This window comes from Melozone crissalis, unplaced genomic scaffold (assembly GCF_028551555.1).
Source record: "Melozone crissalis strain CALT ecotype California unplaced genomic scaffold, PUWL_Pcris_2 ptg000111l_1, whole genome shotgun sequence".
NCBI classification, from domain to species: domain Eukaryota; kingdom Metazoa; phylum Chordata; class Aves; order Passeriformes; family Passerellidae; genus Melozone; species Melozone crissalis.
In genome coordinates, this window is record NW_026535888.1 from 6814565 (window position 1) to 6885084 (window position 70520).

Below are 70520 nucleotides of genomic sequence, written 5' to 3' on the forward strand. Positions count from 1 at the left end.
ACAGGCAGAGTCATAGAATCCCACATTTATATTTTTATACATTTCCCATTTTTCTCCTTTTCCCCTAATTTCTCATGTTTTCCTTCCTTTTTCCTCTTCTCTCCCTGTTTTTCCCTTCCCCCCCATTTTTTTCTCTTCTCTCCCCATTTTTCTGCTTCAGTTCAGTCTAGCAGGGAATTCCCAGGGGATGCAAGCAGGAAATTCTGAGTGATTTTGGAGACAGAAACACCTAAAGAAGGGAAGAGAGTTGTTCCCCCAGAACAGGAACATCTAGAAAAGGGATCAGAGTTGTTCCCCCAGCCCTGCTCCTCCCTCTGGGCAGTCCGTGTGGGGCCAGGCCTTGTGTCCTTGTGTCCTGCTACCAAAGGCTCCAGATTGACTCAAGCTCCTCAAGCTCTTATTGCTCCTCGAAGACATTTTTTTTTTTTTTTTAGCCTCAGAATTGAATTTTTTTTTTTTTTTTTTTTTTTGGTGGAGCTGCAGCAAATCCCAGGAAATGTGGAGCAGATGTGAATGTCTGGGAGCTCCCTCTGAAGGAATCCCAAACTGCTGCATCTGCATTGAAATGTCAGTCCCGTGGTGAGGAGAGGCCTGTCACCATTTATGTTTAACAATTTTGCAAATGTGTTAGGTTGGCAATCACCCTGTTCTGGGTATAAATTCTAATTTCACCTTTTTAATTTTTTTTCCCTCTTTCCCTGCTGCCTGCTGGATGCACTATTCATGTACTGTAAAATCAAACACTCCATTAACAGCAGCAGAGATAAATATTGAATTAATGGAATTATTCAGGTTGATGGGAGATTCATGGGATGGTGCTGGAGGGCGCTGGGTGTGAGCTCTGCCAGGAATCCCTGCCCTGGCTGGGCACTGCCTGCAGGAGCCACAAAACCATCCCCAAATGCTGAGATTGAACTGGGGAGATGTTCCAGGTTGCAAAGCAAGATGTGTTCTATTACCATCTGTATGGCAGTTGGCTTTGTCAAGTGGGCAGTTTGCCTTATCTCTCTCTTTGAGTGACCACATTCACACCTCCCTCAGGAGGGGACACCTGCTGATAACAGCCATTGAATGTCCCTGCATGGCTGATAAGAACTACAGCATCCCATTGGGAGATGGGAGCCCAGAGGGAGGAGCCAAGCATTCCTACCCGGATAGAATCTGGAGATTCTGGAACACCAGCACGGCTTCTGCACTGGATTGCCCAGAGGAACAGCAGCTGCCTCTGCCCCTGGATCTTCAGAGGAAGAGACTGCACCTTTCTCCAGGATCCCTGCTCCAGCAGAAGCAGCCCTGACACTGCAGGAGGGCTGAGCCACAATTCCAATGGGACTGCTGCCAACAGCCTGACCCACAGGGTGTCAGGTTGGGTTCTGACTCTGGCAGTGCTGGTTTAGTTCACTGCATTGTTTATTTTATCCTTTTATTTTCTTCCCTATTAAAGTACTGTTTTTTCCTGTTCCCATAATTTTTGTTGCCTGAGAGCCCCTTAATTTAAAATTTATAGCAATTTGAAGGGGGGGGGTTAATTTTCTCTGTTTCAGGGGAGGGTCCTGCCTTCCTTAGCAGGCACCTGGCTTTCCAAACCTAGACAGGGAGATTTCAGCATTCACTGGGAATATGCTGGAGGGCATAGATGTGAGCAGATGAAACCAGGACAAGCCCTGAGCACTGAATATTTGAGGCTGTCCCATCCTTCTGAGGAGGAGCAGAATCCACCAGTTCCTGCTGTGGAATAAATTCCTGTTTTCCAGCCCCAAAATCCATCAGCTCCTCCAGCCCTCGGCCCTGCCTGGGGCTGGGCAGGAACCCTGGGCAGGCAGAGCCTGCCCCAAAGGAGTGGGAAGGGAAACAATCCTGGAATGGTTGGGGTTGGGAGGGAATTCAAACTCCAGTTCCATGGCAAGGACACCTGCCACTGTGCCAGGTGCTGCCAGCCCCAATGTCCAGCCTGGCCTTGGGCACTGCCAGGGCTCCAGGGGCAGTCACAGCTGCTCTGGCAATTCCAGCCCAGCCCCTGCCCACCCTGCCAGGGAACAATTCCCAATTGCCAAGATCCCATCCAGCCCTGCCCTCTGGCACTGGCAGCCATTCCCTGGCTCCTGTCCCTCCATCCTTGTCCCCAGTCCCTCTGCAGCTCTCCTGGAGCCCCTTCAGGCCCTGCAAGGGCTCTGAGCTCTCCCTGGAGCCTTCTCCTCTCCAGGGCAACACCCCCAGCTCTCCCAGCCTTACTCAGGACATATTTATGAACCATCCCTACCCCTCTGTCCCTAATTTTATGTTTTGACAACACTCTCCAGTCACTTTCCATATTTTTATGCCTCACTTCATGAATATTCTGAGCTGGAAACTCATCCTGAAATTGTTTCCTTTTTGTCTTCTCTTTGAGGAAACGTTTGTGTGCAAAGTCTCCCTAATTTATGTAAATACAGAGGCGGCGGAGTTTTCATTTCACTGTTACAAATTAAAACTTCCCCAACATTTCCAATTAGGTGGAGAGAAAAGCACCTCTAAAAACATCCCAAAGCCAGGAGCAAAGGCTGGAGCAAAGGGAGTGTTCCCATCAATGGAGGAGGCTCCAGGGGAAGGGAATGGGGGATTGCTGCCAAGGGATGGCTGAAAACTTGGGAGAAGGGCAAGGAAATTTCTGTCAGGGTTAAACCCAGCTCAGCATTGCCCCTCATCAAACCTTGGAATATCCTGAGCTGGAAGGGACCCACAGGGATGATCAATCCCAAAGCCAAACCCTGCCCAGAGCCCCCAGCCAGCCCAGCCTGGGCATCCCTGGAGCTCTGGCAGCCTCGGGGCCGTGCCCATTGCCTGGGCAGCCTGGGCAGTGCCAGCACCCTCTGGGGGAAGAGCCTTGCCCTGATCTCCAGCCTGAGCTACCCTGGCTCCTTTTTGAGGCCCCCTGGCAGTCTCAGGTTCCAGGAATGTCCTTTTCCACTCCCTGGCTGCAGACAGCAGCAGTGCAATGTGTTCAGACACCCAGGGCAGCAGAACTCTTCTGACAGGGATGATTTTATTGCCTTCACACCCCGGAGCTCAGCCCTCTCCTCCCCAGGGCCAGATAAGAGCTCAGTGCTGCTGTTTAAGAAAAAAAAATCCCATTTTGGCACCGTGGCTGGCAGAAATATTGAGAGTTTCATTCCTTCCCTCCTCCCTCCCTCTCTCCCTCCTCTTGTAATCTTTGATAAAGAAAAAAGTGTTCTTCCAGAAAGGGATGCTAATTAACAATTAATTCTTTTATCTTCCAGTGCCGAGACTGGGAGACCTGAAGAAGATGTAGAATAAAATTAGTGGTAATTAGCTTTTTAGAGCATTAAATAAACAGCGACATGAACGATGGAGAATTAATGTTATGCATTTATTTTTAACAATATTTATCCAGGTGGTTTTTGAACAAGGCCCTGTGGCATTGGCTCCCTGTAACACAGGCAGCACCGAGGAATAATCACATTTTGGCTGCCTTCAGACAGCACCATGCAAATCAAAGAATAATGAAGAGAAGCCTCTTAATAGGGGCTTGGTGGCTGTGTGCTGGAATATCATATCAGGGTTTGCATTCCTCTGGAGAACTCGGGAATTGCCACTCTCCATCATTCCCAGCCACAGGCACTGCCCAGGAATCCACAGCCCTGGGATGGGGGAGCTGCCAGCACAGAAGGCTGCAGGGCTGGGGACACCCTGGGGACACTCTGGGGACATCCTGGGGATATCCTGGGGCATCCTGGGGACACGCTGGGGACACTCTGGGGACACCCTGGGGCATCCTGGGGACATCCTGGGGACACCCTGGGGACACCCTGGGGCATCCTGGGGCATCCTGGGGACAACTTGGGGACACCTTGAGGACATCTTGGGACACCCTGGAGACACCCTGGAACCATCCTGGGGGTATTCTAGGGACATCCTGGGGACACCATGGGGACACCCTGGGGATATCCTGGGGCATCCTGGGGACACCCTGAGGACATCCCAGGGACAACTTGGGGACATTCTGGGGACATCCTGGGGACCCAGCCAGGGAAGGACACAGAGTCCATCCCCAGTGGGACAGAGATCATGGGATAGCAAATATTCCAGGCTGGAAGGGACCCACAGGGATAATGGAATCCAGCTCCTGGCCCCACTCAGTGGGGTAGAGTATCCCAGAATATCCCAAACTGGGTTCACAGGGGTCATGGAATCTAATCCCTGGCCCTGCACACAGGACAGGGACAACTCTGGGGATTGTGGCTGGGGGTGACGCACGCAGGTCACAGGATATTGAAATATTCCAGGCTGGAAAAGGAACCACAGGGATCATCCTGTTGAGCTCCTGGCCCTGCACAGTGAGGTGGATTATCACAGAATATCAGACTATCCCAAGCTGGATTTACAGGGATCATGGACTCCAACTCCTGGCCCTGCACAGGCACCCCAAAATCCCACCCTATTCCTGAGAGCATTTTCCAAGCCTAATTCCACATTTCTGTCTCAAATCCCTGCTGGAACACTTGGATGTTGTGCCCTGATTCCCACCGGGGTCCTGGCTGTCCCCTGGAGGTGAAGGGTGCAGAGATCACAGATTTCAGCACATTCATCTCTGCCTGACTGCATTCCTTCTTTTCCCTGCTGCTCTGTGCTTTTGGGGCCCTTCTGGAAAGAATTTTCCTCAGGTTTCTGTGCCCAACATGTGTCTACCTCCACCCCAGCCATCCCAGGGGCTCTGGCACCCCTGGAATGTCCCCCATCCACACACTGGGGACATTCAGGCAGGAAGGGCTGTCCCAAAATCTCACCGCAGTTCAGCTGAACACGCCTGGGCTCATCCCTGTCCCACAGCCAGGCTGGAGGGGTGGGAGGTGTCACACCCTGTCTGGGGGACAGTTTTACTACTCAGGGCTGTGCTAATTAAAAAGGAGCCTTGGCTGATGAACGTTGGACACTATTCTTAATTAAGACTCTCGGCGCAGGCAGAATCAGAGGGGACATATTGTAAATGCACAGCAGGCCCTGTGGCAGGCAGGAATGAAGGATCTGACTCCATGTTCTCAGAAGGCTAATTTATTACTTTATTATACTATATTATATTAAAGAATGCTATACTAAATTATACTAAAGAATACAGAAAGGATACAGACAGAATGCTAAAAAGATAATAATGAAAACTCGTGACTCTCTCCAGAGTCCTGACATAGCCTGGCCCTGATTGGCCAAAGAGTGAAAACAACTCACAGCAGAATCCAATGGAACAGTCACCTGTGGGTAAACAATCTCCAAACACATTCCACATGAGCACTGCACAGGAGAAGCAAATGAGATAAGAATTGTTTTCCTTTTCTCTGAGGCTTCTCAGCTTCCCAGGAGGAAAACCCTGGGCAAAGGAATCATGTTCAGAGAATGTGAATGCCACAGGGACAGAGGGGACAGGACAGGGCCCTCAGCCCTGCGGGGATCCAGAACCTCCTGCTCCACATCCAGCTCCCACCATCCTGCCTTAATTAAAGGAAACCTCATCAATGACAGGCTTCAATTAGGTGCCTAATGAGGAGCTGAGGGGTGCTAAATGCCATCAGCCGATTGTCACCACACTGAGGTGACAGCAGGAGGGTGGGAATGCCGCAATTCCCTCCCAGGGTACCACAGGGAGTAGGAAACCTTCACTGGGATTTGGGAGAACAGCCCTGCTCTGGGTCAGGGTGAACACAAGGGCAGGCAGGGCTGTAGCCTGGGGGACACACAGGGACAGGGACAGCCCTGGGGACTGTGGGTGACACACACAGGGATAGGGACATTGTGGCCATGAGTGAGCCACTCTGGGACAGGGCCAACCTTGGGGACTGTGGCTGTGGGTGACACACACTGGGACAGGGACAGGGACACTCCTGTGGGACTGTGGGTGACACACAGAGAGCAGGGACAGCCCTGGGGACTGCAACTGGGACAGGGGAACACTGGGACAGGGACATTGTGGGTGGGGGTGACACACATAGGGATGGGGACAGCCCTGGGGACTGTGGCCATGAGTGAGCCACTCTGGGACAGGGCCAACCTTGGGGGCTGTGGGTGACATGGGGCAGGGACATTGTGCCTGTGGGAGGCCCACACGAGGCAAGGACATCCCTGTGGGGCTGTGGCTGTGATGGGAACAGCCCCTGCCAGCCTCAGCTCCTTCCTCCACTGCCCCAATCCTTCACTCCATGTCTGTCCCACAGCTCTGGCTGCTCCCAGCTGCCCATTTCCCCCCTAGTGACACCAATTGCTCTGACAGGAGCTGTTCCCTCTCCAGGCAAACCTTGTTCCCATGGAATTCTCAGAGCACTGCTCTGAGTTCCCCTGCAGTGCCTCCATCTCATCATCCTCCTCCAGGAGAACTCCAGCCTCTGCCAGGGCTCCCTGGGGCTGTGTCACACCAGGGATCATTCCCTGACACACTCCCATCCCAGCAGTTTCTAGAGGGGTCAGGGTCAGTGTAGGAGCTTTTTTACAACACCTCATGCAAGAATTTGAAGTCTCTCAGCTCTCACCTACAGCCTCCACCTTCCCTCTCTCCCCTCTCCTTCCCCCTGGTCTTCACAAGGCCCCAGGGGTGAGGAGCAGCACCAGATTCTCTGTCAAGGACCCAAGTGCAGCAAAATTTCTTTGGTCTTTTGTGTTTTCTTTCAGCTCCCACCAGCCAGGAATGAGCTTTGAGCCTGGAGATCCAAGCTCCAAGCACAGCCCCAGGAGCTGTACCAGCGAATCCAAACCCTCCTGCCCGGGCTCATTTGTTCCACTTCCCTCTGAAGGCAGCAATCAGAGCACTCCATCTTCCTCCAAATTGAAACTCGAGGGGAGATTGAAAAGGAGATGCTTGTACCACATAACCACTGACATTCCCGAGGAACTTTAATGCCTGAAACATCCTCGGATTTGTTTTGGCTCAATTCAATCTCACCTCAGCACAGGGCAATCTCTGCACCTGCAGAAGCTGCTCTGAGGCAGCCTGGCACAGGGGCAGGCTTGATTCCACTTCTCCCTAATGGGATTGATTAAAAGCTTTGCTGCATTATCCCTGACACGGGGGCACTTTTATCCAGGGATGTGCTGGGTTTTATCCCCCTGGGGCTGTGGGTTCATCACTGCTGCTGCTGCTGCTGGGAATCCCAGGCCCTGGCTGGCACCACAGAGCTCCACAAATCCTTTTACCCTCGAGTCCAGCTGCAAATGGCTCTGTCCTCAGCAGCAGAGTGGATGTGCCCCAGTCTGAGCAGTTTGAGGGGTGCTGGATGGAATCTGTCCCACAGAGCCCTGGGGGGGTTTGGGGTGAGTTTGGCCCTTTGCACTGCAGATTTTTAGCTGTAGAAGTGCTCAAACCCACTTTCCTGACCCTTTTTCCTTCTTACCCTTCAGAATCAGCTCCTCCAATGATCTGAGTGGCTCCTGGTGCTGGTGTGGGGCTCTCTAGCACCTCCACCCTCCGAGGAGCAGCAGGACATGAGCTCTTGCTCATTGTCCCCTCCCTGGATTCTGGATGCTCCTGTGTCTGCTCCTGCTGCCCCTCTGCAGTGCAGAAATTCTCATTTCTCATCCCTGGATCGTCTCCCAGCTGCCTCCCTTCTGAGGGGAGGAATTTTCTCCCTGGCAGGCCTGGGAGAAGCTGCTGCTCTGCAGCTGAGCCCAATGGCTTGTCAAAGGAATCACAAAAACATGGAAAAAAGAGGGAAAAAATAAAAAAGGGTGGGAATGATGAGGGATAGCAGTGAGCAGCAGCAGTGCTGAGCAGGTCTCACACCTGTGGAATGAGCTCAGGGCCTGGGGTCACCATGGGGTTGTAGGGGCACACTGTCCCCAATGTCACCTCCAGGGTCACTGGGCAGCCAGCACAGTGCAGGCTCAGGGATCCCCTGGCCCAAACCCAGCCCCAGCTCGGTGCTGATGGGTTTGGGTGGTGCCAAAGCAGCCTGGTCACCTCCTCCTGCCGTGCTGCAGCTGCTGCCCTTGCCTGTGACCAGGACCTTTCAGACTGATCCTTACTGGTCCTTACTGGTCACCTCCTCCTGCAGCTGCCACCTTTGCCTGTGACCAGGACCTTTCAGACTGATCCTTACTGGTCCCAGCTACAGCACACGAGGAGTTCCTGGTGCTCTGAGTTCCCGGGAACGGCTGATCAGGCTCTGAGATCAGGTTGATCCCTGCCCCAGCTCTGAGAGCAGCATCGCTGCCCTGGTTCCTGCACAGACATCCTCATTTTATCCATTCCCTGGCAGGGAGCTGCAGCTGCTTTCCCAGCGCTGCCAGGGAGCATTAGGGGATCTTTGATTGCTGACCTTGCCCCTGCCTGGCTGATTTGCTCTTCCCTTGTACTTCCTGACAGCTGCCTCTTTTCCAGCCTGCTCCGCCCGGGGCTGCGCGCTGCCCTCGGGCAGCTCCGCTTTGCTGCGAGCGCGGACGGCTCCAGAATCGCTGATGCTCCGCAGCTCAGCGCTCCTCTATCCCCGTCCTGCTCACGGATCATGGATCATCCCAGCCGGGCAGAGCTCTCCAGGAGCCGCCAGAGCCCCGGCATGGCCAAATTGAGTCCCTGGGGCTGCTCCTCCAAAGGATGCCCGGCGCTTCCCGGCCCCTGCGGGTGCGGGATGGCTGCGGAAGGGAGGGGGAATCTCATCAATAAAAGCGGCGATTTCGCCTCCCCCGCTCTCCTCCCTCCCGCCTGGCGTTTGAAAGGCAGGATTGAGAGCTCGCAGCTCGGGGGCTGCTGCAGATGTGGAGCGGGGCCGCTCCCCGGGAGTGCTTCCAGCAGCAGAATTCCGATGGGAGGAAATGGGCCGGCGACACCCCGCAGACAATGCTCCATTGGAAGGCTCCTCTGCAGATGTGCTTCCTCCTCATCAGCACTCGCGATCCGCATTGAGGCTCCTTCCCTCCTGCCCCGCGCTCTAAAGGGGCTGAGATTTCATCTTGGGTTCCTTCCCAGAAGGATGAAAGGAAGGAGTGAAAGGGAAGAAAGGGAAAGCAGCCGCTCTGGGTGGGACCGGCTCCCGCTGAATGGGAATTCTGGGTCACACCGGCTCCACTGAAGGTTTGCCAGGCAGCTTCTGGAGCTCAGATGGAGCTGGGGTGGGTCTGGGCTGGATTTTGTGCTCCCAATAAAAGGAGAGAACGTTTTTTCCTCTTCAGAACTTCCTGTGAGTTGGTTTTCATTGCTTCCCCAAGCTGAGAGTAGCCTTGAGAATCCCAGGATCACTGAGGTTGGAAAAAACCTCTGGGATCATTGAGTCTAAGCTGTGCCTGATTCCCACCTTGTCCCCAGCCCAGAGCTCTGAGTGCCACCTCCAGGAATTCCTGGGACACCTCCAGGGATGGGCACTGCAAACCTCCCTGGGCAGCCCCTGCCAAGGCCTGGCTAAAAGGAAATCTCCTCAAATCCTCCTTTATCCTGGAGCAAAGGAGGCTCAGGGGGCCCTTGTGGCTCTGCACAGCTCCTGCCAGGAGGGCACAGCCGGGGGGGTCGGGCTGTGCTCCAGGGAACAGGGACAGGAGCAGAGGGAACGGCCTCAGGCTGGGCCAGGGCAGGCTCAGGGTGGGCACAGCAGGAATTTCCCCATGCAAAGGGGGCTCAGGCCTTGCCAGGGGCTGCCCAGGGAGCTTTGCAGTGCCCATCCCTGCAGGTGCCCCAGCAATCCCTGGAGGTGGCACTCAGAGCTCTGGGCTGGGGACAAGGTGGGATCAGCTGGGACTCGATGTCCTTGCAGCTCTTTGCCCACCTCATCTCTGGCATCCTGAACACCAGAATCCCAAAGGCTTTTCCCACAAGGGAATATCCATCCAATGCAAGCCCAGCAGCAGAGGTGTCCCTGCCCCAGCCCCTTCTGGCAGGGAACATTTCCTGTTCTCCACAGCTCCAAACCCCTCACATCAACAATGCAGAAAAGGAGCCGTGAATGTCCTTAAAATCCCATTTTTGCATATTGGGGGGAAATTTCTGCATGGACAGGGTGGTCAGGGCTTGGCAGGGGCTGCCCAGGGAGGTTTGCAGTGCCCATCCCTGGAGGTGCCCCAGCAATTCCTGGAGGTGGCACTGAGAGCTCTGGGCTGGGGACAAGGTGGGGATCAGGCACAGCCTGGGCTCGATGGTCTCAGAGATCTTTTCCAGCCTCAGTGATCCTGGGAATCCACAATCCCAAGAAAGGGATGGTGCCCTGGGGTGGCACCTCCGGCATTTTAGGACCTGCAGCAGAGCAGGGCTGGAGGCAGAGCTGGTGCAGTGGGGATGGAGCTGCACTGGAGCAGTGCTGCAATGTGGGGAATGGTGATGGGTGGGATGAGGGGAACAGAAGGAAATCAGCAATTCCCAGCTCCTGCCACAGAGACCTTCAGAGAGGAGAAATTCTCATTCCTGGTGCTGGTCTCTGTAGGGGTGTGGAAGGTCTGGAGCTGCAGAAGGCAGAGCCCCAGAGCCCATCCCAGAGCTTCCCAAGGAAATGAGGCAGGAAAACCTCTGGCTGGGCGAGTCCCAGGTGAGGGGAGTATTTTGTTAACCTACAGCACGTTTTTAAAGGATGAGGAATGGGGAGCTTTGGAAAACCAAACACAAAGAACTCCCTTGGCTCTTCCAACACCCTGAATGGTGCTGGTTGTTTGTTTTCACCCAAATCTGTGCATTTTGATTTTTTGTTTTAAGCAAAAAGCATTTTTTAAATGTCTCTGTCTGTGCCCTTCTTCCCCATTGTCTGCAAGCCCAGCTTCTTTTCCCCAAATAACATTTTTTTCAGTCCCCAAATCCCAACCAAAACATGCTACATTAATTTGAATTCTGAGCTATTTTCTGATGGTTCTTTCTGGAAAGTGTTTTATTTTTTTTGTCTCTTTTGTACTGGAGTTCAAATATTTTCAGAGCAAAACAGTGGCTAAACATTTTTAATAGGGAGCTCTTTTATCCAAATCCTTCATTGAGGAAACAGCTCCGGTGTGGTTTTATTTCCCTGCATCTAATTTAATGTATTAAACCTTCTGAGCACCGGCTTTCATTTAAATGACCTTTTTTCTTTATTTGATTCAGGGAGGGTGAGTGGGGGGAAAAAAAATCCGATTCTTTTCTGATGAAACAACTGCAGGAAAAGGTTTCTGTCTTGAGCAGAATGAAAATGAGGTTCTGAATGCTCTCTTGCACACTGGGACTGGTGGAGGAGCTTTAAAAAACACAAAACCAAACCAAAACAAAACAAAAAGAAGAGACGACCTCAAACAGTTGTTTCTGTTAGAAATGGTTTGGTTTGTTCTTCCCTGAAACAATCCCCAGCCTCTGGATGCCCAGACTGCTGGGGAAATCATGGAATTAGAGAGCAGTTATGGCTGGAAAAGTCTCCAAGAGCATCAAGGCCAAACTTTGACTGAATCCCACTGAACTGAATCTCCAAGTGCCACAACCACCCATTTTTTGGGCACTTCCAGGGATATGGCTCCAGCTCTGCCCTGGGAAGTCCCTTCCTGTGATGAACTCCTCTTTCCATGAGGAAATTCCCACTGATGTACAGCCCAAACCTCCCTGGCACAACCTGAGCCTGTTCCCCTCGTCCCACCCTCGCCTTTGCAGCTCACCAGGGCTGGCTCTGACTTGTGGGAGCATTCAGGAAGGCCTTGGGATGCTCCATGAAGATATCCAATTGGTCCTGAAGGGATACAGCTATTCCAGCTCCAGGGGCTGGATGGGCTCATCCTTTGGGTGTCACCATCCCTGGACACCACATTCCCTTGGATATTGGGTTCCCTTGGATACCTTGATCTCTTGGACACCACAATCCCTTGGATAATGGGTTCCCCTGGGTGCCACCATTCCCTGGACACCACAATTGCTTGGGTTTTGTGTTCCTTTGGATGTCATGATCCCTTGGACACAACAATCCCTTGGATTTTGGGTTTCCTTGGATACCTTGATCTCTTGGACACTACAATCCCTTGGATATTGGGTTCCCCTGGGTGCCACCATTCCTTGGACACCACAATCCCTTGGATTTTGTGTTTCCTTGGATGTTATGATCCCTTGGACACCACATTTCCTTGGATATCGTGTTTCCTTGGATACCATGCTTCTCGCTGGGCTTTAAACAGCCCCCAGGCTCTGCCTGCACAGCCCCAGCCCTTCCCAAGGGATTTTTCCTGATTTTTCCAGAGCATTCCCTGCAGGAGCCTTGGGTCGCTCCTGTCCCAGCAACCACCAGGATGAACCACCTGGGATCCCTTGATGTGGGCAGGGAATGGAAGGCAGGAAAAGTGGATTTGCTTTCCCAGCCTTTTTTCTCCTCCTGGGTGGAGATTTCCAGCCAGGATCAAGCAAAGAATCCCTGGGATCTGAGCTCCAGCCTCACCCTGGTGATCCCAGAGTTCCAGCAGGCACAGGGGTGACCCGGAGCTGACTCTGCTCTCACCCCGCCCAGCCCAGGAGCTCTCCTTGGATTCCTGTTTTCCTCCTTTTCCTTCTGCTCTGGACACAACAAAAACCAAAACAAAACAAAAAAGAGCACACAGCTTCATTTTGCAATCTCCAGAGATGTCGGAGCAGAGGCAGCCACGGAATGAAGATCTCGCATTCCCAGGAAATAAATCAGATGTTGATTGGCAAGTGAAATCCTGCCCAGCCTGCCTGGAATCCCAGATGAGCCCACCTGCAGCACGGCTGGGGCCATTCCTGCTTTCCAAATGCATTTTTCAATCCACTCATCTCAGCCTGCAGGACCAATCCCACTTCCCAATTCTCCATTGGGACAGAAGCACTGGGCTCCCCTTGGCACCCTAGGCTCAAGTCTGGTATTTCTGGGCAGATCAGAGGGCCTGGGGTTTACCAGAACCATTGGCAGCAGATAAAGGGCTGCTGTTACAGCAGCTTGGATTTTAATTTTTATATTTTCCCCTCTGATGGCTGTGGGCCATTTTTATGTGATGTGGGAAACCATGTCATGCCGTTCCCAGACATTTTATGGGATCAGCCTTGTCACACAGCCCAAGCACCTCTGTGAGCGCTTTTTGGAGGGAGGAAGAAGATAAATGTGCCCTGAGGGAATTGAGTGTGACAAAATCAGGCACTGGAGAGGGAATAAACCCTGAGCCCAAGGATCAGCAACCCCAAAGATCAGCAACCACAAAGAGCAGCAACCCCAAGGAGGGCAGGAGCAGGAGGAGTATCTCCCATGGGATCATCCTCAGTTTCCCAGGAAAACTGAGCTCCCAGCCTGGAGAAATGAGAGCAGCAGCCCCAGCAGAGAAATGGGGAGTGCAAAGCCCAAGGATTGATCAGCTCCAGTCACAGTCTGCACTGTCCTCTCCTCAAGGAAATAAAACAGCTTTAATGAGCTGCGAATTAATATTAATATCCAATCCAATATCCAATTAATATCCAATATTACTATCCTACTGCTGGATCCTGAGCAGTGGAAATCTTCATCCAGCCAAAACTGATCCCCTGAGCCCTGGAATTCTCCCATCCAGCCCTCACCTGTTCCAAATCCATGCAGTTGGGTCCCTCTCCCTCCCTCCCAGCCTGTCCCTCTGCCCATCCTCATTCCCGCCCCCAGGGCAGTCCCCTAACCCTGGGAATTCACATCCCCTCCTTCCCTGGCCTGCCCCGATCACCTGGGTGTTCAGGAATGCTCCAGGCACTTGTAGGGCCGTGGGAGCCATGGTTAGCACAGGATCATGGAATCAACAGGGCTGGGAAAGATCTTTGGGATCATCGAGTCCCACTTGCGACCCAACACCCCCTTGTCACCAGCCCAGGGCACCAAGTGCCACATCCAGGCTTTCCTCAAACACCTCCAGGCACGGGGACTCCACACCTCCCATCCCAGTGCCCAGTGTTCCCATTCCAATGTTCCCAGTGTTCCCATCCCAATGCCCAGTGCTCCAATTCCAATGCCCAGTGTTCCCATTCCAGTGCCCAATGTTCCCATTTCAGTTCCCAATGTTCCTATTCCAATTCCCAATGTTCCCACTCCAATGCCTGATGTTCCCATTCTCAATGCCCAGTGCTCCCACTCCACTGCTCAATGTTCCCATCCCAATACCCAGTGTTCCCATTCCAGTTCCCAATATTCCCATTCCAGCGGCCAATATTCCCATTTCAATGTTCCCAGTGTTCCCATCCCAATACACAATGTTCCCATTCCAATGTTCCCAGTATTCCCATTCCAGTGTCCAGTGCTCCCATTCTAATGCCCAGTGTTGCCATTCCAGTCCCCAACGTTCCCATTCCTGTGCCGTGTTCCCAATGTTCCCATTCCTGTTTCCAGTGTTCCCATCCCAATGCCCAATGCTCCCTAATCCAATGCCCAACGTTCCCAATCCAATGCCCAGTATTCCCATCCCAATGCCCAACATTCCCATTCCGGTGTCCAGTGTTCCCAGTGTTCCCATTCCCATACCCAGTGTTCCCAGTGTTCCCAGTGTTGCCATTCCTGTGCCCAATGCTCCTAGCGCTCCCAATGTTCCCATTCCAATACCCAGTGTTCCCAGGGTTGCCATTCCTGTGCCAAATATTCCCAGCGCTCCCAATGTTCCCATCCGTACGCCCAGTGTTCCCATTCCCATACCCAGTGTTCCCAGTGTTCCCATTCCAATATCCAGTGTTCCCATTGTTCCCATGCCAATCCAGCCCATTTTGGCTCGTCCCGGGAGGATCCAGCACCGTTTTCCAGCTCCCCGGGCAGGGCTGAGGACGCAGCTCGGGGCAGGGCATTCCCGGGGCCCGGGATGGACAGGGAGCATCCCTGGATCCCGGGAGCAACCCCAGCCTCCCGCAGCCTCGTGGCGCCGCACACCCCGCGGAGCTGCCTATTTCCTTATTTATTTATTTATTTCGTTATTTATTTATTTATCTGTCCGTTCCACTTTGTTCGCGGCGGGTTAAACGAACCAGAGCTCTGCGCTGCGGCGCCGATGAGGAGCGGCTAATTGCTGCTGTCCTTAATTACCGTCGGTGTCACGGACGGGAGCCGGGCGCGGGCTTTGGGGGATGCCAGCCGGGATTTGTATTCGCGTGGGGACATCTAGTGACAGCGGCGACAAGTGCGAGCATCCCGCGGGTGGCAAGCCTGGATCGCAGCCGCTCCGGCCTCCTGCGTTCCAGCTCTGGAATTCCTGCTGCTCCCGCTCCCTGTCACCCCAGGGTACCCTCGGGCCGTGTCCCCAAATGGGTTTGGTCTCGGGTGTCTCACCATGGGGCAGGGCACCCCCAAAGCTGTGCCACCCCCGCGGGATCCCTGCCAGGCTCCATCCAGCGGGATGGGATGGGGCAGGGATGAGCCTGGCACAGCTTTGGGCTCCTCTGGTGCCCAGGGGCAGCCACAGGGACAGGGGACAGCCCTGAGCCTCCACTGACCACACCGGGGGTGACACCAGGCAACAGCAGGGTCCCAGCGCTCCCAGTTCAACTCCTGCAGGTCCCAGTGCCCCTCAGCTCTGGATAAATCCCATCCTCACGGCATAGTCAGCCTGGCTCCTGCTGCTGTGGCCTCCCTCAGGGCTGAGCCTCGTCCTGTGCATGGCCTGGGCTGTGGTGTCACCTGGAGCCAGGTGTCACCTGCAGCTGGATGTCACCTGGAGCTGTGTCCCTTGGAGCCGGGTGTCACCTGGACCTGGATGTCCCCTGGAGCTGGGTGTCCCTTGAAGCCAGGTGTCCCTTGGAGCCGGGTGTCCCCTGGAGCTGGGTGTCCCCTGTACCTGGGTGTCCCCTGGAGCTGGGTGTCCCTTGAAGCCAGGTGTCCCCTGGAGCTGGGTGTCCCCTGGAGCTGGGTGTCCTGTGGGCACCTCTGATCCTGCAGCTGCTACTGGGAGGGCTCCCCCCATCCCTGCTGTCACAAATGTCCACTGCTCACACAGCCTCACCTGCAGAGGACAAACCCAGTTCTTGTTGCATTTTATGCTGCTCCAGGCCTGGAGCTTTTCCCCCCTGGATCTGTCACTGTCCCTGTCACAGCCCAGCTTCCTGTGCTGGGCATCTGCTGTTGTCCCAGAATGGTTTGGGTGGGAAGGGACTTAAACCCCACCCAGCGCCACCCCTGCCATGGCAGGGACACCTCCCCCTGTGCCAGGTGCTTCCAGCCCCAATGCCCAGCCTGGCCTTGGGCACTGCCAGGGCTCCAGGGGCAGCCACAGCTGCTCTGGGAATCTGTGCCAGGGCCCAGAGAAATAGGACAAAGTGTGCCACGGTGAAAATCTTCTTATCCCTAATGAGAAATAAGTTTATGGCTCTTTCCAGAGCAGTTTGGTGGATGGACAGACAGGAGGGTTTGGTGAAATGATTGTGCCCCCCATGACCCCACAGAGTGAGAGGTGGGACCAGAGCTGTTCTCCAAGCCCCAGTGCCCACCTGGAGCAGCACCTGGGGCTGTGACAAACCCATGTCCCTGTCACTGTCCCTGCCCTCTGGGAGCCCTCACTTCAGTCCCCCATTTCCAGCAGGAAAGGCTCTGTGGGCTGAGCATTTCCCATCACTGCCCTAAGGGCTGCACTGAGCTCCAAAATCACTTCCACCTTTACCACTTTATCTCCCTCCCCCAATTTACATCCACCTTAAATTTTTCCCTTCCACCTGCTGCAATCAAGATCTCCCCCATTCAGGTCTGAAATTAATCCTTTATTTCCCAAAGCAGACCTTGCTATCAGTAATTAACTTTTTTCCAATTAGCTGCTGAGACAGTGGCTAATTTATGGGCATGTTGATAAAATCCCAAATCCAGGTGATTGCACTGGAGGTGCAGGAAAGGGCAGGGAGTGATTTTCCCATGGGAATGATTAATTTTGTGCTCTTCTGGAAGGTGCAACAACCAAATCCCCGAGATTCCAGGGAGCCCAGGGGGAACCTCTGGGATTCCCCAGAGCTCTGGGCCAGGAGCTCCCTGTGCCACCTGAGCCCTGCCAGGCTGTGCTAGATGCCAAATCCCCTGTTCCCAGTTTGTGAGGAGTGTGGAGTTCTCAGTTTCCAGCCCTGACACCAGCTGGGTCTGGAAGGCAGAGCAGCTTTTATTCTGCTTTTCCCTCTCTCCAGAATGGGAAGAGCTTCACCAGGATAAGGTCACACCAGGGGCACAGCGAGGGGAACATCCCTGCTGTCACCTCAGGGACATTCCTGCTGTGATCCCGGAGACACCCTGGTGACCTCAGGGATACCCTGCCACCAAAGGGACATCCCAGCTGTCACCTCAGGGATGTTCCAGCTGTGACCCCAGGGCCATTCCTGCCACCCCAGGGCCATTCCTGCCATCTCAGACCGTGCCAAGAGCTGCTGCTGGGGTCATGTTTGTTGCAGACATCTTTTATGGAAAATGCTTTCCTTAGGATTTTTCCTCCTGAGAAGCTCAGAGGCCTCAGGAACAAAATGTAAACAATGATTATCTGCTGCTGTGGAATGCAACAGGTGCATCTGTGATTGGCCCATGTTGAATGTTTCTAATTAATGGCCAATCACAGTGAGCTGGCACTCTCTAGCCGAGCCACAAGCCTTTGTTATCATTCTTTCTTATTCTATTCTTAGCCAGCCTTCTGATGAAATCCTTTCTTCTATTCTTTTAGTATAGTTTTAATGTAATATATATCATAAAATAACAAATCAGCCTTCTGAAACATGGAGTCAGATCCTCGTCTCTGCCCTCAACCTGAGACCCCTGTGAACACGGTCACACATGTTCAGCAGGCAGGGTGGAGAAGCAGAGGGGATGAAGGTGCTCAGGAGCTGCCTCAGGACAGCCCTTGGTCTCCAGGACAGGAATTCCTCCTTCCTGCCCATCCCTTTGAGGATGCTCCCAGCATTTCCCTAAACGTTCGGAATTCTTGGGGAATTCTTCCTCCAGCCAGGATGGGGGAAAGCAACCTGATCCTCCCCAGGAAGCCCTGAGGGCAGGGAACTGCTCCAGTTTATTGGGATCCAGACTGATCCGTGCAGGATGGTGGGAGCCGCCAAACACCATAAACACTGCAAACCCCACAGAACAGCTTCTGCCCTGAGCAGTGACTAAAACATCAATAAATGCCAGAGACTGCCTGCAGTACAGAGCCACTTCCAGTTTCAGGCCTGAGCTCTGATCCTTGGGAGGTTCCTCACTGCAGGAATTCCAGAGAGTGTTCTCAGCCCTGGTGAAGCTTCTCCCTGAGTCTAAGTGAGAAATAATAATTTGTGCACGGCTTGGACTGGAAATGCAAGATGTGTCTGGGTGTGTGTTCTGTCCCCACCCGTCAGAGCTGGGGCAGTTCTCTGCTGTTCTTGGGGCAGGTTTCTTCATCTCTCCCACAGCCAATCCTCCCTCCAGGAGATCTCTGCTCTCCATGGCCACTGAGTGTCCCTGCAGGGCTGATCCAATCCCAGCATCCCATGGGGAGATGCTGCGCCCAGGGGAGGAGCCAAGCATTCCTCCCTGGATCCAATCTGAGCCTGGCACAGCACAGCAGCCTTTGCCCCCTGCATTGCCAGAGGAGCAGCTTTCTGCTGCCCTGCATTGCCAGAGGGAGCCCAGGCCCATCTGCAGCAGCCCTGGAGCTGCAGAGGAAAACTCCCCCCTTGTGCAGGATCCCTGCTGCAGCAGAGCCACAGCTGGCACTGCAGGAGGGCTGAGCCCCCATGGCATGGGGCTGTGCCACCAGCCTGAGCCACAGCGTGCCAGGGCCTGCTCTCACTCTGGCAGGGCTTTGTTTTGTATTACTGCATTTTTATATTTTTATTTTTTCCCTGATAAAGAACTGTTATTCCTACTCCCATATCTTTGCCTGAGAGCCCCTTAATTTAAATTTATAAAAATTCAGAGGGAGGGTGTTTGCATTTTCCATTTCAAGGGAGGCTCCTGCCTTCCTCAGCAGACACCTGGCTGTTCAAACCAAGGCAGCACAACATAAATCCAGCGGCACCTTCAGCTGCCTGATCACTGAATTCCCTCACAGGAGTGAGGAGAGGAACTTCACTGCTGTTCCCAAAGTACAGGAAACTCCTCCACCCCGAGACAGATTCCAGGCCCTGGAGAAAAACCCGGATGCTCCAGCACTTCCTGATGCTCTGAATTCCTGAAGTTCACTTTCTCCAGCCAGGAAAGGGGGAAACCAACCTGATCCTCCCCAGGAATCCCAGAGGACAGGGAACTGCTCCATTTATTGGGATCCCAGCCTGATTCCAGGGCCTGGAGGAAAACCACAACAGTGCTGGTGCTCCCTGCCCATTCATTAGCAGCAATTACAGAGTGTGAGTGTTACAAATTGCTGCTGAAAGATGTCAGGGAGCTCCCAGCCCTGGGTTTAATTGAAAGCACTTTTTAATTTGATTACTAATGGCCCTGTGTTATGATATCAGTGCCCTGAAGGAGGAAACGGCTTCTCCAGAAGGAAAAGAGCTTCCCTGTGCCTTGGGGAGCTTCAGGCTTCCTGTGGCTTCAGCACCAATGGGAGGCAAGGGAAAAGCAGCCAAGAACATTTTTCCCATGCCCAAAACCCAATAATTTATAAATTATTTTTCCTGCACATTGAAAGGAACTTGGGACTTTTGGTGGAACAGCAGTTTATAAATAATTTGGCCATGAGATCTAAAGGAACTTGGGATTTTGGGGATAATATTTTATAAATAATTTGGCCTGAAAAATCTAAAGGAACTTGGGATTTTGAGAACAACATTTTATAAATCATTTGGCCATAAGATCTAAAGGAACTTGGGATTTTGGGGACAACATTTTATAACTCATTTTGCTTGAAAATCTAAAGGAACTTGCACATGGTGGAAAAGTGAAAAGGAGTGGGGCATGTGTAAGGTCATGAAATCATGGAATGATTTGCATTGGAAAGGGCCTTTAAAAGTCATCTGGTCAGTGAGCAGGGACATCCTCAAGGAGAGCAGTTTGCTTCCATCGCCAACCAAACTGGCCTGGAATATTTCCAGGAATGTGGCATCAGCCACATTTTTCTCTGGAAAATGTCCTTCAAGGATGAGGCAGCGAATGGAAGGGAAAGGAGCTCCCTGTGTGCAATGGGATCATATCACCCTGCTGCACTCAGACCTCCCCCAGCCCATCCCTGCAGGATTTGGGATCTTGTAGGTACATATTATAATATTGGCTTTTCACAAATATTAAAGTGGATTTTATATGTGTATTGTTAAATAACTTTGTTATAAAGATACAGATTTTGTTTCTGTTGTTCATGAAGCTCAGTGCAATAGCTGCTATCAGTGTGCTGTGTTAAAATGCCTGCTGGGATGGGATAACACCCAATGCACACAGGATGAGCACACCTGGACACCAGCAGCACGCACCGGCTGAAAACATTGAGAACCAAGGCCCAGAGCTGCAGGGGATGAGAATGGTCTCAAACCACAGCCAAGGAATTCACATGCTCTAAAAAGGCAGATCCGAGGAGGAGCCAGGCTAAACAGTTCTTGGAATATGGAAACTAGTTTGGGGAACAGTTTACTATGCATAATTGTTTATGAATTTGTAACAGGATGCACCCAGCCATAATCTTTGCTTTATTGTCTTTGTCTCCTATTCTACTTTATTAAACTTTTAAACTTTCTTTTACTTACTTTAGTTTTAACTTTAAAACTTTTAAAACTTTCAAACGTTAAACTTTGTAAATTTTCACAGGACAGTGAAGGTGTTTTCCACAGGACATCAGGCCGTGTTTGGCTGTGCAGGAGGGGTTACCCTGGATCTGGGATATTCAGGACTTGCCTTTGAGGGTGAGGTTTTGCCATCCTTTGTTTCCCAGACCAGCCACACCGAGCTGAGGATTCTCCTCTGCCAGCTCCATCCCGCTGCCCTGGGCAATCCATTAATGATGCTAATTAGGACATCAGAACCCAGTGACTAATTGACTTCTGGGCTGGCTTTTGTTGTTTTAAGGGGATGGGAGAAGGGAGGAAGAAGGATTGTTAATTAGTTTAGTTCTGCTTTATCTGAATCACAAAATTCCTCACAGAAACTGTTCTGGGCCTGACAATGATCTTGGCCCTGGAGCACTGGGAGGAAAATTCGTTTAGTTTTTGTTCTTTATGGCTAGTTCTGATGTTGGGCTCCTTGAGGGGGATTTTCCTGGGTGAGGGGTGATCCAGAGTTTAGCTGGGATTGGGGTTTTAATGAGCAATAACCAAGGAAATCTGGAGATTGCTCCTTGATTGATGGAGGGGATGGATGGGCAGAGAAAGTGGGAAAAATGCAGAGCAAAACATGGATAGAATGGTCTTCTCTCTGTAAAGGACCACAGGGAAGAAGATCTGCTGTGTCTGCACTCCTGAAACAAGGAACTGCAGGATTTAGGGAGGATCCAATCCCCCAGGTCCTGCCTGGAGGTGCCTTGAAGGAACAAAGCTCAGGATCAGCCCGAGAATTGGGATTGCAACCCCTGCCCCAGGAATGGCCCTGCCTGGCTCAGCCTCCCCAGAAAAGGCTGGAAATTGTTTTCTTTCCCCAAAAAATGAGTTTTATGGAAGTTGATGGGCTCAAAATGGGCTGAGTGCTGGAGGCAAAGATCCAGCCAGGAATTTTTCCCATTTCCTGCAAAATCAGGGAAAAGGCTTCAGCTGCAGGATGGCAACAGTGAAAACCTCAAATGTGGGCACTTCCATGGTGCCACGGCAACAACTAAAATGAAATCCATCTTCCAGATCCTGAGGATGTTAAATTTTTACTTTTAGGGCATTTAAAGAATAAATAAACAAGCACATAAGGAAATTACCCATGGGAGCTCATTTCCATGATGGGCAAAGGGTTTATAGCTGGAAATAAAAGAAAATTAATCAATGATTAACCTTATCAGTTGGGGATGAATGATTGAAGGGAGAGGAAAATGGAAGAGGAGAAAAACAATGTGAAGGATGGGAAAAAAGCTGAGAGCCAGAACATGCAGAGACAACTCCTACTGTCTGCAGGGGTTTTTCTGCTCCCATTTTAAATATATTTAAGATGGAAATTGATTCCATATGTGGAAAAGGATTCTTTGGGTGGCAGCAGGGGTGACTTGCTGCTCTGGGAGAGGGGTTCAGGAGGCACATGCATATCTGAACCTGTTCTAATTTATCAAGAGAAGTGGCTCAGGGTCTCCCTAAGGTGCACTTGGAATAATCCCACAAATGATCACAACAGGATCTGCTCCTGTTGAGACACAAATGTGAAACATCTGCAATTTATGTGGAAAGATAGACAGGAACTCATCCCAAGAAGTTCAGGGGCTGGAGGGGTTATCCTGGATCTGGGATATTCAGGATTTGCCTGCCAGGAGATTTGGCCATCAGGAGCTGCCTGCAGCCCTTGACTCAGGGCCCGACTCATCCCCGCATCTCCAGGAGTGAAAGAAATTATTTTTATTGTAAAAGAGGCTCTGTTTGGAGAGAAGGGTCTGCCTTTCTCTCTGAACCCATTTCTTCCCTTTCACAGAGATAAGAGGATGTGACATGAGATGATTCCCTCCTGCTAATGAGCCTTCGGGGAGGTGCTGTTGTCAGGCAACCTCCTCAGCACTCACACAAAGGACAACACTGGCTTCCCAAATTTCCAGCAAACTTTTAATATTCCCCCAAATCCAAAACACATCTGCTCTGGTGACGCTTCTGAATGGGCCAAGTTGCCCCGAAAAGCTTTTCTCACGTAGTCTCAAGTATAAATATTTTGATACAAAAAATAAAACCCCATAAAGAAACCCCTAAACCCCATAAACCTCCCCCAAGGCCTCCGTGGGGATCCATGGCCAGGTTCAGCTGCAGGGACAGGCAGCCTGAGGTGCTCCCAGCCCACATTGCCAGGGAATCCTGGAGCAGCAGAGTCTGCAGGGTCTGTGCTGAGCCTGGGAGGTGCTCCAAGGTGTTGGAGGTGCTCCGAAGTCTGGGAGGTGCTCTGAGGTCTGGGGTGAGCCTGGTTGGGCACAAGGACCAAGGCTTTGATCCCAGGGCAGCTCCAGCATCATTCCCGGGGTGGGGGATGGATTGGAGATCCAGCTGAGGGTGTGGGGACACAGCAGGGCACATCTGGCTGGTGGCAGAGCCAAAGAGGGTCCCTGAGCCTCATCAGGGTCACCCAAAACAGGGCACATCTCCAGTCAGATGTGCTCAGAGCCACAGACCTGGCACAATGTCAGGGTCACCCAGAGCAGGGCACATCTGGCTGGTGTCACTTAGGGCCACAGAAGGTCCCCTGCATGTCATCCAGAGCAGGGGACATCTCCTGCCTGGTGTCACTCAGGGTCACAGACCTGGCACAATGTCAGGGTCACCCAGAGCAGGGGATGTCTCCTGGCTGGTGGCAGAGCCACAGAACGTCCCTGAGCCTGGGCAGGGTCACCCAGAGCAGGGCACATCTGGCTGGTGTCACTTAGGGCCACAGAAAGTCCCCTGCATGTCACCCAGAGCAGGGGACATCTCCTGCCTGGTGTCACTCAGAGCCACAGAGGGTTCCTGAGCCTGGTCAGGGTCACCCAGGGGAGGGCACATCTCGTGCCTCATGGCACTCAGAGCCACAGATCTGGCACAATGTCAGGGTCACCCAGAGCAGGGGACGTCTCCTGGCTGGTGGCACTCAGGGCCACAGACCCAGCACAATGTCAGGGTCACCCAGAGCAGGGGACGTCTCCTGGCTGGTGGCACTCAGGGCCACAGAAGGTCTCTGCATGTCACCCAGAGCAGGCTCAGCCCAGGCACTGGGGCACTGCCACCATTCCCTGCTGGAAAAGCTTTTCCCATTCCAGTTCCAGAGCTCAGGAGGAGCCCAGGCAGGAGCAGCCTGGCCCAGCCTGCCAGCAGAGCACGCTCAGATCAGGACTAAACCTCACCTTAATCACTGACAGTCACCAGGAGCTCAGCCTTGGCCTTTACACCCAGCAGCTGAGGGTGACTCTGAGTCACTCTGACTTTTAAATTAAATTATTTCATGCATAGGAACAAAAGCTGCAGCAGAGGATTCACAGAACTCATCATCAAGTACTCAGTAACACACTGTATATATATTAAGCTTTAAATAAAAAATCTTTCAAGGTTTTTTTTCTTTGAATATATGCACTCTATAGGATGCAGCAAACTCGAGCCTGGTCTAACTCTCAGTCACACCCTGTGCTCTGCCCTTTATACAAAGTCTGCTCTACTGTAATAATTCTTCCTTTTCAACAAATGCAGGTAGCCTAGACCTTAATAAAAGCTGCCCAGAGCCCTGGGGCTGAGCTGCCCTCCCTGAAATATGGAGCAGTTCTGGTTCTGTTACTTTGGGAAGGAGGTGAAAAACTGCTGGAGTGGGGATTTAGATGATCTTGTTCTCCAGGGCTTCGATTCTTTTGGCCACAGCTTCCAGTGAGGAGGAATTAAGGAGGAAAAGCAGTAATTTTTCTGGGAATGTTGGGAGGGAGACTTTTTATGTGGGCAGAGAGTGATGGACCAAGCTTTTAACTAAAAGAGGAGAGATTTAGATGGGATTTTGGGAAAGAATTATTCCCTGGCAGGGTGGGCAGGGGCTGGGCTGGAATTGCCAGAGCAGCTGTGGCTGCCCCTGGAGCCCTGGCAGTGCCCAAGGCCAGGCTGGACATTGGGGCTGGCAGCACCTGGCACAGTGGCAGGTGGCCCTGCCCTGCAATCAGCTGCCATTGAAGATCCCTTCCCACCCAAACCACTCTGGCATTCACATTCCTCAATCGAGGATGGAAACCAGCACCAACACCCATTGCAGCAAATGGAGAAAGGAAAGGAAAGAATGATTTCCTGGCTGGTTGCAGGTGCCCCCAGTGGCATTTGCCACAGGGGGTTTGTAGGCTGGCAAGGCCTGGTTAGAGAGGTTTGGGCTGTGCCAGGGTGGCCAGAGCAGCTGTGGCTGCCCCTGGAGCCCTGGCAGTGCCCAAGGCCAGGCTGGAGCACCTGGCACAGTGGTGTCCCTGCCATGGCAGGGGTGGGATGGGAGGAATTTTAAGGCCCCTTGCATCCAAACCACTCAATGATTCCCCAGTCCCAGGCTGGGCAAGGATGGGAGCAGCAGCAGAGGGGATCTGTGCCCATCCCCTCTGGTTTCCCAGAGCTCTCAGGCTGGTGGGGCTCCCTGTGCTCACACATCCTCCCACTGCCCGGGCTCACTCCCAGAGGAGGAGGGAAAGGAGGGGCTGACAGAGCCCCTGACCCTGAGAAGAGCAGCAAGAGCTTTTCCTGGCATGCCAGAGCAATTTTCTGCTCTTCTCACCAATTCCTGTTCATGGTGTGCCTGGAGAGCCGCCCACCAGGTGGGAGCTGTGACTTCCCGTGGCCTCTGCACCACACAGGTCACAAATCTCACCCAGATCTCACTCCTGGGAGGAGGAACAGAGCTGTGCCACAGCAGGGCCCAGAAATGTGTGAAGAAATCAGAATGTTCCTTTTAAAATTAGATCCTCTGCTGATCCTCAGTGATGAGACATCTCCCCTGCCCTTGTGAGCCACCCCGAGGCTCCATGAATTCTGTTTCTCAAAAGTTTTAATCCTACTCACAATTTTTTGGTGGATTTTTCTCTCTTTCTGCCACTTAGTGAAAGGCCCAGCATGGCAGGACTCAGTCCCACCCGGTGGGTTCTGATGGGATCCAACTCCTCTGGCTGGAGATGCTTCCAGGGAACAATCCCATCAGGATTTATCTCCCAACACTGAGTTTGGCCAGCTGGGAGAACCTGGGGTGGGTGGATGTCACAGACATCTTTTCATTAAAAATCCTTCTTTGGGATTTTTTTCCTTCTGAGAAGGTGAGGGGCCTCAGGAACAAAATGTAAACAATGATTGTCTGCTGCTGTGGAATGCAACAGGTGCATCTGTGACTGGTCTCATGTGGATGTTTGGAATTAATGGCCAATCACAGCTGGTTCTCTCTCTGTCCAAGCTACAAACCTTTGTTATCATTCTTTTCTATTCTTAGCCAGCCTTCTGATGAGAACTTTTTCTTCTATTCTTTTAGTATTGTTTGAATGTAATATATATATCATAAAATAATAAATCAAGCCTTCTGTAACATAGAGTCAGATCTATGTCTCTTCCCTCATCCTAAGACCCCTGTGACCACCGTCACAGGGGGATGTGTCCCTCTGGATTCTCCATACCACCCTCCTACAGTCTGAGGTGCTCTGATGTCCCTCTGTCCCTGCAGTCCATGAAGAATTTGTGTTGGATGTTTGCTCTGAAGGAACCCCCTGCCTCCCATCCCAGCTGCCTCAGGACCCATCTCCCCACAATCCCAGAATCCCAGAGCTTGGAAAACCTGGAAAAGCCCTCCAGGGCCATCAAATCCAACTTTCAACCATCCCCTACCTTGTCACCAGCCCAGAGCTCTGAGTGCCAGATTTCACCCCCAGGTGCCTCATTCCCACCTTCCTGAGCCCCAACCCAGCTCCCTCCCCCAGGACAGACCTTCCCCATGGTCCCTCTGCATTCCCAGCCCACCCAGTCCTGGCCACTCTTCCAAAGGATATGTTTCTGCTGCAAGGAATTGATGAGCTCTTCTACTTTGGTCTGGAACTTGACGATGGATTTGCACTCACACGGATCTTCCTCTGTGGGTCAGAACAGCAAGAGGATGAGTGGCACAAAAAAATGGATTTAATAAAAATCCCTGAGCTCAGTGAAACAGCACAATTCTTATTTTCTATGTCAGAAATGGGAAGAAAATCAAAGTATAATTAATTCTAATTATCTGATTGATCTCTTCTGGCTTTAACCTCAGATGAACAGAGAATGTCACATTTTTCTGTTATTCCAGCCATGGAAGTCTTTCCTGGGTTTCCATCTCTCTGGAAACCCTTTGAGCTCTGCTCCTGATGCTTCAAGTTTGCCCTAAAATTGACCAAATAAAACCAACGTCTGTCTCCCCAACAAGATCCAATAAAAACTGGAGGCACTGCTGCCATCAAGACTGGTTTGAGCTTTGCTTCAGTAACTCCACTCCTTGAGGGGGTGGAACCACAAGCGTTAATCACTTTGCTAATTTATGTCACTAATTTACATCTGTTCTTCAAGGAAAATTAACTCAGACTGGAACAGGAGAAAGGGAAAGAAAGGGAGGGGGTACAAGGCCATTCTGAGCTGAGCAAAGGAGGAGTAAATAAAAGACAGAATTTTTAAAGGAAATTAATCACTTACACCAAAACTCAACAGGTTTAAACCAGCCAGGTGTAACCTAAAGCTGGAGATTAACAGAAGATTTTAAGGCAGCTGCTGAGAAATACAAGCTGGCACTGGGAATGAAAATAAATGAAAATATTTCCTTGCCTTCCTTTTTTTTAATACTTAAATGTAAACATATCTATCCAAATTAATATTTTACAAACAAACAGTTTTTCTGAAATTTACTTTTTTTTTTTTTTTTGAAGGCTGAAGCTTAAATGTATTTGAATGATTTTAAAGTACAATTTGTTGGGGGTTTCATATAGATCCCATCCTTTGTTCTTGGATTGATCCTAATTTTTTAATGAGACTTGTCAAAGAGTCTCTGCCTTGCAATCCTGGCTCTGCAGACATGGGGATTATCCCTCTCCAGCTTCTCCAGGAGAAAAGGAAATCCCATCTTAAGGAACCTGGAGACAAATTCATCATTTCTGAAGAAAAAGAAGGGTAGAAAGGTGGAGGAGAAAGGAAGGAGTTGGAGATTTGGGAGAGGCTGAGGTGTGGGGGTTGCTTTGCCTCAGGTAACCACCCAAAATATCGATGTCTCCTGATGCTCCCGTGTGTTCTGCCAGCTCCACACACTGGGAACGGGAGATTTTTATCACAACCACCTAAAAGGGCATTCTCATCCCTCTACCCCAGGCTGCAAATACTGTGATTGAACCCCTCCATCCCTAATCCCCCTCCCACCAGCACAGACCTTCAACTGCAGCTTCTCCAGGGGCATTTCCACCCCTCCTGTCCAGCCTTGAACACTGACTGAACCCCTCCATCCCCCTGTGACAGATGAGCAATGCCATGGTTGACTCTCACAATTAAAAGGCAAATATCCTGTATATGTGTCAGGAGCAGTTTTATAGATTTATAGTTGTGTTTCACCCCCTTGTGTTGTTCTCAGGGTGCCCTGGGTTTGGGACATTTGGGAGGGTCACTCATTCCCATGGCAGCAGCTGCCCCCAATCCAGGTGTCAGGCAGTGATCTCCACCCCTGGGCAGGGCAGGAGGAGTCCATGGACAGAACTTTGCGGGGACCAAAGGGTTAAAAGGTGAAACATCCATGGTGTGGGTGAGCACATGGTGGGAACATCCTCTGTTCCTGGTAATTTTAATTAATGTAATGTTTTCTCTATTCAGTCTGCTGTTGTGTTTTTGATAAGGTTTTAATAAACCTTTTACATTTTAGGAAGTGAGCATCATTTTTCACACCACTCCTCTCTTACCAAGGGTCCTTATCAAGGATCTGCAGCTTCTCCAAGGCCATTTCCATCCCTGCACTCCCACCTTGACTGAACCCCTCCATCCCCAATGCCTCTCACCAGCACAGATCTCCATCTGCAGCTTCTCCAAGGCTATTTTCATCCCTCTGCTCCATCCCAATCCCCTCTCAGCAACACAGACTGAAGACCTGCAGCTTCTCCAAGGGCATTTTCACCTCTCCACTCTAGCCTTCAAACACTGGGACAAAGCTGCTCCATCCCAGTCCCCTCTCACCACACAGATCTTCACCTGGTGGGTTCTGGAGGGGCATTTCCCCCTCTGCTCCACCCTTCAGGTGCTGTGGCTGAACCCCAGCCCCCTCTCACCAACACAGATCTTCATCTGCAGCTTCTTCCCGATCTTGCTGATGGTCCTGAAGTCAGCAGTGTAGAAATAATGCTCAGCCACGGGTTCTGAGGCGATCTCCCTCAGCTCATCCTCCACAGCGTTGCCCACTCCCACAGCAAACATCCGAAATCCTGCCAGGAACGGGATCCTGTGAGCACCACGGGGCTGGCACGGGGCCACCCTGCCAGGCTGGGCACCCCTGAGCCCCCAGCCCCACACAGCTCCAGATCCTCACTGAGAATTGCCCCATGTGAGAGTCTGTCTGAATTTTCCCTCATCTACCTCACAAATCTCATTTGAGGACCACTGAAGAGAAGACCCCCCTGTCTTCTCTGTAGGAGAAAGTCACATGCCACAAGGCCCTGAGACCTGAAAGCACAGTGCTAAATTATTGTTTTCACAACTGTTGTTTGCTGTATGCTACACTGAGCCCAATGAGAAGAACAGGGCACCGTGCCCTTTTTGCAACAACAGCCTTGGGAGCTGTCCCACCTCTCAGCCTGGCTGGACTTCTCCTGAGTTTCAGGTGGTCTCCCACAGAAGATCCTCACCTGTTTTACAACCACCGTGACAGACAGACTGAGATGTAAGGAGCCTCTCCATCAAGGACTGAGACATGGAATCCCCATGTGAAAAGGACCCTCTGCTCCTTGCAAGGACTGGGACTGAAACCCCCCGCCCAGGGCAGGTGTGTGGGGGAGGCAAGCTGACTGAAGCGAGATGTTTGCCTGCAGGTTGTGACCACTGGACCACGAATACAATGGCTCTCGTTTACTGCCGAGACCATGGACTACCTGTTACATCTATTCCTTATTGTATCTGTTCCCCCCCCACACACACACAATTTCCAATAGAATTATCATAATAAAAACCTCTGAGTTAGCTAGAGATTTTGAGATCTCCCTGACAAAACAGGCGGATCCTTGACTGGACTGGACCAAAGGACTTCATCTCTATTGGTAGCTATATCCCCCTCTTTCTCTCTCTCTTTTCTCTCTCTTTCTCTATCTTTTCTCTCCCTTAATCCCTCTATCACATTTTGCTGTGGTCATTCAATAAAGGTGCATTTGTTTTGATTATTACTGCACCTTTATTATTATACCCTGTGCCATGTTGGTTTTTTGCACCCTGAGATCAAATCCATGAACCATCACAAAACCCGTCCATGAGGACAGATTGTGACACCCCCTCCACCCCCACTATTCCAGACTCCTTTCAGCCAGGTCAAACAGGGCAAAAATAATGTTACAGGCAGAAATTTTATTAAAATTTGACAGACTATGGGCATGGTGGCCTTAAGAACAAGGTTTTGGAGATGCTCCTTTCAGCCAGGTCAACCAGGGGCCAAAATATTTTTGCAGGCAGAGTTTAAGTAGAATTTCCCCGCCAATGACAACAAGAGCAAGGTTTTGGAGATGCAAGAAAGGGCAGGTGATGGTAACACCATCCCACTGATATGGAAGTGATAATGTAGCAAAAGGGACCTGTGGGAGTTTCCAGAACAGCTCAGCCGCTGTTAATCATCCCTGTTAACGAGCCCCTGAGTGGCAAAGTCCCCCTGCAGTGGAGCAGAACTGAGCTGAGTCTCTGTCCAAAATTGACCCCACTGGGAGTTCACAACTTGTCCTGCTCTGTCAGGAAACTGATCTGCATTAAACTTGTTTCTATTGAACTGAAATGCAATTTTCCCATTTTGGGTGGAATTAATTAGCCCTGATTTGGAATACTTGTTTCTGCTTGTCCATGCCCAGGCACAGGAAATGTTTCCCTGCTCCCCTTTGTGCCTTTCTTTGTCTGGATATATCCAATATGTGTTGTTTTTCCGAGGCTCAGCTCACTGAACAATTTTGCAGTCTCATTTTAAGCACTTGTTTATCCCACAGCAATAACTCATGGACAGATAAGAGATTTCCTTGCAGGGACAAGAGAGGAGAGAGAGACAAGGCACAAAGTTTTATCACCAGGGAGGAATAAATTCTATAAATACACTTTATAAGAACCTTTTGTTTTATAAGAGCTGAACAGCCCCATAAGATGTCAGAGTGCTTTGTAAACATTGGTTTTTCACGAGCTCCCTGACCTTTCTGGTTATGTGCTGGCCCCGAGTCCCATCTAGTGGTGGAGAGCGAAGTTAAAAGGAAGGGAAGGATTCAGCAATTCCTGGGTAAATTCCCAGGGGCTGGATGCATTTAACACGGGGTGTCAGAGCCTGGGAATGTGCTCAGAGGGTCAGCAGAGGGGCAGCTCTTGAGGCATTAATATTTCATGGGGCTCAGGCTCAGGAATCCATCAGTGTGTGGCCACTGAGTGTTTTTCCTACAACAGCAGCTGAGGAAAAATCCTTATTAATGTGCCTGAGGTTCCTCCTTAACCCGTGTCTGGGCTTTGTTTATTGTTTTATTGCTTTTTCTCTGCCTTTTCCAGGCCTTGAGGCTGATGCAACTGAGCCACACTTGGCCCTATAAATCCTGGGCTTGGTTGTCTTTGCTTTGGGGTTCATTGTGTGCCTCTGGTGCTGGGCTGGGCTTCCTGACCAGCCCCAGACAAATCCCAGAGTGGGTAAGGGCTGGGTTAAGAGGGGCCTTAAAGCTCCTCTTGCTCCACCATCTTCCACCATCTCAGATTGTTCCAAGCCCTGTCCAGCCCTAGTGGTGCTGAAACCTCCAAATTCCCCCTGCAGCTTCCTTCCACATATGTGTGGAGCAATTAGACCTGGGTGCATCCCATTGCAGGGGGTGCAACTCCACCCTGTCCATCCCATTCCACAGGGTAAAACTCCATCTTGTCCATCCCATTCCAAGGGGGTGCAACTCCACCCTGTTCATCCCATTCCACTGGGCAAAACTCCATCCTGTCCATCCCATCCCAAGGGGGTGGAACTCCATCCTGTCCATCCCATTCCAGGGCAGGGGAAATCCATCCTGTCCATTCCATTCCAGGGTTAAAACTCCACCCTGTCCATCCTATCCCAAGGGGATGGAATTCCATCCTGTCCATCTCATTCCACGGATTGGAATTTCACTCTGTCCATCCCATGCCATCCCATGCCATCCCATGCCATCCCATCCCATCCCATCCCATCCCATCCCATCCCATCCCAAGGGATGGAACTCCCCCCTGTCCATCCCATCCCAACTCCACCCTGTCCATCCCAAACTCCACCCTGACCAGCAGAAACTCCTCCAAAGACACAGAGGGGAACTAAAACCAGCTCTTAGCAAACCAAGGTGCACCTGACACCGAGACTGAGGTGTTCCAGGTTCTCTGTGAGCAAGGCTAGTTAGGGAACATCTCCCCAGAATTACTCAGTATAACCTGTGTGTATCCCAAGAGACAGATCCAGGGAAAAAGTCCTGCCTGGGCCAAGGGAGAAAGAAGCCCCAGAATGTTCAGGAGCCCTACCTGAGTCCTTGGCTTTCTTGGCAGCATCTGAGATATAATCCTGTGAGCGCCCATCAGTGAAGACAATCCCCACCTTGGGGACGCCGGGCCGGGCTCCGTTGATGACAGAGAAGGAGCTGTCAACGAGGTACTTGAGAGCCTGGCCTGTCATGGTGCCCTTCTCCATGTAGGACATTTTCTTCACGGCTGCTTTGATGTCCTTTTTGCTCTTGAACTGGCCCAGGGGGAACTCCTGCCGGACGGAGCTGGAGTACTGCACCAGCCCCACCTGCGCCTGCTTGTCCGACACCTCCAGAGAATCCACGATCTGGTTGATGAATTTCTTCACCAGCTCGAAGTTCTCAGGCCTCACACTCTTGGAGCCATCGATGAGGAACACAAGATCCAGCGCAGACCCCAAGCCACCATTGCAAGCTGAGGGAAAAGATGAGAAGAAGGCAGAACAAAACAGCAGCAAAGGCCTCAATAAATGATGTAGGAAAATAGAACCCTAATGCCATTTATTGCTGAGGTTAATCAATGAAAACCCAACAAGAGAGCACAGCAATGTTTTGAAAGTGATTCTGGCTTGTAAGAGAAGGGTTTCCCTTTCTGCCTTCCCTGAGCAGAAGATCCCAGTGCTGTCACCACCGTCCCCTCAGGGAGCCATCACGTACCAGTGCAGGTCTTGCCGTCGCTGTTGAGGCTGAAGCCGTCCCTGCAGGCACACCTGTAGGCCCCTGGGGTGCTGACACACACCTGCTCACAGTCGTGGTCCCCCGTGGCACACAGGTCAGACACCACTGCAAGGAGAGGAGAGGGTGGCTTCAAGCAGGGGCCTCCCCACCCACACCCTGCTCTGCACAGCCCCACATTGGCCCCATAACTAAATCTGCTTTGCAATGGGACACAGCTCATCGAGCCTGGACAGTGCTGAGGCAGAGTCTGAGGCTGGAAATGGGGCTGTGTGTTCTGTCCCCACCTGTCAGAGCTGGGGCAGTTCTCTGCTGTTCTTGGGGCAGTTCTCTTGATCTCTCCCACAGCCAATCCTCCCTCCAGGAGATCTCTGCTCTCCATGGCCACTGAGTGTCCCTGCAGGGCTGATCCAATTCCAGCATCCCATGGGGAGATGCTGCGCCCAGGGCAGGAGCCAAGCATTCCTGCCTGGATCCAATCTGAGCCTGGCACAGCACAGCAGCCTTTGCCCCCTGCATTGCCAGAGGAGCAGCTTTCTGCTGCCCTGCATGGCCAGAGGGAGCCCAGGCCCATCTGCAGCAGCCCTGGAGCTGCAGAGGAAAACTCCCCCCTTGTGCAGGATCCCTGCTGCAGCAGAGCCACAGCTGGCACTGCAGGAGGGCTGAGCCCCCATGGCATGGGGCTGTGCCACCAGCCTGAGCCACAGCGCGCCAGGGCCTGCTTGCGCTCTGGCACTGCTTTGTTTTGTATTACTGCATTTTTATTTTATTTCATTTTTATTTTTTTTTTTTTCCCTTATAAAGAACTGTTATTCCTATTCCTATATCTTTGCCTGAGAGCCCCTTAATTTCAAAATTACAGTAATTCAGAGGGAGGGGGTTTGCATTTTCCATTTCAGGGAAGGTTCCTGCCTTCCTCAGCAGACACCTGGCTGTTCAAACCAAGACAGGCACAAAGACAAGGAAGAAATTCCCACAAGTCTCCCTGCTCCAAGGCACAGCCAGGACTGGAAATCCTCCCTGAGGGCAAACCCAGCTGGGTGTGGGGCAAATTGCAGCACTCCTCACTCTGCAAAGCTCCTGGGTGAGGTTTGGGTCCCAGCTGCCCCCCAGGCTGGCCAGTGCCCAATTTTTGCAGCTCTGCAGTACAATCCTGAGCAGAGAGCTCAGCTGCCCTTCCTGGACAGCATTCATGTGTGAACACACCTGGGATTCACCTCAGAGCTCTCTCTGCATGTGCAGCTCTCAGATCCCTGCTCTCCAAACCCTCCTGCCCTGGCTGTGGCTCCTGGGATGCTGAGCAAGCAGCAGCTGAGTGGCAGCACCGGGAGCTGGGGGGTGACAGCGCTGTCACACTGAGGATGGCAAACAAACTCCAGAGCAAACAGGGCTGGAGTGGCAAATTCAGCTACAAATGCCAGGGAAAATGTGCAGAAATCCAGGCACTGGGTTGTAGTGAACGAATGGGAGGTGGAGCTGAGTCTTTCTGAGCTCAGGTTTGTTATTTTGAGCCATTTGTGTTCTGCTCTACTCATCTTTTGTACAGTTTTTGGCCTTTCCACTTCCCGTGGCTGTGCCAGCACTGGTAGATTGTTCCAGCCCAGATCATTGGGAATTTCTGTGCCGCCTGGAGCTGCCTGTGGTTCAGTGCTCTGGGTAATCTCACCACAGGCTGGAGCACCAAGGGTTTCCCGTGTCCCCATGAGTTTGCTGGGCACTGTGGGAAGCACTTTTCCCTGCTGTCAGTCCCACAGACCGTGTGCTGTGCCCAAGCAGGGGGTCTGGGTCCATCCCTGGCATGGTTTAGGGCAGCTGCACATGCAGAGCAGGGTAACAGAGACTTGGACATTCCCCCAGGGCTGCCCTCTGCTCCCTGCATCAGCCCTGAGTGCTTCCCTCACCTCCCAGGGCTGTCCCATGGGAAGAGCTTTGCCATCTGCACAGGGAGGCACAGGAAGGATTTTCCCCACAGCTTCAAACCACGAGGTGAGGTGGTTCAAACCAGGAGGCACTGCTGCTGCCTCTTGATCCCAGGGCAGGCAATACAAACTCCACAAATACCCATGGCCTGGATTCCACTCCTCAAATTCTGTCTCTCTCCCTCCCTTTGTCTGAGATGTTTGCTCCCTCTGCCATGAGCTGCTGCTGCAGTGACACCTGAAAATGCCTGACCCATTCTGTGCTATCACCTGAGGATAATCCAAGGCTCACTCTGTAGCTGAAATTTCCCTCCTTTCCACAGAGGAGCCAAATTTCCATGACAAAAAGCTGCTCCCCTTCATCACTTTCAGCCTTGGAGCTGGACCAGGAGATTTTACACGTGTCAGAAACTGGGAGATCTCCAGGCCCAGCCGTGTGTGTTTGGAGTTCCAGGTGGATCACACCTTTCAGGAAGTGTTGCCACACATTTTTCATTCCAGGGAAAGGCCCCTGGGCCTCTCCTGCTGACAGAAAATGGGGATTTATGGCCCATTCCTGCTGCCTTGGGGCACATTTGGAAGAAATAAAATATTCCCAGTCCTTCAGCAGCTCCTGTAGGAGCAAAGCTGCATTTGTAGGACGGTGTTTGTAGGGTGTTGTTAGGAGGATGCGGTTTTGTAGGACACTGTTTTTGTAGGATGGAGTTTGGAGGATTGGGTTTGGAGGATGATGGTTTTAGAGGATGGTGGTTTTATAGGATGCTATTTGTAGGATGCTGTTTGTGGTGTGGTGTTTGTAGGGTGCTGTTTGGAGGATACTGTTTTTATAGGATGCTCAGGCTCCTTTGATGTGCTGTGCAGACAGGAATTAGATCCTGCTCCAGCCAGGAGACATTCCTGCCCCACAAGGCTTCCAACCCCAAAAGCAGCTTTAGGCAAAGGCAGCTCAGCCTCTGCCAGGAGCTGGGACCATCCGAGCTGAACTGGGAATTCTGGAGGAAATGCTGGCAGGGGGAATGCAAAAGAAATTCTCTCCACTGCCCCAAAAGGGGTGTGATTTCAGTGTGCTAAAACCCTCTTTTCCAGGTTGTTTTCCAGTGCCTCCAGGAGTGTGCGGATTGTGTTTACAAACTCTCCAGTGCCAGTGAAATCTGGAGATTTCTTCAACCAAAACCTGAAATCCTCTGAACAAAGCCCTGCAGTTCTGGAAAGGCAACTTCAAAGAGCCCCTGATTCCCACAGGGCTCTGAACCTGCAGGGCTTGGAGCAAGGAAACAGAGGGATGAAGGGTGGTCACAGGTATAACTTCCATGGGAAAGGCTGGAGCAGGACTTTGGAAAAGGGTCTGGAGGGACAGGAGGCAGGGAATGGCTGCCAGTGCCAGAGGGCAGGGCTGGATGGGATCTTGGCAATTGGGAATTGTTCCCTGGCAGGGTGGGCAGGGGCTGGGCTGGAATTGCCAGAGCAGCTGTGGCTGCCCCTGGAGCCCTGGCAGTGCCCAAGGCCAGGCTGGGCATTGGGGCTGGCAGCACCTGGCACAGTGGCAGGTGGCCCTGCCCTGCAATCAGCTGCCATTGAAGATCCCTTCCCACCCAAACCACTCTGGCATTCACATTCCTCAATCAAGGATGGAAACCAGCACCAAAACCCATTGCAGCAAATGGAGAAAGGAAAGGAAAGAATGATTTCCTGGCTGGTTCCAGGTGCCCCCAGTGCCATTTGCCACAGGGGGTTTGTAGCCTGGCAAGGCCTGGTTAGAGAGGTTTGGGCTGTGCCAGGGTGCCCAGAGCAGCTGTGGCTGCCCCTGGAGCCCTGGCAGTACCCAAGGCCAGGCTGGAGCACCTGGCACAGTGGGAGGTGTCCCTGCCATGGCTGGGGTGGGATGAGCTTTCCAATCCTTTCCCACCCAAACCATTCCAGGATTCTCTGCAGAGCTTTAAGGCCCTTCCCACCCAAACCATTCCCAGTTCCTGGCTGGCAGACCCACAGCTCCGGGCTGGGCACAGCAGCACTCACCACAGAAAGCCTCCTGGAACTTGTGGGTCAGTTTCTCAATTACACTGTAGCTCTCCACGTAGTCCACGTGCTCATCCAGGGGCTCGCTGGCCATCTGCCTCAGTGTGCCCATGTCCACCCTGCCCACGCCGATGGCAAAGATCTCGATGCCCGCGGCCCTGGCCCGGGCGGACACGTCCTGCACCCCGTCCTGGGGCCGCCCGTCAGTCACCACGATGGCCACCTGCAGGGGAGGGATGGGATGGGATGTGATGGGATGGGATGGGATGGGATGGGATGGGATGGGATGGGATGGGATGGCCTGCCTGGGCACTGGGATCCTTGTTTGTGTTCCTGGAATGCTGATGGGACAGGCCGGGGTAGGAGGGAAGGGTTTGCATTTCTAAAATTAAGGGAAAAGGGAATCCCACCAGCTTTTACCATTCTTTGGAGATCACACAAAATGTTTTTTTGAGGTGGGATTAGTTTCTTTCCAAGTTGGAAAAGTTAAACTGCCAAAGTTTAATGGCTTCACCAAGGAACAACTGCCAAGGATTAATGACTTCACCAAGGGATAATGCCAGAGATTGATGGTTTCACCAAGGGATAATGCCAGGGATTGATGGTTTCACCAAGGGACAATTGCCACGGATCGAATGGCTTCACCAAGGGACAACTGCCAGGGATCAGTGGTTTCACCAAGGGATAATGCCAAGGATTGATGGTTTCACCAATGAACAATTGCCATGGATTGAATGGTTTCACCAAGGGACAACTGGTGCATCCTCCTCTAAGGAAACTAAATTAAAATTTTTGTTGTTCATGGCCAAACTTGAGCTCAAGCCAAACTAAAGATCTTCAGGACACATTGGGCAAACCCAGCTGAGTGTGGGGCTTCACAGCATCTCAGGAAATGCCATAGAAACATGAGATGAAGGGTTCATCCCATTTATAGGTGGAGGAGCTGATGGATTGAACTGGAACCATCTCCATGGCGAGAGAGGGAAGAGGCCTGAGGTCACACTGTGTGTCAGAGCCTGCCAGGATTTGTGATTCTCTGTTCCAAATAAACCGCAGGGATTAAATCTCACCCCTACTAGCCCCAGCATTAAAGTGGCAGCTGGTTTAAGTGGGAACTGGATTTCAGCTTGGATTTAATGGTGTCCTGAACCAGCTAAAAGCCTCTCAGAGTCCTGCTCCTGGTTTGTCCCTTTTCCTCTTTATTTTTCTTCTGAAAGAGACTTTGTCACAAGACCTGAATTCTTGCTCTTTGCCAATTCTTCTGCCCCTGCCACTTTTCCTTACAACCAATTTATTGTGACACCACTGCCGACTCCAAAGGAGTGGCTTGGGCTGGAATGCAGAATGGGGAAAGAGCTTTCCCTCTGTAAAAACCAGGAGAAACAGGAAAAATGTGGAGCTTTGCAATCTAATTTCAGCTGTTTATCTGCACTTCCTAAGGGCTGCACAATTAAAAATTCCCAGGAGCATCCTAATTCTGCAACTGGTGCTTCCACAGGGAAAAAATAAACAAATTCAAGCCTTGCTATCTTAGCATGGCAAAAAAAATAAGGCAAATCAGCCCCTGTGGCAGGTGTGGAGGAATGGATGTGCCCAAGGAGCTCCGGGGTTTTCCTGGGGTGGGATTGGATCCGTGCGTGCAGTGGAGCCTTTTGCCAGGAGAGAGAGCCCTCGGCTCAGCCTCAGCTCCAGCCGGGCTTCTCTGCCCGAGCAGCGCCAGCAGCACCGCCCAGGGCTCAGGGGAGAGGGGGAGAGAGCCCAGAGCACGGCTGGCAGGAGCAGGGAGCCAACAAATCAGGGATCAGAGGCGTTATCACATCAGGGAATGAGAGGAGTCATCAAATCAGGGATCAGAGGCGTTATCAAATCAGGGAATGAGGAGATAACAAATCAGGGATCAGAGTAGTCATCAAATCAGAGATCGGAGGAGATATCAAATTAAGGATCAGAGGCATTATCAAATCAGGGATTGGAGGGGTTATCAAATTGGGGAATGAGAGGAGTCATCAAATCAGAGGACTCATCAAATCAGGGAATGAGGAGTGATCAAATCAGGAATCAGAGGAGTCATCAAATCAAGGATCAGAGGCGTTATCAAATCAGGGAATGAGGACTTATCAAATAAGGATCAGAGGAGATATCACATCAGGGAATGAGAAGATATCAAATCAGGGATCAGAGGAGATATCACACCAGGGAATGAGAGGAGTCGTCAAATCAGGGATCAGAGGAGCCATCAAATCAGGGAATGAGAAGTCATCAAATCAGGGAATGAGGAGTTATCAAATCAGGGAATGAGAGGAGATATCAAATCAGGGATCAGAGTGGTTATCAAATCAGGGATCAGAGGAGTCATCAAATCAGGGAAGGAGAGGAGTCACCATATCAGGGAATGAGAGGAGTCATCAAATCAGGGATCAGAGGCATTATCACATCAGGGATCAGAGGAGATACATCAGGGAATGAGGAGATATCAAATCAGGGAATGAGAGGAGTCATCAAATCAGAGGACTCATCAAATCAGGGAATGAGGAGTGATCAAATCAGGAATCAGAGGAGTCATCAAATCAAGGATCAGAGGTGTTATCAAATCAGGGAATGGGGAGTTGTCAAATCAGGGAACAGAGGAGTTATCAAATCAGGGATCAGAGATGTTATCAAATCAGGGAGCAGAGGTATTATCAAATCAGTGACCAAACCCTGCCAGCAGGTCCTGTCAGCAGCCGTGTGTCCTCCTGCAATTCTCTTCCTAAATCAAGAAATTCTCCAGATTTTATCAGCTCCTCTCCATCTTCAGCTAAGCCTGAGTCCAGCTAAACCCAAGCTCCGACAAGCCTGAGCCCAAATAAACCCAGACGGGGTGGGGCTGCAGAGTCCACACGTGGATGTGATGGGGAAGATCCTCATAATGCCTCTGTGTGGAAATCTGCCAGAAAGGACTCAAAATTCACATTGCTTTCTGCTCTGCTGTTGGAGAAAACAAAACTTCTGCATACAGAGTCGGGACTGGGAATTAATCAGAGAACCCATGAGGAAAATGAATGCAACAGTGAGAGGAAGCCAGGGCACCTGTCTGTGACAGCCTGACAGAAAGAGTGTAAAATGTCTCTTAATATCACATTTGGTTAACCCAATCATCAGTAATTCCTGGGGTTTTTTTTCCTAGGATTCCTACCTTTCCCTGCATCCAGCCTGAGTCAATGTGAAAAAATGTCCATTTTTACTATTATTATTTTCAAACCTACATCCAAATTATTTGCAGTCTGAGTATCTCTGTAATTCCCTGCCATTGAAAAAGCTGAGTCCTGGTGCGTGCCTGGTTTGGGAAAGGCTTGGAGGGAAGGAGCAGCCTCTGGATCCTGGGGAGGCTGGCACTGCTCAGCCATGTGAGGGGAATCATGAAAAGGTGAAGCTTCTGCTGCCTCCAACAGCTGGATTTTGCCCTGATCCTCAGTTTTACCCGGGGAAAACTCAGAAATTTTGCTTTTCAAGGTCAAACCTTTTGCTCGTTTAACCAGCAGCTTTCCCTGTGAATTCCTGACATTCTGGATCCCTCATCCTTCTGTCAGACAGAAATCCCACGTGGTCTGATGCAATTTATTCCTGGTTTTCTCAGACACCCGAGCATTTCTGAGCATTCCTGAGCATTCCCAGCTATCCCCAGCCCGGGCTGGCATTTCCCAGCTAATGAGGGAGTGATGGCTCATTATGCCCTAGGAACGTGATGTTCCAGCAGGCTCCAAGGAGAATCGGGCAGGAAGCTGCATAAAGACCTGGATTTGCTCAGCAATTTGCCAATTTACTTGTTGTTCTTCCCTAAAAAATAAGGTGGAGGTAATTGGGCTTCCTGCCGGTTTTGAGGAAGGTGGGAGCAGGTTTTTCTCGGAGCTCCTCCAGAAACAAATTGTGCTTTTCCCTGCCCCGGGGTGACATTTGCTGCACAAAGCAAGAGCAAAGCACCGTGTGATGTTTGGGGATGTTGACAAGCAGATTTGCACGAGGATTTGTTGGATTTCTGCTGTGGGAAGGAGCAAGGACCGTGTCCGGTGTTTCTGGAAGCTTCACCTCCCTAAATCCCTGTATGACCTGTTCCTCCTCCCAGGCAGGGGATGGGGTCACACTGAGCAGAAGGGAAAAGCTGGCTGGAGTGAAAAAGTGAAAAAATAACCAGGGAACCAAGAACACAAAGGCTCGTGGAGTTTTCCACCTTGCAGACATTGAAAAGCCACCCGGGCATGGTCCTGGGCAGCCCCAGTGGAGCTCAGGGTCAGCTCCAGAGACCCTTCCCAACCTCCTTCTGTGATTCTGCCTCATGGATCAGCTCCAGAGTGGAAGGAAAGAGGGAAACAAGGAGTGATTTCCTTTTTTTCCCTTTTTTTAATGCCTCAGATAAATCATTCCAAAGCTCACTGCTCCAGCTCTCAAGGAAAGGTTTCAGGGAGACCCTGGAAATCCAGGAGAGTTTGTTCCACACAACCAGAGGTGACAGGGAACAGCAGGGCTTGGGGGAACTGTCTGGCAGCAGGAAAAGAGTGCACGAGGAGAGGGATGTTGAATGGTGTGGAAGAAATTCCAGAGATGAGGACCCAGCACTTTCATGGACAGCTCAGTGGAAATGTCTCTCCAATCTGCAGGAGCAGCCAATGCTGTGTGCAATTGTCAGACTGCATTTAGAACAAAAACTGAGACAAAGACTGACTGTGTTATAATGAGTTTTGTATTTTCTTTCACTAAGCCCCAAAGATGAGCTTCAAGAAGAATTAAGATGTTTGAACCTCCCAGAGATTTTTCAAGAACTGAGATTTGAAGCTCCTAGAAGTTTTCAAGAATTTAGAAGTTTGAACTTCCCAGAGGATTCCAAGCAGAATTGAGAGGTTTGAACCTCACAGAGGTTTCAAAAAAGAGTTGAGAGGCTTGAACTTCCCAAAGGCTTTCAAGAATTGAGAGGTTTCAACCTCCCAGAGGTTTGCAAGAATTAAGAGGTCTGAACCTCCCAGATATTTTCAAGAAGGGTTGAGATGTTTGAACCTCCCAGAGGTCTTCAAGAATTGAGAGGTTTGAACCTCAGGTGTCATACACAACCAAAACCCAAAAAAACCACCTTTCTGCTTTTCCCAACCACTCCACGAGGAGTCCCAAGCGAGGAGCTGGAGGACCCAGCCCCATTTTACCTTTTTGAAGTTGGGTGCACTGCCCCTGGCGCCCTCGGCGGCGCTGAAGGTGCGGCTGATGGCAAACTGGATGGCCAGGCCGGTCATGGTGCCTGTGGAGAGGGGCTGGATCCTGCGCACGGCCTGCAGCAGCGCCGCCTTGCTCTGGGGGCCCTGCAGGGACAGCTCGCTGCGCACGGCGCTGGCGTAGTTGATGATGCCCACGCGGGTGGCGTTGGGGCCCACGTCCAGCGCCTCGATCACGCGCGACACGAACACCTTGATCTTCTCAAACTCGTGCGGCCGAACGCTGCGAGAGCTGTCGATGATGAACACCAGGTCCGTGGGCTTGGTCCTGCACAGGGTGCCTGGGGACAGCAGGGACAGAGGGGAAATCAAAGGAAAAGAAGGAAAAGTGTCAAAGGAAAAGTGTCCCAAGAAGGAGAGATTGGTGCTGATAAAGCAGCCCTGGGTGGAGAGGAGCGGCAGGTTTTGGTCCTTTCTCTGTTTTACAGCTTTAACTGAATATTTTAAATGTTCTTAACGCTTTTCTAGGGAAGCACCTTTAGGAAAGTAGAGTTCATGGGGGGTGACACGGGCTTGTGATGGGGAGGGTGTCCCTTGTCACCCCAGGACAAGTGTGTCCCTTGTATCTGAGGAAATACCATCCCCCTAGGGCAGCACAAAGAGAAGGAGGGAGGGATAAATGTGTGGAATGTCAGCACAAAGAGAGAGAAGGAGGGAAACAAAGAGGGAGGGAACAAGCTGTGGTATGATGGGAGGAAAGGAAGGAAGGATTCCAGGAAGGATTCCAGGAAGGATTCCAGGATTCCAGGATTCCAGGAAGGATTCCAGGAAGGATTCCAGGAAGGAAGGATTCCAGGAAGGAAGGAAGGATTCCAGGAAGGATTCCAGGAAGGAAGGGAGGAAGGGAAGGGAAGGGAAGGGAAGGGAAGGGAAGGGAAGGGAAGGGAAGGGAAGGGAAGGGAAGGGAAGGGAAGGGAAGGGAAGGGAAGGGAAGGATAAAACTGTGGGCTGAAACCTGAGCTGCATTTCTGCATCCAAAAAAGGCTGGAAAGGAATTACTGCACCTCAGACCTGGATAACCAATCCCCATGAGTATCAGTCAGTTGGAATGGGGCCAGAACCAGGCACAAGACTCAGCAATCAGCTGGGATTGGGAACAACATTCCCAGGTTAAGGGTTAACATTCCCAGCACAGCGGGAGCCAGAGCCCTGTTCCCCAGTGATGGCACCAATAAGAAACCCCAGTAACAGCACAGAGCTGGTTCACATCTGTCAGGGGGAAACAACAGAGAAATCTGGAACCCATAATTGATAATTAATAATAGATAATTAATCTCTACAGCCCCATAAATACCCACAGTGAAAAGGAGAGGCTATCAGGAGGCATCAGCAATGCAACAAACTGAATAAATTGTTATTATTATTATTATTTTAATTTCTCGCTTTCGTGCCATTTTCCATCTTCATTTTCAGCTGTGGCAAGACATAAAAAAAAAGCCTGGTGTTTTTTTTATGATTTCCTGAATGAATGGCCCCATTTCCCCCAGCAGATCTATGGCATCCTGTTCTTTTTAATTTTTTTCTTCTCATTTAGCCTGTCTCTGTCAAGTGCTCTGTTAATATTTGATTTCTGCAGGGCCCAGGGAGTTCCTGTCATAAAGGAGATTTCTGCGGACAGATTTTTAAATGGGAGCTTTTGGGCCAACAAATCTGCTCCAAATGATGGCATAAATATTACAGCTGGTCCTCAGTGTGAGATCTAATGGGGCTTTCAGTCTTTGAGGCAGATAAAAATAAATACTCAGTGATGGATCTGTAAATGAAATAATCAGGTTTGTTTCCTGAGAGACATCAAGGCTGAATCTGCTCCAGAAAGGTCTGGGAGGGTGGGAGCAGAGCAGGCAGTGGTCACTTTGTCAGGAGCTCTAATTCCCACAACAATCCAATCTAACATTTTCCCATATGGATGAATTTCATTTTCCCCCCATAATTCATTGCAGAGGAAGGAAAACTCCCAGGAAGATCCATCTGCAGCACTGGAATCCCTGTTCCAGGGGGGGCCAGTTTACAGGTGAGAAATGAAGGTCCAGGGAAAGGCTCAGTTAATTCCTCCAGAAATAAAACACAAGTCCCCCTTTGTGCTGATGAATCATCCCTGGATTTAGTGACAAACCAAGCAGCAAAAGTTATTTTATTTCCCTAAGAACAGCTGGAGCCAATAGAAATTTTGAAGTCTATCTATTTTATTTATTTCTGCTCTGTGATTTGGCCCTAAATAACATTTTCAAGCTCTTTTTATGAGAGTGGAGTTTATTTCAGAGAAGGGAAGAGTAAAGGAGGGATATCAGGTGGGAGAATTTTGGGATTTCAGCCTCAGTCAGGGTCTGCAGGACAGGCCCATTCTCTCCAGGGGGTGACAGTCACTTGCTCTGATTGGCACCTTGACTCAGCATAGTTTAGTTCAAACTGGAATTAAACCAGAAATAAAATCTTAGTCTGTATTTACAAATATCCACACTAGGAATCATTCAGGAAAAGCTGAATTAATGCCCTGACTTAGCAGAAAATTCCTCTCAGGGCATCTTTGCCATATCCATTAAAGCACTGGGAGAATAGCACAGTAACCCAGGAGTAAAAGGGGTTTATTTTAGAGAGTTGACTGCTCACAGCAGGGCTCAGCTCAGTCACTGCTCTGTTTCTCTTTGCACAGCAAATAGAACCCTCCTTTCCCAAATTCCTGTGGAGAAAAGGCTCAGTTTATCTGCAATCCCCCCTCCCTCAGCCCCAGGTGCCTCTGCAGTCACTGTCACACCTGCACAGCTCAGGCTGCCCATGGCTGTGGCTGAGCCACCGTCATCACACTCTCCAAACATTTTGAATTCCCTCAAGTCTGTCCTTGCAGCTGAGTTTGCCTCTCCTGCAGTGATTTCTGGAGAAATCCAGGAATCCCTGGGCTGACTAGAGCCCCGGGAAGAGCAGAGATGCTCCTGAGGACCAGACCCTCCCTTCCCTGCATATCCAGCCCTATTCTGGGTGTCCAGTCCTTCCATGCATGTCCATCCCTTCCCTGGGTGTCCATCCCTGCCCCAGGTGTCCATCCCTGCCCCAGGTGTCCATCTCTGTCCCAGGTGTCCATCCCTATTCCTGCCCTAAGTGTCCAGCCCTGTCCCAGGTGTCCATCCCTTCCCTGAGTGTCCATCCCTGTCCTGGGTGTCCATCCCTTCCCTGCATGTCCATCCCTTCCCTGAGTGTCCATCCTTGCCCCAGGTGTCCATCCTTTCCCTGGGTGTCCATACCTTCCCTGCATGTCCAGCCCTGTCCTGGGTGTCCATCCCTGTCCTGAGTGTCCATCCCTTCCCCGGGTGTCCATCCTTGCCCCAAGTGTCCATCCCTTCCCCGGGTGTCCATCCTTGCCCCGGGTGTCCATCCTTGCCCCAAGTGTCCATCCCTTCCCCGGGTGTCCATCCTTGCCCCAAGTGTCCATCCCTGCCCTGGGTGTCCATCCCTTCTCTGGGTGTCCATCCCTTGCTGGCGCGAATTCCAGGCTGGGTTTGGAGCCCGTGCAAGCTGCAGAGCAGGCAGCTCTCCTGCTCCTGGCTGCCCACCTGGGAAGCCAAACAGAGCAGGATTCGCTCAAGGATCGGATGAAGGAAATCTAGGGAAAGTCCCGCTTCCAGCAACCCGACCCAGCCCTCCTGCTTGGGAGGTGTCCCCCGCACCAGCTCCTGCTCCAGCCCCTGTGAAGCTGGAGACGGGAGGGAAGGCAGAGCCCTTGTCCCACCTGGGCCTCCTCCAGCCCCAAGGGGTGACCCGGGGCCACTGGAGCTGTCCCCACGGGAGCCGCCCGTGCTGTCCCCACAGGAGCCATCCCAGCCCCAGGTCCCGCTGCCTTGGGGACACACCGGACACAGCTCCTGCCCTTCCCTGGCTGTTGCTGGGCTTTCCCTCCCCTTCCCCGTCCCCAGCACAGGTCGGAGGCACAGTGGGACCCCCAGATCCCCCAGCCCCCCAGCCCCGGTCCCCACTCACCGCGGGGCTGCGGCGGGGCCCCGCAGGCGGCCGGGCTGTGCAGGAGCAGCAGCAGCGAGAGCAGCAGGGCACAGCAAATCCTGGCCATGGCTGAGCCGGGCTGCGAGTGCGGGGCAGAGCGCTGGCCCCGAGTATTAACCTGCCCTTCTGCGGAGGCTCCGAGCCAGCCCCTGACACGGCGGGGCCGGGGGGGCAGCGAGGGGAGAGGGGCAGGGAGAAGGAGCAGGAGGAGATGCTGCTGCAGGATGGGGAGGGGGCGATGCCCAGCCCTGCCCTGCCCCCGGGGCCCCCAGCCCCCCACAATGGCCCCATTGCTGCCGAGGGCACCGGGAGCTCTGGGAAGCGGGGGAAGGTGCGGAATGCGGGGCTGGAACAGTGGCAGCACTGAGAGCAGCCCTGGGAGGGGCTGTCCGCCCGCAGGGCTGGCGAACAGGGCCGGGGGGACAGCGAGGGGACAGCGGCAGCGTCACACGGTCCCTCTCAGTCCTGCCTGTGCCAAACCCGGGACAGCATCCTGTGGGACCAGGGGCTTGGCTCAGAACAGCAGCGGAGAGAGGCGCAGGAAAGCAGAAGGGCTCAGGGTACAAGGTTCTTGTCGTCCCTCCTGCAGAGCCCAGGGAGGGGACAGTGCCAGTGTCACACGGTCTCCTCTCAGTCCCGCCTGTGCCAAGGGCAGGGCTGGAGATCCCTTTGGGATCCCCGCCTTGGGGAAGACTCAGAACAGCAGCAGAGAGGGGCACAGCAAAGCAGAGGGCTCGGGGTGCCAGGCTGGTGTCCTCCCTCCTGCAGAGCCCAGGGAGGGGACAGTGCCAGTGTCACACGGCTCCCTCTCAGTCCCACCTGTGCCAAGCCCGGGACAGCATCCTGTGGGAGCGGGGGCTTCGCTCAGAGCAGCAGCAGAGAGAGGCGCAGGAGGGCTGGGGGTGCCAGGTGGGTGTCCTTCCCCTGGCAGAGCCCAGCGAGGGGACAGTGCCAGTGTCACACGGTCTCCTTTCAGTCCCCGCTGTGCCCAGCCCAGGACAGCATCCTGCGGGACCAGGGGCTTTGCTGCCCTCGGAGCAGCAGAGGAGAGGCTCAGGAAGGCAGAGGAGGGTTTGGGAGCACGGTCACAATCCGCGATGCAGAAGAATTTCCCTGCAGGGAACAGGAGCTGCTCTGTGCGGCTGAGCCCCTGTGAGCAGAGCGGGCTCCAGAGCCCAAAGCAGATAAACAGGAGAGGCTGGGGACAGACAGAGAGACAGACAGACAGACAGACAGACAGACAGCTGTGGGCTTTGACTGAGCTGGCAGTGCAGCATTCAGCTCCGCACACACGAGGGAGATGCAGCTCCTGACAGAAACCCAGCAGTCTCCATCAGCCTCCAAGGCTGAGGGTGCTGCAAATGAGGCGAAATTTCCTTTGTGGAGGAGCAGCAGGGAGATTTGGGAGCGGGGGAAGAGAGATTTAATGATGGATTTGTCACAAAGCAGTGCATCTTTTTCTGGTTTTCTAACGACTGTTTTACACTGCTGTCACTTGATTAAAGCCCTGCTCCTCGCATGGATTGGGTTCTGCTCACCTTTCCCAGCAGCACATCCTTGGATCCCTCATCCATTTAATCTGCATTGTGTGAATGCAGGGCCATGCAAAGTACCTTTAACTCAAAGCACACTTTCTCTTCCCTTATCCAGTCTTTCTTCCAAAAGCTCTTCCACAGCCTGGGAGCTCCCTGGGAGAAAGGCTCTTTGATGAGGGGAAAGAAGGACCTGTCCTCACTGAAGCTCCCAGGCCCCTCTTAATTCTTTAACATTAAACATTTTAATTAAAATATCAGAATCTGGCAATGTTCTCATGCAAAATCAGCATGGAATTGTCCCACTGTCTCCCACAACATCAGTCCCAGGCTTTCAGCCAGCTCTGGAGCTGACAGATTTTCAGCCAGGAGGAGGAAATGCTGCAGGTGAGGATGGAGCAGCTGTGCCATGAGGAAAGGGTGGCAGGATTGGGATTGCTCAGCCTGGAGAGCAGAAGGTTTGGGGTGACCTGATTGAGATGTTCTGGTGTCTGAAGGAGCTACAGGAAAGATGGAGAAAGAATTTGGACAAGGGATAGAGGGACAGGAGCCAGGGAATGGCCTCAAACTGAAAAGAGTGGGATTGGATGGAATATTGTGATGGAATTGTTCCCTGAGAGGGTGGGGAGGGGCTGGGCTGGAATTGCCAGAGCAGCTGTGGCTGCCCCTGGAGCCCTGGCAGTGCCCAAGGCCAGGCTGGACACTGGGGCTGACAGCACCTGGCACAGTGAGAGGTGTCCCTGTCATGGCAGGGGTGGCACGGGGTGGGATTTCAGGTCCCTTCCACCCCCTTCCTTTCCTCTGTGGATGCTTTCATGGATATATTTATAAAATCAGGGATTTAGGGCAGTGCAAACACAACAATCCCCTTCCATGTTCACACACACAGAGTTTGCTCCCCAAATACATAAAACTGCCCCCATCCATTTATGACTGTCAGGACCCAGAGTGAAATAAAAGCCTGAAATTTGGGAGATTTTGCCCTGGACCGTCTGGGCTGGGGTTTCTCCTGTTTTCCTGCCCTGCACACAAGGATCTCTTGGTGCAGACAGCACTTGCTCCCCATGAATGGGGATCATTCAGAGCCCTCTGTAAATGAAGCCTCTATGGCTGTTCTTGCAGGGAAAATATAAAGTTGCTCTGTGTCATTCTGCTGTTAATTAGCAAAGATAAATACATTTCAGGTGGATATTTTCACCAGCAGAGCTTGTGGCACACAAGCAGCATTAAAGCTTTGAAAAGAGGGCGAGAGGCAAAGGTGTGCTGGGAGCTCTGGGGCTGCATTGACGCCTCTGGAAAAGCAGTGTTTATTTTTAAAATATGAAACATCATTTCTCCCCAGGCCCCTGAGAAGGAGAACACTGGAGTCAATATTTCAGGAGGAAAATATGCATTTTGAGATCTTCCTTAGCCTCCTGCAAGGTAAACGCACAAACTGTGAACGGCCCGTGCTGGCCCCAGCGTGGCCCTGCTGCTGTTGTGGCCTTCATGTGTCCTGGCAGGGGGAGGCTTTGCCTCTCCTCCAGCACCCTCAAACCCATGGATCCTGACTCCAAAAGTGATGCTCTAATGTGGAAACCCAGGGCACCAGGAATATTCCTCTGTCTGCTCTGAGGTGCCCTGACCCCCAGGGGAGCTCTGACTTTGACCCTCATTCATGGAGAAAGTTTCCTGGACTTCAAGATAGACTGGAATCCACTAGAGTGTGAAATATATTATAGAGAGGAGTGTAGGTGTATCACCTGGTGAGAAATTGAGCTTTTGGGATTTTTAGTGTGTTGTGGATGGAGGCAAGATGGAGGGCACAGGGTGCTGTCCTGGGTTTCTTCTTCATGCTTCTTTCTTGGGTTGCTGTTGTTAATTGCTGCCCCAAGATGTGCAGGATGTCTCTGTTTCGGCCTGCGTGTCCGAAGAACGAGTCAGAGCTCTTCAGTTTTCGGTCTTGAAGTTGTTTATTAATTCTTATCTATAAAATTTTCTTTCTGCCCAGCCGAGGTCTGCTTAGCAGGGCAGCCACACGCACTCTCTGTGTTGTCCTTTTATACTACAAACTATGTATAACATATTTACACTTAATTCCCAATACCTATCACCTGTGTTAGACAGCGCACTTTTACTCTAAACCAATCCCAAAGTGCCAACATCACTGCAGAAAAAGGAGAACAAGAAGAAGAAGAAGGAGAAAGGTTGGACACGCCCAACTTCCTCCATCTTGTCCCCATAACCTCCATACCAAAAATCCTAAAATCTACATTTTCACCCTGTGATCATTTTGTTATTACACTATTCAAACCTGTGTGACTTTCATGTCCTCATACAAAGCTGGTAACTTGCTCCAGGGGTCAAAATCAAATCCCCAGGTGTTCTGGGCTGTGTGCCAGAATCTCTGTGCCCCACGGCAGGGTCCTGGCAACTCTGGACACCCGGAGGGATGCAATGAATTCCAACACTTCTTCCTCCTTCTTCATGGGTTTGGGTGGCATTTTGTAATTGTGCAGAAAAGTCCCCATTGGGGTCTCTTTGGGATCAGTTATTGGATTAAAAGGAAAATAATCCAGGCGTCAGTTCTTAAGTGGATAATTTAGTCTTAAAAGACCTTGTAACCAGAGATTGTTGGCCATTTTGTGCCTTCTAATGAAAAGCTGCTGAACTCACAGTAGTGAGACTGTTTTAGTGATCAGAAATAATAAACACCTGAGTTCCAACATGAACTACTGTCTCAAGTGCCTTCAATCCAGACCCAGAGAAACCCACAACTGGTGTGCCGACACTCTGAAACACCAAATCCTCCCTTTCCTTCCACTGATGGAGAACCAGAAAATTTTGGTGCCACCTTGCTCCTGCTGGAGGCAAAATGTTCAGAGTCCCCCATGCTGAGCATTGGTGAGGTCACACCTCAAATTTTGGGGGCAGGTTTGGAAAAGAAGGACCTGGGGGGCTGGAGTGGGCTCAGGGCAGGGAATGGAGCTGGAGAAAGGCTGGAGCCCCAGGAGGGGCTGAGGGAGCTGAGAAGGGGCTCAGCCTGGAGCAAAGGAGGCTCAGGGGCCCTTGTGGCTCTGCACAGCTCCTGCCAGGAGGGCACAGCCGGGGGGGTCGGGCTGTGCTCCAGGGAACAGGGACAGGAGCAGAGGGAGCGGCCTCAGGCTGGGCCAGGGCAGGGTTTGAGTATTTGGGAACATTTTCTCAGGGAAGTGTTGTGAAGCATTGGCTCGGGTGGAATCAAGAAGTGCTGGAGTCCCCATCCCAGGAATGTCCTAAGAGGGTGTGGATGTGGCCCTTGGGGACACAGTCAGTGGTGGCTGTGATGGTGCTGGGGGACAGAAGGACTTGGTGATCCCAGCGGTCCTTTCCAGCCTGAGGAATTCTGTGATTCCAATATTCCAGTGTGAGCTTAGGAGCTGCAGTTTGTCCTCCCCAGCACAGACAACTGGGAATCATCATCTGCACCCAGGCAGGACAGAGCTTTGGGTTCCCCTCACTTCCAAAGCTCTGCAAGATTCCCCAAATTCCTCATGGTTTCCTCGCGGTTCTTGTTGTTCTTTGGCTCCTCTGTTGTTTTCCAGACAAATTTCCTGGTTTGCACATCCCTGATTTGCCAATTCCCCATGGCAGAATTCCATTCTGCTGGACCCCTTCCCCTTTAAAGTGCCAAATCTGCCAGTCTTAGGGCAGGGAAAGCAAAGCCCAGCTTAAGGATAAGTCCTGAAAGCACTAAAATGAAAACATAAAAGCAAAATTAAAGCTGGGGGAGGTGGCAACTCCTCATTTGTCATTACATAAATAACTGATGGAATAAATGATGTAAATGCAGATCTTCCTCCATCACAGCCCTTCCCAGGAATGCTGATCAGCTGGGAAAAACCAGGAAAAACAACACTGGATTTTCCATGGGACTGGAAAGTCTTGTTTAGCAGCAGCATTGTACTCATGCTATTTGTTCTGCTCGAGTTTTATTTCAAAACTGCATTTTAGCTTTGAATTTCCCTATTTCCAGTAGACACTCCTGATTGCATTTAATATCTCGCTGTAAATTTCACCCTGCAGCAAGCCCAACAGTTAAAATCAAAATGCAGCAGCAGTCCCTGAGGCACTGCTATGGAAATAACCCAGAAAAATGGGAAGGTTTTCTGGGGGAGGAAAAAGGGAATTTAGGGATCTCAAGATATTCCCAAACTTCCAGTGAAGCTCCAGCAGAAGGCAGGATAAGGAAATCACCTCAGGTTGTGCAAGGAGAGGTTTTGAATGGATATTGAGAAAAATTTCTTCATGGAAAGGATGAAATTTTCATCATGATCCGGAATTGCACAGGCTGCCCAGGGCAGTGGTGGAATCAAATCCCTGGAATTGCTCAAAAAATCTGTGGATTGGCATTTTAAGATGTGGTTTAGTGGTGACCATGGCTGGACATGAGGATCTTAAAGGTTTTTTCCAACCTTAACAATGTCATAAGTAAATACTGGGTTTTTCTTTATTTTTTGTAACCCTGGACCAGAAATTCTTCTCCTAAAGGATCTGGAGGCCACCTGAGTCTCCCAAAAGAGGCAGAATGAAAAGGCTGGGACGGGAGCAGCAGCCAAACTCCGAGTTGTTTGCTGTTGGTTTTTATTTCATTCTAAACAAACCTAGGACTTGTAGTAAACACAGCTCTGCTGCCCTCCAGCCTCCAGAAAGCTCCAAGGTTTTACAAATACTCTGTAATTTCTGCCTATTTCTGGTTTCCTTTGATGTCCCAGGTGAGTGTTCCAAGCTGGATTCCCAGCTCCACTTTTCACCCTGCAGAGAAATGATGACAAAAGCTCCAATTCTTATGTTTTACCCCCATAATGTTTCTATTTTGGTTTGAGGGATGGAGGGACCCTTCCCAACCTCCTGCATCCCCATTTCCTACCCTGGAAATGTGGAATTACAGCAGTGGGAGCAGAGCAAAGCATCCAACAAATGATGCAAAGGAAAGGCTGGGGAGGCAGCAGTGGCTTTGAAAATAACCCCTGCACCAAGTCAGGATCAAAGGAATTTCTGTTTATCCTTCCAGCTGCAAAGAGCTGGCAAATATCCCTGGGGCTGCTGCTGGAAATAGCAAATGCTGTTTATGGCTGGGCCTTGTTTGTGTGTTTTATGGGTCACACTTATTTCACGGGGATCACTTTTTGTTTGTTCCCCGTGCCCACAGCTTCCCCTGGGACTGAGCTGCCTCCTGGGCACGGTTCCTGCCTCTCCTGCTGGCCACCTGCAGGGCTCTGCTCCTCCATCCCTGCCTGCATTTCTCCACCTGTACAATTCCTCATTTCTGGCCTGTGCCAAGAGGCCCTGAGGTTGTTTCTGTGCTAAAAACGGCTGGGACGGCACCAGAACTTTGTGCAATTTTGGGTGGCACAATTGAAAAAAGGTCTAAAGGTGTTAGAGAGCAGCCAAGGAGGGACATGGGGATGGGGAAGGGTTTGGAAGAGCAGCTGAGGGCTCTTGGAGTGTCCAGCTGGAGCAAAGAGCTCAGGGATCTGCAGCTCCTCCCGAGGGGCAGCTCCCATCTCTGCTCTGGGACAGGGACAGCAGCCAGGGCACGGCTGGGGCTGGGCCAGGGCAGCTCAGGCTGGAGATCAGGGCAAGGCTCTTCCCCCAGAGGGTGCTGGCACTGCCCAGGCTGCCCAGGCAATGGGCACGGCCCCGAGGCTGCCAGAGCTCCAGGGATGCCCAGGCTGGGCTTGCTGGGGGCTCTGGGCAGGGTTTGGCTTTGGGATTGATCATCCCTGTGGGTCCCTTCCAGCTCAGCACATTCCATGATTGTGTGAGAGTGAGGGATGGGGGAGATGAAGGATGGGGGAGAAATCTGAGCAGCGCTGCAGGGATGGCCAGGGTGGGGTTGTTGGGGGTATGGGCAGGGACAGGGTTGGATCCATGATCTTTGTGGGTCCCTCCAGCTGAGGATATTCCATGATTTGATGATCCTATGAAAGAACAGCAGGATAAGATTCACCAGTTGCAAATGTGGTCACTGTGTAGGCAGCTCCTTTTCTCCAAGGCGAATGATCCTAAACACCTGATTGATCAAGGCAAGGCACACAAAAGCCCCAGGAATCAGAGGATCCCAGAATTCTGGGGTAGTTAGTGCTGGAAGAGATTTTAAAGCCACCTCCTGCCACCGGTAGTGTCACCTTCCACCCTCCCAGGTTGCTCCAAGACCATCCAAAATCACTGTAAAATACTTCCATTGGCAGGAATGTTCTACAAAATCCCCTTTTTCACTGGAGCTTTTGCTGGGTGGAAAAGCCACAGGCAGCCAGGGAATTTAATGGTCATCCCTAGAGTCCAGGAACATCTCAAGCTCCAGATGATGTTGTTGGTTCAACACCCTCAGTCAAGACCCTCATATTTATCTGTGCTGAGATCCTCAGCTCAATCATCAGCTCAGTCTTCCCCTCCACCAAAGAACTGCTGCTCATTTCTCCTCTGCCCTGACCAAAATCCAGCTTGGAACCGCGCTGGGATCTTTGTGTGACCTGGGTCTGGGCTGGGGACACATCCATAAATCAGTTTGGAGAAGCCAAACCAGAATAACAGGGGCATTTAAAAGGGTCTTTTCTGAGTCTCCAACTCAGTCTTGGTGGGGCTCAGGAGCAGCCTGGGCCAGGCCAGGCTCAGTTTGTGTTGGCTGAGCCCTGTGGCATTTCAGAAACCCAACCCCACGTCCTGTCTGCAGCTCAGCCTGGCTGAGAACTCACAATAAATCCACACATTTTATCAGGGCTGGGGAAACTGGAAGGCTGGAATGCTGAGCCTTGGAGCAAAAGCAGACCCTAGGCAGGAGATGGGCTGGCTTGGTTAGAGCCAGGCTCAGTTAGACCAGGTGTGAACCCACACTGAAACCAACCCCAGCTCTGCCAGACACGTCCTGACCATATCTCAGCTACTGCAGCTCTATTATCAAAGCCAATTAAAGCAAGAGGCCCAGGGACTGATTTACCCTGCTGCAGCCACTCAACAGCCAGGAACATTCCCCATCAGTAGCAGGAATTTAATTAGAGAGAGCATCTGAACCACTGAAAGAGGCAGAGGAGGGGTTTTAACAGGATTTAGCAGGACCACATTGAGGAGCCCTCCTCTGGTTTGGAAACCAAGAGAATTGCCAACATTTCTCATTTGGGCAGCCGCAGTTAATGGGGTTTTGGTGGGAGGAGCCTGGTCAGATGTCCCAGAGCTGTCCCACAGCATTCCAGGCTCTAATAAGGAATATTTAGGGGAGGATATGCTTTTCCAAAGGGAAGCCCCATCCCCAGGCCTCCTCCAGGCCTGGCTTGGAGCAGCCATGGTAAGAAATATGAAGAGCTCCAGCACCCAGCCTGGTCCCATGGCTGTGACCAAGAGCAGAAGTGTGAAATGTTCTGTCCCAGAGCTGCCCCAGGCTCTGATAAAGAATATTTAGGGCAGGATGTGCTTTTCCAAAGCGAAGGCCCACCCTGAGGCCTCCTCCAGGCCCGGCTTGCAGCAGCTGAGGAGGGAAATGAGAATGGCTCCAGCACCCAGCCTGGTCCTGTGGCTGTGACCAAGAGCAGAAGTGTGGAATGTTCTATCCCAAAGGTGTCCCACAACACCCCAAGCTCTGATAAAGGATGTTTAGCATGTGGGAATTCCAAAGGGAATCTTCACCCTGGCAGCCCATCCTGAGGCCTCCTCCAGGCTTGGCTTGCAGCAGCCAAGGAGGAAAGTGAGAACAGCTCCAGCATCCAGCCTGGTCTCCTGGGTGTGAGCAAGAGCACAAGTGTGGAATGTTGTGTCCCACAGCATCCCAGGCTCTGATAAGGAATATTTAGTGCTTTTCCAAAGGGAAGGCCCATCCCGAGGCCTCCTCCAGGCCTGTCATGGAGCAACCAAGGAGGGAAATGAAAACAGCTCCAGCACCCAGCCTGGTCCCGTGGCTGTGACCAAGAGATGTGTAGAGTGTTCAGTAACCAATCTGATTGATAATTCAAAGACCACATTTAATGTCTCCACAGAATAAAGCAGGAGATCAGTCTGGGCCTTGCTGCAATAATCTGGGCTCTCCTGCAAAGTTTCCTGGTGGAATTTCAAGTAGCTCTCTTTCTCTTTGGTTACAGTTAAACAATTGGCAGATGTGGGGGCAGAAAATTGATTTTCTGCTAGGAGGATTGGAGTGGTTTGAGCTTTTGGGGGGATTTCCGAGCATGTTTAAAAGTGCTGGAACCACGGAGATGTCATCTGGGGCACCCCTCCAGACTCCAGGTTTGTTGTGGAGCGTCTTGGTGCCCAGAACAAGGAGATGGAGCACAGAAAAACAGAATTATCTCCCCTTAATGGGAAAATCAGCTGGAAAATATACAACCAACATTATCCTCTTCATCCCCATTACAGAAACGCACATTGAGTGAAAAGAGCAGGGGCAGCAGCACATTTCTTATTCATCATCTGCAAATATTCCATTGAAGTTTGCTGATAAATATTCCATTGAAGCCTGGTTTGTGCTGGTTCAGAGTAGAGCAGCCCCCTCTGGGCTGTGATCTGAGCTCTGCATGAGGCTGGAATGGAGACTTTATTTAAGACTGAGAAAACCCCACTTTTTTCCCACTGTGATGTTTGAAAAGAGCAGGAAATTATCCCAAAATGGGAGCAGGTGTGGAATTCCAGGGACATCAGCAGCACCATCCGTGACATCTGCAGGGCCTGAGCTGTGCAGAGTCACTGGTGAACAGGCCACAGATCCTTATCACTGCTGATAAGGCAGAGAGGCAGGTTTTGAGAGGAAATTGAAGCAGAAATATCAGCTTTTCCTTTGCAAGCAGCACAAGCATGAGAAAGATCAGGTCAAGGTCAAAGCACCATTTTTTGCTCACTAATTTTTTTTAGAAATCAAATTATTTCTTCCTTACTCAGCAATCAGACACCCTCAGAAACCAGACTCACAGTTTGGAAGCCATTAACATTTTTATTTTAATTGAAACTCATCTTCCAAGTGATATAAAAGCAGAGAAAAATGCACCCACTCAGGTATGAAACGGCAGAGCTGGATATTCTGGGTTGTGTCAATCACCACAAGCAGACAGGATGAGGGCTGCAATTCCTGCGGAATTTTTGGCTGATCCCTTTGCTGTAGGAATTTTGCTGGAGGACCTGCAGGGCTGGGTTATCCCAGAGAAAATTCCTTCCCTGTTCATCCCTGTCACAGTTTGACATGGGATTTCCATGTCCCATGCAACATTTCCATTTCCATGTAAAAAATGTCCATTTTCCTTCCATGTCCCACAGAACATTTCCATTTCCATGGAACATTTCCATTTTCCTCCCATGTCCCATGCAACATTTCCATGAAACATTTCCATTTTCCTTCCACGTCCCATAGAAACATTTCCATTTCCATAGAACTTTTCCATTTTCCTTCCATGTCCCATGGAATATTTCCATTTCCATTGAACATTCCCATTTTCCGTTTTGGTCAGAGGGACTGATAAGACACTGAGTGAGCCGAGCTACAGCCCACCAAGGGGACTTTTCTGAGTTTGTCATCTCTTTTGGAGTGGCAAGAGGTTTTGTTGTTTAATATTGTTAATTTTTTGTGCTGATGAATGTTTTGCCTATTAAATAAACAGTTTTTCCCGCTTTTCTCCAAGGAAATCTATTTCCCAAACCAGCTTGGGGGGGGAACCACTTGAATTTGTTTTTCTAGAAGAAATCCCTTTAGAAGTTTTTCTCCCAAAATTGCCCTAAACCAGGACCATCCCTTAATCCCAATTCCTAAAGGTCTCCCTGCTGAGCCAGAGGAGAACCACCATGACACAGGGCAAAACTGGCCGGGCTCAGGCCAGCCCTGCACCCACAGCAGCCAAATCCCAGATTCCAGGGATGGCAACCAGAGCCAGAGTCAGGAAACTGGGGTGACAGAGTCAGGAAATTGAGATGCCAGAGTCAGGAATTTGGGGTGCCCGGGTCAGAAAATTAAGGTGCCAGAGTCAGAAAATTAAGGTGCTGGAACCAGGAAATTGAGGCGCCAAAGTCAGGAAGTGGAGGTGACAGAGTCAGGAATTTGGGGTGCCAGAACCAGGAAATTGAGGTGCCAGGGTCAGGAAATCAAGGTGCCAGAGTCAGGAAATTGGGGTACAAGGATCGGGAATTTCGAATGCCAGAGTCAGGAATTTGGGGTGCCGGGGTCAGGAATTTGGGGTGCCAGGGTCAGGAAATGTAGGTGCCAGAGCAGGAGAAGACTCCAGCCGTTCCCTGGCAGGATGTGGCTGGAGAAGGCTGGGAACTGCTCTGGGTGAGCACTGGGGCTCTGCTGGGGGAGGCACCAGCAGCACCCATGATCAGCTCCCCCAGGCTGGGCTCAGATGGCCACGTAGGGAGGGGGACAATCCTTGGAAGGCAATTCCAGGGCTTCCTCATAGGATGGCAGCATGGCCTGGAAGAGATCAAAGGTTATGAGATTACAGGGTTTTCATCCTGGAAGGTTGAGACAAAGAGTTAGAAATTGAACTTAAAGTAGAAACTAATTTTAGATTTAGCTGAAGAGTGCTGTTTCAACTTGTTTAGTCTATAGCTTGCTAAACCTATTTAATCTACTAATTTACTGTGCTGATAAAAACCTACAGAAAAAAAACAGCCAAAAAAAAAGTTACTTAAAACACCACAAGTTTCTAATCTAAAGAGAGATAAGGAGGGGCCCCACTGACCTTAAAAAAGAAAACTAAAGCTGAGTTGCAGACACAACGATGTTACTAGAGAGTTGCACAGGCTCATAAAAACTGATGAGACAGTTTTAACGTGAAATGGGGCTACGAAATAAATATGCATGAACCTATCATGAATAAGGTTATAACTATGCATATGCAACAGGTTAGGGGATAAAACAGACTCAGGAATTCTCAGAGGTACACGTGTCCTTTGGGGGAGCTATCCCACATGTGTCCAACCCTGAAAGAAATCAGACCAACTTAACAATTTTACACGTTGTAGAGTTGGTCTTTTACAAATCAGGGTTCCTCTGTCTGGTTCCAAGCAGGGACAAAGAACAGCTTGGGATTTAGGGCACAAAGGGCAGAAATCCAGCAGGGTTTGGGCGCACCTTGTGCCAGTGCCGCCCCCATTCCCTGGACAATGAATGGCCCAGGTGTCCTGAATGTGCAGAATCCCAACCCCATTCCCAAGGAAAGCTGAGGAATTTTGCACAGGGCCACAGCTCGGGCACTGCTGCTGGCAAGGGAGGGCCCAGCAGATCGGCGGAGATAAAAGCCAAACCACAGCATTCCACATCCTCCAGCATTCCATACCTTCTGCATTCCACATCCCCTCAGCATTCCACATCCCTCAGAATTCCATATTCCTCAGCATTCCACATCCCTCAGCATTCCATATCCTCAGCATTCCCTACCCTCAGCATTCCATATCCCTCAGCATTCCCTATCCCTCAGCATTCCACATCCCCCAGCATTCCATCCCTTCAGCATTCCCTATCCTGATCATTCCCTATCCCTCAGCATTCCCTATCCCTCAGAATTCCCTATCTCTCAGCATTCCACATCCCCCATCATTCCATCCCCTCAGCATTCCCTATTCCTCAGCATTCCATCCCTCAGCATTCCCCATCCCCTCAGCATTCCATCCCTCAGCATTCCCCATCCCCTCAGCATTCCCTATCCCCCAGCATTTCATACCCTCAGAATTCCACACCCTCAGTATTCTATCCCCTCAGCATTCCCTATCTTCAGCATTCCCTTCTCTGATCATTCCACTCCCGCACCATTCCATCCCCTCAGCATTCCCCATCCCTCAGCGTTCCATGTCCCACGCATCCTTACAACACTGAAAATCCCAACCTCTCATAAGAAAAGTGAAGAAAAAGCTGATTTTAAACACTTTTAGCCATGGAAACCAAAGTCCAGCTGGAATTGTCCCTAAATTCCTGAATCAGGGATCATAGGGAATCCATTCCCATTTATCTGCTGTGCCTGAGTTTCACCTTCCTTGCTCATTGACTTTAAAGATTTTATGCAGAAAATAATGAAGTAAAATTAAATGAATATATTGTAATTAAAAGCTGATTATTACTACTTGCTACTGGGGATTTGAAGGATTAGAAATTCCCTCTGATCCCAAAAAAGCAGACGTAAGGATCACCAGTCTAGAGGATTCCTGCTCATGGAATAAATTCACTTTTCCTCACCTTTCCCACTGCTTTTGAGTCCATTTTTAGGAATAAATTCGCTTTTATGTCCCTTTTCCACTTCTTGTAGAAGAGGAAATGCAATTTTTGGGGGATTTTTGGCTAATCCCTTTGCTGTAGGAATTCTAGCAGAGCTGCAGAGCTGGGTTACCCCTGAGAAAATTCACTTTTCCATTGTCTGTGGCTCCGCTTCCAGGAAAAAATCACTTTTCCTCACCTTTCACTGTTTTGGGTCCACTTTCAAGGGGTAATTCACTTTTCCTCACCTTTTCCACTGCGTGTGGCTCCACTTTCACCTCCTCCCTCCTGCTGGCCTTGATGAACTTGAAGCAGCTCAGGACACACTTGAACATGTAGGCCTGGAAAAGAGGGGAAAAGGAAGGAAAAGGACATTTTCCTATGACACTGCAGGGCAAAAAGGGCATTTCCCCTTTTGCCACCAGCCTGGGATTTTCCTGCTCTTTTCTCTGGAGGGAAAAGTTTGGAACTGCAATCCCAGGGTCTTAAATCAGAGTTTCCATCCTTCCCTGGGAATGTGATGATTCCATGGATTCAGCATAGCACTGGGTGGGACTGGGATCAATAATTCAGTAAATGTGAAGTGATTAAACACAAACCCCATTAAACTCAGCACTGAGAGTTCTGAGAGCACAATATCCTGGGCAGGAAAGGAAAGCGTGGCCTTGATGTCATTTTCCAGAGCAGGTTATAAAGTCTGGATTCCATGAATTCAGAACAATAAAAATAATATAAAGTGACACATTAATATAAATATAAATTTATAAAAATATAAATTATTAAAGTGATCCATTCCATTAATTCAGGACAATGATGGGATGGGACTGGGATCAATAAAATAAATAAATTACTAAATGAAAAGTGATTAAACATAAAATCCATTAAAACACAACATTGGACACCTCTGAGATCACAATATTCTGAGTAGGAAAGGAAATTGTGGCCTTGATGTCATTTTTCAGAGCAGGCTACAAAGTCTGGATTCCATGAATTGAAAACACTGAGGTGGGACTGGAAATCCAGTAAATATAAAATTATTAAATATAAAATTATTAAATATAAAATAACCCGATCACAGTGTTGGGATGGGACTGGGATAAACAATCCAGTAAATATAAAATTATTAAACATAAAATCCATTAAAACACAACATTGAGACCTCTGAGATCTCAATATCCCCTGGCAGAAAAGGAAATGGTGGCCTTAATGTCATTTTTCAGAGCGGGTTATGAAGTCTGGATTCCATGAATTCAAAATACTGAGGTGGGACTGGAAATCCAGTAAATATAAAATTATTAAATATAAAATAACCCCATCCTAATGCTGGGATGGGGCTGGGATCAATAATCTAGTAAATACAAAATTATTAAACATAAAATCCATTAAAACACAACATTGAGATCTCTGAGATCACAATATCCCGAGGTAGGAAAGGAAATCATGACTTTGATGCCATTTTTCAGAGCAGGTTACAAAGCCTGGATGCCTCAGGAAAGGACCAAAGGCACCACAGAGATCCAAGGACTGCCCCAAAAATCCCTTCATTCAGCAAAATCGCATTTTTGCACCTCTCTGACAGGACCTCCTGGCACCCCACGGATTTATCCGTGCAATAAATGGATATTTATCCATGCAATAAATGGATATTTATCCATTTGCTGAGGAAAAAGGGCTGATTGAGGGGCTGTGGCCCAGGGAAATAAGCGGGGTCTGTGGGGCTGGCCCTGTTAAATCAATATTTTCCCTGCTCTGAGCAGCTCCAGTCGTGTGCCTGGTGTTTGTGTTGGCCTGGGAAGGGGCTGGGAGCAGTTGGGATTTTCAGGGAACACAGGGAGCCACAGATCCCAGACCAGGGCTGTGCAGCTGAGCATGCCCAGGACAATGAGGGCTCTTTGTGTGGGCACCAAGCCAAGAGAAAGAGGAGAAAAAAAATGAATGAAATATCTGAGGTGAAAAAATCCATCTCAACATTCCAGAGTTCAGAGGTAAACCAAACTTTGAGCATCTTTTGGGAATGTTGTAAAACCCTTCCTGCTTCCAAAGCCTCTTCATGCAGAGAGCAAACCTGGAGCTGCCATAGAAACTGGGTAGAACCTCCACTCATCCATGGGGAAAAAACCTAGAAATCTGAAAAATCTAAAAAGTAAATTTAAGAAATTAATAAAAACTACACAGCAAAGGAATGCACTCCCTGATTTTGGTTTTGAAATGAAAACTACACAACAAAGGAATGCACTCCCTGATTTTGGTTTTCAAATAAAAACTACCCAGCAAAATAATGCACTCTCTAATTTTGGTTTTGAAATAAAATCATAAAAAGGACTTCATTATTCCCTGATTTTGGCTTTGAAATAAAATCTTACAACAGAGGAATGCATTCCTTTGTTGAGTGATTTTAATTTATTTCAAAAGCAAAATTGAGGAATGCATTCCCTGATCTTGGTTTTGAAATAAAATCATACAACAGAGGAATGCATTTCTCAGTTTTGGTTTTGACAAAAATAAAAATCACTCATGAAGGAATGCACTCCTTGATTTTAGTTTTGAAATAAAATCATACAACAAAGGAATGCATTCCTCAGTTTTGGTTTTGACATAAATAAAAATCACTCAACAAAGGAATGCATTCCTTGATTTTGGTTTTGAAATAAAGTCATACAAAGGATTTCATTCCCTGATTTTGGTTTTGAAAATAAAATCATACAACAGAGGAAGGCATTCCTCAATTTTGCTTTTGACATAAATAAAAATCACTCAATGAAGGACTGCATTCCTTGATTTTGGTTTTGAAATGAAAACTACACAGGAAAGGAATGCACTCCCTGATTTTGGTTTTGAAATGAAATCATACAAAAGACTTCATTCTCTGATTTTTGTTTTGAAATAAAATTGTACAACAGGGGAATGCATTCATCAATTTTGGTTTTGAAATGAATAAATTTTGAGATAAATAAAAATCACTCAATGAAGGAATGCATTCCCCCATTTTGGTTTTGACACAAATAAAAATCTCTCAACAAGGAATGCACTTCCTGATTTGGGTTTTGAAATAAATCAAAATCACAAGGAATACTTTATTCCCCTTAATTTCTGCTTTCTTATCCCCGTGGTGCTGGAGGTCTTTATGACTCCAAAGAGAAATAAAGGTTATTGGAATATTTGCCCACCTGCCACCCCTGGCAGTGTCCAAGGCCAGGCTGGAGCACCTGGCACAGTGGAAGTGAGATGAACCCAAAGGTGCCTCCAGCCCACCTCAACCCATGGATTTAGAATCACTCATGGGTGCAGAGTGGAATTGCCCTAATGGTGCAATGGCAGCATCACCCTGCCCTTAGAAGATTTTTTCCCAAGGAATTTGGAACAACTGATCCTGTTCATAATGGAGTCTCCCTGCCCCAGCCCCACACTGGCCTTGGAAGATTTTTTCCAAGGAATTTTGAATAACAGATCCTGTCAGAGCCCTACGGGCAGCAAAGGCCCAGCTCCACACTGCCCTTGGAATATTTTTTCCAAGGAAATTCAAACAACTGTTCCCAGTGGAATCCCACAGCCCCAGCCCCACACTGCCCTTGGAATATTTTTTCATAGAATTTTGAACTGATTCTGCCACCACAGATAACACAGAGCCAGGAGGCTGCAAGGAGAGAATTCCGTGGGATTTTACCCATGGAAGAGGAGAGGGATTGGCACTGGGATTAAAGGATTGGGATCCTGATGGCTTTTTAGGGTTTTATTATCCCACCCCATCCCTCCTGTTACAACCCCAGCACAAAAACCCATTGAAATTCCAGCATTTTGTGGGTAAAGCTGTGGAAAATTCCAATTAATCCATGTGCCAGGTCAGGGAGATTCCTGCCAGCTGGGTCTCGGGGTTATCTTCACTCCAGCTGCACACTCCATGCAAATATTAAAAGAGATTTTAAAGCTTTAAATGCATCCACACAAAACTCTCCACTCCCCACTGGCTTATCTGGCCCACCTGGAGGGCTCGGAATATAAAATGGTTTCCAGCTCACAAGCAGCACTTTCTGTCCAAGCACCTGCAAGATTCTGGTTTTCTTCATGGGGCTGAAGGTGAAAAATCAGTTCTCTGAGCCACTGAAGCAATAAAAGAATAAAATCCCTCTCTAGTGGAGCTTACTGAGGCACCAGCAGGGTTTAGCTCCTGGTTTTAATGAACTTTGGGAGTGTCAGAGTGGAGAATTCTGCTCCCATCAGAGAGGACACAGACACTCACCCCATGAAAGATCTCACCTGCTGCTCAATAATCTCATTTATTTGGGCACTTTACAGCAGAGCACTTTGCTGTGGGTTTTTCAACATTTTTCTCCTTCTAGACAGGAATGGACAGTGATAATTTGGAGCTATAAGAGGGATTTTGCTTGGTAACTCACACAGAGGAGCAAAGGCAGGGATTTGGATAAAGCATATGGAGGCACAGCTCCCACTGTGCCTGCGTGTCGGATTAAGCTTTTTTCTGACCCAGAGATGAGGTAACTGAGAGGTGTTTTAAAAATTTTATTCTATTTTCAGTCTCATGTGAAGGGTGAGACAATACAGATGTTACAATTCACACCATCACAATCAGAAGCCAACAATTTCCTAATTAATAAATATATTAAAGTGTTTCTCGGCTTATCAGCTTTAGCCACACCATGCTGTAAATGCCTTAAAGCTAATCATCTAAAATTACCCATCGTGCACTACAATGCATCTTTCACAGTTCTATTTCTCCAAAATATCCAGCCTTATTTGCAAGGCCATCCTTTGAAACTTGCTCCTAGTTCCATTTCTCTCTCAACAGTGTCTGCCCTATTCCATGGAATTTCTATGTCAGCATTTCTCATCTCAGAGTTTCCCACACCCGAGCAGGGCCCAACAAGGCAGATCTGGGAGAGAATTAAAGCTGAATTTCCTGAGGAAGCCTCATTTCAGAGCCTTTTACCTTGAGGACAAGCACAGCCACGAAGGCGATGGTGAAGGTGATCATCACTTTGACATATTCCTGTGCTGGCAGCTTCTCCAGGGCTGGCAGAGAGCCCTGGGGGAAAAGAGAGAAGGTCTTAGCCCAAAACACCCAGGTCTCAGCCCAAAACATTCAAGTCTCAGCCCAAAACACCCAGATCTCAGCCCAAAACACCCAGGTCTCAGCCCAAAACATTTGTTCCCTCTGCCAGGGGCACCCACAGAGAGGGGTTCAAGGTTCAGGCAGAGCAAGGAATGAGGGTTTTCACTGGCAGCAGGATCGCAGGGATATTGTTTTCCTCCTATTGTTTCCACTCCTTGGGCAAAGCTCTGTTTAAATGAACTTTTAAAATTTTAATTTCCACTTTTGCCACCAGCCTGAGATTTTCCTGCTCTTTTCTCTGGAGGGAAAAACTTGGGACAGTGATCCCAGGGCCTTAAATCAGTGTCTCCATCCTTCCCTGGGAATGTGATGATTCCATCTGTTCATAACAACACTGGGGTGGGACTTCTTAAATATGACTGTTTAATAAAGATTAAATTTGAGGCATTTTCCATGCCAGCAGCTCCACAATTTGCATCCATCAGATTCCTACAAGAAGAAACAAGGTGTATTTTTAAGGAACATGGGAGCTGTCAGTCAGGAGCAATGCTGGGAGAACACAGAAAATCCTCTTTGTTGTCAGACTGAGCAGTTCTGGATGCTCCAGAGGAGCTGCACAGCCATGGAATGGGAATTTATAGGAGTTCCAGGGTGGGAAATGAGCAGAGCTGGCTCCAGACCTACCCCACTCTCCACAGGCTTGAGGCTGAGGAAGGTGGGCACCTCCATGTAGGAGCTGCACAGGGTGAGGATGCTGAGGCAGAAATCCAGCAGCTGCAGCACCAGCAGGGGAGTCCTGGAGTGGCCCTGCTGAGGGGACAGGAACTGGGTTACAATCACAGCATTGGGTCACTTCTGCAGATCATTCACACTTTACACAGAGCCTGTGGCTGGTTCACATGGAGTCTAAGCCACTAAATTCCCTTAAATTCAACCCAAACCTCCCCTTCTGCTGGCCCAAAGAGTGAGCAAACTGTTTGTGGGGCTTTATCTGAGCTCCACAGAAGCCTCTGGCCAGGGCAGTGACAATCTCAGTTTATCTCCAGTGATGCCTTGTGAAGGCTGACCTGGAACAGAGGCTGGACAGAGCTAAAGAATAAAGCAGGGATTCATTAAAAGGCCTCAATGGATCTACCTTGGGCAGCACAACCCAAAATGGCCACAAAAATGGATGAGCTCACGGGGTCTCTCACTTTTATAAGTTCTAATCCATTTGCATATTGGAGTTAATTTGAGTTAGCCCATTCAGTCCCATCCTGCTTGTTTTTCTCTCTCCAGCCCACGTTGTTTGTGCTCTTGGGCCTGAGATTTGGATCATTTGTCCTTGGTCCCCAGCTGGAGCAGGAATTGTTTTGTCTCCCTGCTCTGTGCACAGAGCTCACCATCCCATAATGTGAAGCCCAGACCCACACACTAAAGCAGCACAGAACCCGAAAATATAAAATTTAAACCTTGAGGCATCAGCAACAAACCCCTCCTGTCAGGGGCACACGCAGAGCCACCTCCCTCAAAGCCAGGAGGAAATCAACATTTCAAGACAGGGGATGATGAATATCCCAGCTGCCACTGCTTTCCTTCAGCCTCCAAGATTGCATCCTGTCTGGCCAGGAGAAACCATCTCACATCTGGATTCAGGATCCTGAAGGTCTTTTCCAAACTAAAGGATTCTATGACAAAATTCCCAAGATAACGATCCTTTATTCCAGCCTTCCAGGATCCTGAAGGTCTTTTCCACCCTAAATGATTCCATGAAGAATTGCAGCCCAAGATAATGATCCTTTACTCCAACCTAAAGGATTCCATGCAGAACCCCAGCCCAAGGCAATGACGCTTCATTCCAACCTTCCAAGATCCCAAAGGTCTTTTGCATCCTAAAGGATTCCATGAAGAGCCACAGCCCCAGGGTAGCCATCCTTTACTCCAACCTTCTAGGACCCTAAACGTATTTTCCAAGCTAAAGGATTCCATGACAAACCACTGCCCAAGGTAAAGATCATTCCAACCTTCCAGAATCCTGAAGGTCTTTTTTTCTCTAAATGATTCCATAAAGAATTGCAGCCCAAGATAACGATCCTTTATTCCAAACAAAATGATTTCATGAAGAACCACAGCACAGGGTGGTGATCCTTCATTCCAACCTTCCAGGATCCTACTGGTCTTTTCCATCCTAAAGGATTCCATGACAAACCACAGCCTGGGGTAAAGATCCTTCATTCCAGCCTCAATGATTCCATGAAGAACCACCTCCAAGGGAAGGATCCTCCATTCCATGCACTCCCCACCTCAGGAAAGCCAGGAGTCCCCAGCAGGTGAAGAATTTTGCTTCTTTTCTGACAAGGTTGGGGTTAAATAGTGAGATGATATTTCTCATTTGGACTCCGATATTTGTTAGTTCTTATCTCTGTCACAGTCCCACAAACCCTGAGTTCTGCAGCACCTCACTCTGACACACTGAAAATGGAGCCCCATCTCTCTCTCTACAAGGCCTTTGAAGGATAAACTGTCAAATTAAGAAATGACACCTGAATTATTTTTACCTTTAACCCAATAACCAACCACCCATGGCCCACAATGTGGACTTTTTATCCAATTACACAAAACCACCCAAACCCACGAAGAAGGAGAAGGAGAAGGAGAAGGAGAAGGAGAAGGAGAAGGAGAAGGAGAAGGAGAAGCCTCCACCCCAAAACCTCCATCTTGCTCTATACCTATTACTATATTCTAAAACCCCAAACTCTGAGTTTCCCTCCCTGTTATCTCACACACTTCTATCCAAACTCCACACCCACAATCCCAGTTCTGTCATTCCATTCTGGGAGCTTCTCCACAGCCTCAGGTCAGTGCAGTGTTCTCTGGGGGTCAGTGCCTGGCAGCACAGGAAGTCTGGAATTCTCAGTGGCCAGGGTTCCAACAAGGAGGAGGAGGAGCTGTCACCCACCCAGAGCCCCCAGGAGGAGGAGCTGTCACCCACCGTGTGGCCCAGGGAGGACACGGAGATGATCGCTGGCACCTGGATGTAGGAGCTGAACATGGTCAGGAGGCTCAGGAGGAAATCGATGACTTGCAGAGCCAGGAAGGGGATCAGGAACCGCTCCCTCATCTGAGGAGGAAAAGCAGTGCTGGTTATTTAATATAACCATTATATTTAATGGTTATTTTCATTCCAACTGGGAAACGAGACCAGCTGGCAACACCTGGAAGGACTTAGATGGTGCTCCAAGAATTAACACTTCCCTGGAATTTCTGATTTCAGTGACAACCGATCCAGAGAAAATCATCAAAGCTGATTTTCTTCACCCCTTTGGAAAATTCCTGTGAATCCTCACTCTGTGACATTGGCACTTCCCATCAGAGCTGTCATCCCACTGTCCCTGAAATTCACCTCTGCAGAGGGAGAACTGAGTTCACATTCCTGGGGTTTCCAGGCTTGGCCATTCCTCCTCCTGCACTGGGAAAAGAGTCCCCGCTGCAGCAGGGCAGTGACAGCTCTCTCACAGGACCTGACTTGTAACAGGGAAAGGAAATGAGGCAAGAAAACCTTTCTAAATCATAAAATCTCCTTCATTTGACACCAAACATAGCCCTGATGGAAATGCTGCCCAGATTTGGCAGATCTGGGTGTTCGAAGCTTTTCCCAGGAACCTGAGGCTTCAAACCAGTCCCTCTTCCCCTCTGCAACAAGGAGACATTTTTACCTGCCTTTTTTCCTGTGTGGTTCTGGAATTTTTATCTGCTTTTTTCCCTGTGTGATTTTGTGATTCTGGGGTTTTGATCTGCCTTTTTTTCCCTGTGTGATTCTGGGAATTTTATCTTTTTTTTTCCCCATATGATTCTGGGATTTTTATCTGCCTTTTTTCCTGTGTGATTCTGTGGTTCTGGGATTTCTATCTGTCTTTTTCCCTGTGTGATTCTGTGATTCTGGGATTTTTATCTGCCTTTTTCCCTGTGTGATTCTGAGATTCTGGGAGGTTTTCCTGATTTTTTGACCACAATTCCAGTGATCACCGCCCAAACCCTGAGTGTCATTTGTGAGGAACATACCTTGAGCACCCCGAGCAGAAGGTGGAAGCTGATGACAAACAACATGAGGATCAGCAGGAAACTGGTGGTGATATCAGCTGAAAAGGATAAAAATTATAAAAGGAATCACCACATCATCAAAAGATGTCCCAACTCCATCACAGCCTTAAGGGAGGGTTCAACCTGGCACAAAGAATTGTGTCTGTACAGGAATTATTGCACACATCTGGAATTAACCCTCTTTTCCCTTTTTACACCCATTTTTATCTCTCTTTTCAGTTCCTGTATCCACCAGGTGGGTTGTGAGCTCAGGGGAACCAAGGCCTGAAATGTTAAATACCCCATGCTACGAAATGAAGAATTAAAAAACCCAGAGGGCTTTTGGCTTATAACTCTGAGCTGGAAATTATTTAGAGGCTGAAAGGCAGATAAAGGAACCAGCAGTGAAGGATCTCTCAGAGAAAAACAGAAATTTTCACCCCAGAGAGGGCTGGGGGGGATCTGTCCCCCAACTCTGCAGCTTTGGGATGCAAGGGACACCTCAAAAATGCCATGTGAGGGGGGTTAGGTTGATTTTTGGCAGCTGCTTTGGGTGTGAGGGTGATGTTTTGTATCCACAGATTTCCTGCTCAACCTTTGCTTGGAAACAATTTTCCCCCCTGGAATCCCAGCCTGCCCTGCTGCTGATTCACCTCTCCAGAGGCAAAACTCTGCTGCTCTTTTAAATCTGTCTCTGCACAACCTTTCCCAGAGGTTCCTCCAACTCCGTTCCTTCTGTTTCACCTTTCAGAGCAGCTGGAATGTGACAGGGATTCTACAGTTTAAATCAGCATTGGCCAGTTTGGGTTCTTCAATTCCTAAGAGTTTCAAGAAAGGGCCTAATTCTGCTAGAAATGAGCCAAACTCTTAATTTTTCTGTCTTTTTTTAAAGCAGCTGATCCTTCCCATAAGTGCACAGGACTGATGGTCCTTGGGGGTCCCTTCCAGCTGAGGGTTCCACATAACCATGAATAAATCCAGTGCCAAACTCTGTTTTATCCATGATTCCCTCACTGTTTTCATAAAGAACTCTGGGAATTGTGTCTGTAGAATCCCTGCCACATTCCAGCTGCTCTGAAATCCTTAACTGCTCCATGTCACCATTTTTCCCCCAGGAAAATTCATCTCCATCTCCCCCAGCTCTGAGTGTTCACCTGGACCTTTGGTGAGGGAAGATTTCAGTGCTTGGGCAGACCCCAATTCATCCTTTATTCCCTTTCTAGAAGTGGATATTCTTTATTTCAGTGAATATTTCTTAATTAAATATATTTATTTTTGGTTGGTTGGTTGGTTTGGGAGGGTTTTTTTTCTTTTTTTTTGGTTTTGTTTTTTTGTGTTTTTTTCTTTTTTCTTTTTTTTATTTTGGTTTTGGTTTGGTTTTTTTGCAAGTTTTTTTGGGTTTTTTTGTTGTTTGTTTTGGTTGGGTTTTTTTTGTTGTTTTGTTGTTTTGGGGGGTTTTTTTGGTGCCAAGAGGATAAAGTCCTTCCTAAAGACATCAAGGCAGAGAAACCTGTCCCTGTTTTTCAGGCAGGTGACCCCAACAATGATAACTTTATCAGAATTTGGACATTTGCTGTCTCTAGGGCTAAATGCAAAGATTCCCCCCAGGGTAAAGTGACTCAAATCTACCCCCAGCTCCAGAAAGGACTAAAAATGTCACTGAGAAGCTCTGGAACAATTCCAATTTGCTGAAAACCTTCCTGAGCCACATCTGGGCAGGTGGCAGCAGCAGTGCCACCCCTCCCATCCTCCCTCTGCTGA

General features: G+C 50.0%; 2 protein-coding genes across 2 annotated transcripts in view; both read right to left on the reverse strand.

Annotated features, from left to right (window-relative positions):
* Nucleotides 1–24209: 24209 nt before the first annotated feature.
* Nucleotides 24210–45986, reverse strand: MATN1 (matrilin 1). Its single transcript, XM_054292452.1, has 8 exons — nt 45899–45986; nt 41864–42210; nt 36693–36915; nt 32740–32865; nt 32084–32497; nt 28660–28812; nt 26386–26466; nt 24210–24259 (listed from the first exon to the last, which is right to left on the reverse strand). Exons 1-8 carry the CDS (start codon nt 45984–45986, stop codon nt 24210–24212), a joined length of 1482 nt encoding a protein of 493 aa, XP_054148427.1.
* Nucleotides 45987–57197: 11211 nt separating this feature from the next.
* LAPTM5 (lysosomal protein transmembrane 5) overlaps nt 57198–70520 on the reverse strand; it is a 24442-nt gene continuing 11119 nt past the window's right edge. The window contains exons 3-8 of the mRNA XM_054292455.1: nt 68742–68818; nt 67672–67800; nt 65385–65510; nt 64578–64673; nt 59881–59973; nt 57198–57853 (exon numbers count right to left, since the gene is read on the reverse strand). Coding sequence (XP_054148430.1) covers nt 57779–57853; nt 59881–59973; nt 64578–64673; nt 65385–65510; nt 67672–67800; nt 68742–68818 — 596 coding nt within the window. The 3' untranslated portion in view covers nt 57198–57778. The remainder of the gene's footprint in view (nt 57854–59880; nt 59974–64577; nt 64674–65384; nt 65511–67671; nt 67801–68741; nt 68819–70520) is intronic.

Excerpts from the sequence above, each read along its gene's own strand:
- MATN1 (XM_054292452.1), bottom strand. The coding sequence starts at position 45,986 with ATGGCCAGGATTTGCTGTGCCCTGCTGCTCTCGCTGCTGCTGCTCCTG. Across the intron at positions 28,813-32,083 it reads CAAGAAAGCCAAGGACTCAG|GATTTCGGATGTTTGCTGTG; the intron begins GTAGGGCTCCTG and ends CGTTCCTGGCAG. Across the intron at positions 24,260-26,385 it reads CAATTCCTTGCAGCAGAAAC|TGGAAGCTGTGGCCAAAAGA; the intron begins ATATCCTTTGGA and ends ATTCCTCCTCAC.